Raw genomic sequence first — 72,089 nt, 5'->3', positions numbered from 1 at the left:
AGCTCATACTCCCGAATCCGACGTTGATTCCGGGCGAACATCGATTCTGGGCTCGGGATTTTTGGCTCGTAAGGGATTGCCAGCAACGACCCCCACCATCTTTCCAGATTCTGTGACATCTAGCGAGAAAGAAAAAATGGTGAGGGCCATGCATCCAAGAATTATGAGTTCGATAGGACGAGCTCGGAGTTTAGGAACAAAACAGGCTATATATTAAGACCCTCATTAAAGAGTCAGGACGTGCGTTCCACGAGAAAGGGAGGAGAGTGGATAATTTTTTGAAAGTCCCAAAAATCAAGGGAAAAAGAATGGTGGATAACCAGAAGGGGCAGCCTTGGGTTTCGTGCATTTGTCAAAGCCAAGGTTTTTTACCCGAAATCTTGGTGTACAAGAAACGTCTCTCAAAATTTTAAAAACCCAGAAAACAGGAATCTTGCTCAAACATCAAAACTGGGTGTGAACCAGTGATGTAAATTCACTATGGAAATCTAAAAAAAAACATAAGAGCCTATCGGATAAAAATCTCCTATCGTATTATGCTAAGAAGATAAACTAGTACATTCAAAGACACAGCAAGAACAGTACGAACAAAAACTGGCAAAAGGGAAAACGAAGATTGCACACTTACACAATAATGGCGATTGCAGAGAGATCGTTGACTGAAGGAGGGGCTGCAAATAAGAGCTCACGGACTCGAACAAACCGGGGGTTCTTCGCTTCTTTGGCTGAGAGAACATGCACGGGATATAAGTTTTCTAGGATGGCCTCTGGTTTCGTCCTTTTCTTTTGTTGCTCCTGATGAACGAAAATAAAAAAGAAGATGATGAATGGGGTCTCATATATATAGATGGAAAAAAGGGATTAATCCGGGGCCTTGAATGAAATCCTTGCAAGATCCAGCGGATGGGGATTACTGATAAGATGTTACCGAAAAGGTGGCAGACGAATGATCGTGGGCATGTTTCCAAGGTACTCAAGTATCATAAGTGAGCAATACCCAACTGACGCGTGTCCATTTTCAGGATTATGACGGTACTGTTCCCGAAGAAAGTAGTTCAAAAGTTTCCTTCTCTTAGGAATCGAACAAATACTTTTGAGGGGGCAATATGTTATACCCAGATTTCGAGCCATGTTAAATGTGACCTCGAAAAGTTGGATTCACACCGAATGAACCCGTAAAGTTCGAAGTATGCTCCAGGATTAAATATCGAGCCTGCAAGACTCGATATGACATCGAACGTGGTGGCCTCGAAACGTTCACGATCTCGAAAGGTAGCTCCCGTGACGCATCTATCCTCAGGAATGACCTCGGATCAGGGGGTCCGAGCCTGACGTACGTACGATCTCGAAGCCGTGTGACCTCGGGAGATGTCATTAGCTCGAAAGATGATAAGAAACCTGGGAGATTAAGGGCTTGGAGATATATGATAATGACTTTGAATATCTATAAGTGTTGTTTATAAGGGGCGTGTTTTGCATTTATTATTGTAAATCCCATAAAATCATGGGATATTATTCGATTAGTTATACGCCCCCTGATCTTCACGGGACGTTTCTTTTTATATTGGATTGTAGGCATTTAAAGCCATTTATTTTATTTATACAAAAAGAGTAACTACCCAAAATATGTGGGATAGTATTCTGCAACCTTCTCTATAAATAGAGAGGTCATGCACCATTGTAAAGGACCGAAATTATGAACCTTGAGAGAAAACTCTGAAGAATTTATGCTGAAGAATTTTCAGAGATAATCTCGAGTTTAATAACAAAGACTCGTGGACTAGGCAGATTTAACTGCTGAACCACGTAAAAATCGTGTTTTGTGTTGTTATTTAATTGGTCATTACTGTTTGTTGTTTACGTGCTCTTCTTTCACTGTTGACGAAAAACAGCGTCAACACTTATCGCCACTAATAAAGTTATATATATATACATGTTATAATCAGAAACCCTAAATTTAACTCAGCCCCCCTCACTCTCACGACTCCTTCTCTTCTTCTTTCTCACCTTTTCTCTCGCCTCTCTCTGTCGCCGATGTTACCAGGCCACTACTGAAGCGAGAAAGAATGAGCTCTCCTTGCTTCTCTTCGGTCCCTTCCATCCTGACGCATCTCTCTCTCTGCTTCCCCCTCCACTAATGTCAATCAACAAGTTCTCTATTGAAGCTCTCTACTCCACTCTGTGCTTCTCTCAGGTGCTCATATATATATATTTTGTTCTAAATGATATCTCAAATTACGAGCCTCTTATTTTCTTCTCTGTTATTTATGTCATTTTATTGTTCAAATTTTGTTGATCTAATCTATTAATTTATTTGTTTTAATGGGATTAATTTGTTTGATGTCAATATTTGTCAATTTATTTATGCCTAAAACTAATTAGATCAATCTTTGTTTATGCTCGATGATGAAAATGTGTTGTGTATCGCCCTGGTTACTCCAAGACTGTTACTGTGGACTTTAAACAATGCTTAACTTGCTAAACGAGTCATTTGGTTATAAACATGCATCTAGGTGTTATTAATAGACTAAGGTGAAAAATCTCAATTCAAAAGGAATGGATATATTTTATTTAAAACATAAAACTGTACATGGGTCCATAAAAGTGTTTACAAAGTTATTTACAATCCAAAATGGTCATTACAGTGTAAAAATTACAACCCGCCGACCTAAGCGAAAAAAATAGAGTTAACCCCTAGTTCCTCTGAGAAACACCTTGGCCGTGGTGGTCAAGCGGCCGCATATGTTCGCCACCTAAGCTCTCCACTCAAGGCTGGGTGAGATTTTATTTCCCTTTACCTGCACCACATAGCACCCGTGAGCCAAGGCTCAGCAAGAAAACTTATTACTGCATGTACACAATATCAATAAATGATTATGATAATCATACTGGGGCTTGTAGCCCAATCAGATAAGTGAATATCAATAATGATATTGGTAATCATGCTGGGGCTTGTAGCCCTAATCAGATAAGCGAATGTCAATAATGATTCTGGTAATCACGCTGGGGCTTGCAGCCCAATCTGATAAGTGACTAATGAGTCACGAACTTGGGCGCCGCACCCTAAGCCATGTGACATTACGGTCACGTGAGCCTTTTGGCTCTGGCCCTAAGTAACTAGCCTTTAGACTAGACAAGCGCTTTTGTTTTCATCGAACTTGGGGTCGGCCAAGCATTTCATGCTTATGTCGATTAGATCTAATCTTTTCAGCTTGCGTTAAACACGCTAATATCGTTCTTGACTCATAAGCCAATACCATACGACTAGTGCTCATTACTACTGCCGAACTTGACTAATAAGTCACAACTTCACAATTAATACTGACACCATTGCCATTTCCTGACTCATAGGTCATTGTCATACATAGATAAGCAAAGCTGCTATGCAATCAATGTCAATAAATAGATCACTCAACATGCTTCATCAATAAACATGCATGTCACATACTGGGTGCAGTTTTCTTACCTCTGGTTCGAGCAAGAAATAATAAAAGAACGACCTTTGAGAACGATCAGTCCTTAAGTTCCTTAGCGGTCACCTAGTCATAACCAAATATGGAATTCCATTAATAAAATAAATCATAAAGGGTTCATGGTCAAAACATCGCTCCCGAGACCTCGAATCGTACTAAAATGGTTAGTAGATTCGATCCCGAGCCTTAGGAAAAGAAACCTCGAGCCTAACCCTTGAAAAAATCCTCCCTGGCACAAAAGGAAGAGGCAGGCCGTGACTTAGCCTAGTGAGTCACGCGCGCCCCTAAGTCAGAGAGCACTTTGCCTGGGGTACCAAGGGCAGGTCACGACTTGCCTGGGCCAAGTCGCGACTTGACCCAACGAACACAACCCCCTTGCCATTTTCTTCATTAAAACCAGCCAAAAACCTTCACCAATCAACCCAAAAATCACACCCAAGCATTACCACAACTTACCCATCACTCAACCAACAAAACCTAAGCTTTGAATCATTTAAATCTCATCAAATTCCCATCTATTTAGTCCAAAATATCAACTAAAAACCAGTTGAAAAACAGAGTAAAAACCAGAAAAACTATGGCTGAAACCTTACCTTATACTCAGGTTTGAATCCCTTTCAGCTACTGATTACAAGCCTAAACCCTCAAGCCTTAACTCCCAAGCTTGAACCCTCAAATTGAGTTTGAAAAATCCAAAGAAAAATAGAGAAAAGATGACCAGGATAGAGGAAGAAGAGCCTCTGCTTTTGTTGCCTTATTTCTTCTACATCCTTCCTTTGTTTAAAAATATCCTACGGTCAAATGACCAAAATACCTCCAATCCTAACTTATTTCCTTAATAACCCCAAGGGAAAAATTGTAACGCCCTGGTTACCCCAGAATAGTTATGGTGAACCAGAAATTTAACTCGCTACCCGAGTTCTTTGGTTAAAAACGTGCTTCTAGGTATTATTAATAGACTAAGGTGGAAAACCAATAAAAAAGAAATGATATATTTTATTTAGAACATAAAGCTGTTCATGGGCCCATCAAAAATATTTACAAGTTATTTACAACTCAAAATGGTCATTACAGTTTCAAATTACAAACCCGCCGACCTAAGCAGAAAAAATAGGGTAAACCCCCAAGTTCCTCTGAGAACTCCTTGGCCGTGGTGGTCAAGCGGCTGCATATGTACACAACACCACCTAAGCTCTCCACTCAAGGCTGGGTGAGCTTTTCTTTCGCTTTACCTGCACCACATAGCAGCCATGAGCCAAAGTCCAACAAGAAAACACAATGTAGCATGAATATAATATCAACAATGATCATAATAATCATTTAGGACTTTCAGTCCAAAACAGATGAGTGACAATCGCAAAAGTCACTAAGGTGGGTTCCGTTCCCTCTCGCCATGTGACGATAGGGTCACCAGGGCTTTACAAATAAGTGATCCTTTCACTAGCTTAAACAGGATAGGTGCTTGATGAACTAGTCACCAACATAACCTACCTCGTGACCATAGAGTCACAACCATGGGATTCCGCTCCCTAGCCATGTGACAAGCAGTCACCTAGGCCTTAGGCCCTGGCTTTGAGTAACTAGTCTTAGACTAGTCAAGCGCTTATAAGTTTCATCGACCTTAGGGTCGGTCCAGCATTAATGCTTTAGAGTCATTCAACGTTGATATCGATTAGATCTAATCTTTAATCGGCCCTGCGTTCAGGACGCTTATGTCGTTTCTGACTCTCAGGTCAGTGATATATGACCAGTGCCGTCCCTGACTAATCAGTGCCATACACAAGTAAGAAAGCTCTGCTAAGCATTTAATATGCAACAAATGCCCACATTTATCAACCAACATGCATCGACAACAATCATGCATGTCATATACATAGGGTGCAGTTTTCTTACCTCTGATTCGAGCGAGAATGAATAAAAGAACGACCCTTGAGCACGATCTGACTTTTAGCCCTTTAGCGGTCACCTAGTCATAACCAAATATGGGACACCATCAATAAAATGAACAACAAGGTTCCCGAACGAAGATCTAGCCTCTGGGACATCAATCCCCACTAATCCGGGTAGTAGGAACAATCCCGAGGCCTGAAACCAAGTTCCCGAGGTCAAAACACTCAAACGGCCTCAAAACCACCCAAGAGCCGCGACCCTAGCACCTTGAGCCGCGTCCCCCAGCCACATCAGGAGCAAGGGTCGCGACGTCCCTTACTCAGGGCCGCGGCGCCCAGCACAGGCCAAAAACCTCCAGCTGCTTCTTCGAGCTTGGGCCGCGGCCCCCCACCCAGAACCAGCCAAAAACTCGATCTTCTTCATCCCAAACCCTCCAAAAACATACCTAAACACTTCTAAATCCAAAAATCAAATTTCCCAAACTCCCCAATGATATAAAACCATCACATCCCGAGGCTCAAACGAACCAAAAACTCAACGATTCACAAAATCCAATTCAAAGCTTAGAAACTCTAAAACTTAAAACTTAGATTACCTTTGATTGGGTTGTTTCTCGTCAAATCCTTCGGTCAAGAAGCTTCTAATCTTTCCTAGGATCGCTATGCCTTGATCCTCGCTTGATTCCGACTCCTAGAACTCGAGATTTCTTCGAAAATGCCTCGAACGGTAAAAGGAACTAACGGGAAGAGAGAAAGTGTTTTCTAACGTACGGTTCTATCTGACAAGCTACTTCATGCTTAAGTAACATCAAATAAAACCTAGTGCTTGGGGTCCCGAAAACACCCTCGGGGACACTATAGCCAAAACTTCCAGAATTTCCTCCTGATCTCAATAACTCCCAATTAATCATCAAATAACATTCTCATTACTCAATATCCCAATAAATGACCCCGTTATGACAAAACCACTAATTTCCAATATAAGACCGTCTCATGCCGAATAGCTCGAATATATCTCCATAATAATGGGATCTCATCTACAAATCACAATATGCACCAAAATACACAAATATTCCCTAAACGGGCCAAATTACCAAAACACCCTAATAATCGAATGTGGACCCACATGCATGCATATAACATCATATTATAATATAATTCACATAAACATGCATATTATCAGTTAATGGCATAATTAAACAGTTATGGTCCTCCCGGCTAGGGGTGAGCATCTAAACTGGAAAACCGCGGCGACTGACTGCACCGCACCACACTACACCGCAAACCGCGATGTCAAAAGTGGAATGGTTCGGCATGGTTTGTATCTTAGATAAACCGCGCGGTGCGGTGCAGTGCGCGGTTTGGCAGTGTGAAATTTTGGTTTGCACCACACCGCACCGTATACTTACAAATATGTTAAAAAAAAATTTAACTTTACATATATACCATTTTTTAGTAACCCAATCTAAAACTAAGAGCCCACTTAAATTAGGAGCCCACTTAAATTAGGGTATAACATTATTCTCTAACACATCATACACGACAACAACTCCTTCCTCTTTCATCTCATTTGCGCCTCCTCCCTATCACCTCTCTATCTCACACATATTTTTTAACACACTTACACCGTGGAAAACCACCCAAACCACACTGCAAAAATGGTTTGGCTTGGTCGGTTTGGTGCAACGAAGTCACACTGCACGGTGTGTTCTAGCTACTACACCGCACTTGTGGCATGGTGTATTAAAAAGTGTTCAAACCGCCCAAACCACACCGTGCACACCCCTACTCCCGGCCTACTAATCCAGCCATTAAACTGCATTAGAGATTTCGGGGCATTACAAAAATCATCATTTCTCGTCTATCTCGTTAATTATAATTAAAGTCCTCCAATTCCCGTTATTCCCAATATTCTCAATTAATAATTAAATCATATCCCATTACTCAGTTATTCTCGGTAATGTACTAAGCATCAAATTACCCCTGAGACTCACCCCGAGTTCGGTACTTAACCCCGTTATGACCAAACTGCTTATTATCATTATAAGATCGTCTCATGCCGAGTAGCTCGAACAAATCTACATTATAATGTGGTCTCATCCATAAATCATAAACATGCATAAAAATATACAAATATGCCCTCAACGAGCCAAATTACCAAAATGCCCTTTTAATGATAAGTGAACCCACATGCATGCAATTATCATCATATAATCATATAATCATGCATTTACTCACATAATGACATAATAAATCAATTATGGCCCTCCCGACCCCCTAATCTAAGCATTAAACCACATTAGGGATTTTGGGACATTACATTTTGTATTGATTTATGCTTTGATCTTTGCTCCCACCACCTTTGATACATATTATCATCATCAAAAGCCCAATCCTTATTGTTGCTGTTGTTGTTTTCTTTCTTTCTTTCTTTATTTATTTATTATTATTATTATTATTATTATTATTTTGCTGTTGGGGGTGGTCGTTTGGATGATGATGTTCTATGTTTACTGTTTATGGTGGTTGAAGTGGCGACATCTCAACTTTTAGGGGCGACTGATATTGGAATATTAGGGGCGACCCATTAGTCGTCCTTAATGTACACTATTAGGCGCATTTTATTAGGGACAACATACCATAAGCGACTTTTATGGTTATTAGGGGCGACATGCGTTGCCCTTAAAACTGATTTTTGTTGTAGTGTTAATTCTTACTTAATTTTTTCAAAGTAAGAAATTAGGACAAAAACATTAAAATAACTTTCCAATAGAAAATACCCTAAGTCATCATTGATATTTGATGAAATAATGATGAAATGGACACACAATTTTATGTACCTTTTGGGGTTGGTATGAGAGGGAGGTCGTGGAGAAGAAAGGGAAGATAAAAGGGAAAGAAAAGAAAAAAAAGAAAGATAATGACGGCTATGGATTTTAGGCTACTAGGTTTTATTTTCATGTGACCTATCTCGACGAGATTGAATACTTAAAATACTCTATCTCTTGGGTCCAACGGAAACTTTTTTTTTCTTTTTCTTTAGCTGTCTCGGCAGACACACACAGGCCAACTGAGATTGGGTGGATGAATTAGCTCAATTTTTTTTTTTTTTTGTAATGGCCATCTGCTAGTTATTTTTGTGTCAATTTTCATTCACATGGGTGGTGATTGTTAGAAAATTTGAATTAAAAGTCTCACATTTATGATGGATATATTTTTACCTTAAGTTAAGGCTATATATAAATGCCTATATTGTCTTGGTTTTTTAAAAGAAGACCAATGATCCAAAAAGATAAAGAGAGTTATATATATCTTTTTCAAGAAGAAGATTAAATATAATTTGTGTCGTTTTGGTAGCATAGTGTGCCTCTTGCAAGATGAATATGTTTATAAATTGTTATTATATTTATAGTTATAAGTGTATAGTATATAATTAATATTTAATAATAGATATATAGAATTAGCAACAAAAATACTTAGCTTTTGCACTTAGGTCTCCAACCTTAAATTTTTGAATTTAAATCTTCAACCTCTTAAAAAGTTAGCATTACTAACCTCTTCACTTTTAATAGTCCAATTTTTCTCTTAAAAAACTAAGACTATGTTTGGAGCTTGGATTTTAGTAGGGAAAAGAAAAAGAAAAAAATAGAAAAGGAAAAGTAAGGGAAAAATTGTAAGCAAAAGTAAGGGAAAATTTAGGCAATTAAACTAGAATTTTAGTTCTCTTTTGGTCTTTCTCAACAACTTTAACATTACATTTATTGGTTATATAACATACATAGAGAGAGAAAATTTGGAGTACTATTTATTTTACAATGTATTATGTATATATATATACACTATTAAGATATATATGCTTGTTTGATTAGAGAGAAAAAGTGAAAAGTAGTTGGTGTATGCATTAGTTGTTTAGAAAGTAAAGAGAGCTAAAATTCTAGTATATCAACCAAAAATGTTAATAAATTATATAAATACAAATTGTTTTATTTTATTTTTGATAAAGTATTTATCAATGAAAAAAATATTTTTATAAGGAAATAATTTTTTTTTCTACACATTTTTCTTTTCTTACCAAAACCTAAGAAAAATAAAATATGTTTTTTTCCTTTTTCACACAAAATTCAAGAAAAAAAATTCCTAATCTATACATCATTTTGCACTTAGATCCCAACTTTAAATTTTGGCGTTAATCTTTTTTCCTCTAAACAAATATAACTTCAAATTTATTGAAAAAATAATAACTTCATAATTATTTTGAATTCATAATAATATATTATATTTATTAAAATGTCACTACAAAAAAATGTAGTATTACTGGCGGCAGTCCGTCGATAATGCTCCGCCGGTAATAATCGGGCGGTATTAGTAGAATTACCGACCGACTGACACACCCACCGGTATTGTATTAATAGAGGTGGGGCTCCGCCGGTAATGTATAACACTGTCAACCTTGTTTGACTCATATAATACCAGCGGGTTCCGCCTCTATTAATCCGTCGGTAATAAAATACTAATATTAAAATATAATATTTAATTTTATTTTATTTCATAATAAATATACATATAATACTTATTTAAAAATAATAATATTTAACATAAATTATAATTAATAACACAATTAATATTCAACAAACAAAAATAGCATTATAATTAATCATAAAATTAACATAATAAAAATATAAATTGTCTCATTTTAATTACATATGAACTAATTATAAATGTTATCCAAAAAACATGTATGGATGACATGGCAGACGTTTAGTACACGTGGCTGACATCTGGCAGGAGTCTTCCTCGACCATCGACCAGAAAGATGTCTGGCGCAACGCTCAATGGTTATATATGACCAGCTTGGTCGTATACTCGCTATATTTGGAGAAAATTTTAGGCAGTTATAACCATACCCGAAATTATCTCCCATGATTTCCAGAGTATCCGATTATTTTGGAAAGAATATCTGTAACAAATTAATGTAATCTTCCTTGAGCCTATAAATAGAGAAAGATAGCTCAAGGAATGGGACTTTTTGGCTTTCTAATTATCTGAGATTAGAGTTTTACGAGTGTATTAGAGCTATCATATTTGGTATATTGTTTTGTTCTTCAGAGGTTAGTGAAACTCATTGGACCCTAGTTCTTTGATCACTCCTTTGAGTTATTATATCAATAACAACTCAAGTGGACGTAGGTTATTACCAGATTCTGGGGCCGAACTACTATAAATTCCTGTGTGTTTTATTGTTTTTGTCATCATTCTCATTTCAACATATTTGTCCACATCAAGCATTTCTGACTCCGTGTCAATTGACCAAAATCAGGGGCAACATTCTGGTGCTTTCATTGAGAGCTTGATACAATATTGTTGAAATATCAATGGTGAAAACTACCAAGAAGACTGGACAGGCGGCTAGCGCTGCACCATCTCACCCGCCTCCTCCTCCTCCAAGCGTGACCGAGGATGAGCCACGGGACCAGGAGCGGCCGACGTGTCAGGAGTCTTCCTCTTGAAGTCGCTGGGGCCTCCGCCCCTACCTGCTCCTGTAAAAGGAGGCACCGCCCTGCGGTCCTCACGCCTCACTGTGCTCTCCTTCCATGTCTTATTCTCTGCTTCTTCAGCGATAAGAGCCCTCTCAACGGCCTGAGCATAAGTGGTTCCTCCAGGTACCGTTGTGATCCTAACATCCCGGGCTATCATAGCATTAAGCCCCCTGATAAAACGATCTTGCCTAGCAGCATCAGTAGGCACAAGATCTGGTGCAAATTTTGCAAGCCTATCAACTTTCAGGGCATATTCAGTAACAGTCGTACTGCCCTGTACCAAACTCACAAACTCATTGACCTTTGCTGCCCTAACAGCAACATTGTAGTACTTCTGGCCAAACAAATCCTTGAAACCTTCCCAAGTCAAAGTGGCAACATCTCTGGTCTGCAATGCCACTTCCCACCAAATGCGGGCATCCTCCCTCAACATATAAGTGGCACAGGCCACTCTATCCTACCCCTCGACTCTCATAAAATCCAGAATTACTATAATCATAGTTAGCCACTGCTCGGCTTTCAACGAATCCGGTCCTCCCTCAAAGACTGGGGGTTGCTGCTTCCTGAGCCGCTCATATAAAGGTTCCCACTTGTTAACAACCTCCCCAGGCTGCAATGCTGGTACCACTGCAGGTAGTAAAGAAGGGGCAGCACTCCCTGATGGAGCCTGCTGTTGTAGAATACGAATCAACTTGTCTTGACTCTGTAATCGAGCCTGCATCTCTGCCATTAACTGCTGCCAGTTCTCAGGGACTGGCGGGGAAGTCTGGCCCTGATCATCACCCCTGGTCCCGAACCTAGTGCCGGCTAGTCGTGAAGATTTTCTCGGACGCATAGCTGTCCAAGTCAATCTGCAAATATCGACTCGGCAGTCAGACCATGATAACAGGGTAAAAGCTTCTCCAAAACTCATCAATAGAACATAATCAATCACAAGTAACCAACACATATAAGCATCCATGCACCATAAACAATTAATCATCCTTATACTCATTTACATGCACGACAATGTTAATAAATATGCCTCCATATTTTCACACAGCAGTCAAGGGCCAGGCCCTATCAGTATCTCATGCTTCCTAGCAATTCAGTGAATAACAACATACATAGCTCATCTCAGGCACATAAGCACACATATACACATTACCAAACCCTGACTTGAGCTTGTCTCCAGCAGCGAATGTACATGCCCAGGCTGTCTTCAGGAACCCATAAACCTAGGACGCTCTGATACCAAGTTGTCATGCCCTGGGTAGCCAAGACCGTTACACTGTGTATTTATAAAGGTGCAAGACTTGCTAATCAAGTCATTATTTTCAAAACGTGTCACTAAACATGTAAGAGCTATGGTTAAAAAGGTTTCGGTCTCAAAAGACTCATTTCATATATTTAAACTGTAGTAAACATGGGATCCCATATGAAAACAAAGTTAGAATAAGTTTACAGACTCCCAAAAGTACATGAATATCCACTAGCCATACTAAGGAAAAACAGACAATCTTTAGGTTCCATCTCCTTGCTTAAATCTCAACCGTGGCGGCCGAGCACCTGGCTATGTACATTCAACTCGCTGAGCTCTCCAATCAGGGTTGATCTAACTTGCCCTTGCCTTTACCTACACCACGTAGCACCTGTGAGCCAAGGCCCAGCAAGAAAACATCATAAACAACTCAAACAACAATAACAGAGAAATAGTTCAATGTGCATGTGTTCCCATCAGATAATCCTTAAGAGGTATTCAACATATACAATCCAATTCAAGATACATTCTACCACATTTAATACTCATATCACATAATATTCAGGGCCAACGACTTAGGTCGCACCCTCTGTTTAACCCACTGACTCCGGCCCGCTTAAACCGAGCTCAGTGCATAATAAGCTGTCCTCGGCTACCAGTGGCCGAGCCGCACCCTGTGCGCTAGTGAAACCCTTGGCACCCTTAGGCCGTTGGTTTACTAAATGGCTTGCATGGCATAATACCATCTTTTCAAGCATTTACAATAGGGAGCCCTTAGTCCCGACACATATATTCAACCAGGTGCAGTTTTCTTACCTTTAGTCTGCGCAGTTATTGAATTACGAGCAACGCCTCTCAAGCACGATCCGTTCCCGAGCCTAAGTCTTTATCACCTAGTCACAACCAAAGTATAGGGTTCCACTAATACTCCAATATAGGTTTCCAGTTACAAAACTAACTCCCGGGATTCCAAATTCCACCAAGCACGATGGTGAAACCAAACCCGAGCACACTAGACCACCTTCCCGTGCCTAAAACCCTCAAAAACTCATGTGTGCAACCAAGGGCTATGGCCCCCGAAGCCTAGCCGCGGCCCTTCTCCGAAACAGAACCAACACCCATGCTGAACAACACACGCGTCGCGGCCCTTGCCTTGGGCGCCGCGGCGCTCTCCCTTGGTCGAGCCTCCTTGGCTCCTTTGCATGCTAGGGCCGCAGCGCTCTAGAACAGAGTCGCGACCCTCCCTTTTGAACCCAGAATTTACACCATTTTTAAGTCTGAAACCTCACTTTAAACCATCCCAAAGCTTCCCAACTCCTAACCAATTAATCCCCAACTCCTTTAGCATGATCTAGACAACATAATTCCACAGAAAACACAACCTAGCACACTCTAATCTTCTCTTTCCAACTTATGAAACCCAAGAGCTATAAACACTTAAACCAGTCATTCAAACTCAATTTAAAACCTCTAAACCAGGGGTTGAAGCTTACCTTTGCTGTTGAATCACTTCACCAAGCCATAGCCAAGCTAAGTTCCCAAATTTCCTTCTTAATTCTGCCTTAGAACATCAAAACCATATTTGTTTCAACACTTAACCAAAACCCAGCTAGAACCCAGAATTCAACCACAGAAAAGAAGACCAGATGCTTACCTTAATCCCTGTTTTAGTTCTTGATTTACTCCTGAGCTAAACCTCCAAATCCTCACCACCAAACTCAGAAATTCCAGCTTGTTCCCCCGTTTTCTGTGTTTTCTTTCCTTTGTTTCCCCTTGAGCGTGAGAGAGAGCTGAGATAAAAGCTCTTAGTCAATTTGTATTTTTCTTCTAAAAGCTTCCTTATGTTTAACTTAGCCGTTAAGTTAATCCCGAGGCTCGGGGTGCCGGAACCGTCCCCGAGGCCAAAATGGTAAAATCCCCCAATATTCTCGCCTAGACATCCTAACCTCAAATATATCTCCATATATTTATTTTCATAACCCGATAGTCTAAATCACTACCCGCTATCTAAAAATATCCCCGACTTGTCAAAGTCATGTCCTAAGCCCTGTTGTGACTTATCCCGCTATCTGACCCTAGAATCGTCTTGAGTCGTGCTCTGCGAACCTGTCCACATAATAATGTGGTTCTCAAATATATCACATATTTATTTCATATCACTTTAATAAACATATAATTATTCATTTAATCACAATTATTCCACTAATGCCCTCCTGGTACACTAATCAAGGCCCTTAAGCCTTATTAGCGATTTTGGGTCGTTACATAGCCAGTCAAGATTCAGAGATGGCCATGATTATAATGAGGCCGACTCAAGCAGAGGAAACGTCGGTCGGAGAAATGAGGAAAAAGGTGGGGGCAGAAGCCTACCACCTAGGGATGACCAACCCGAAAGACGTGACGCTGAGGGGCAGCCCAAACAAAATAACGTCTTTAACCGGCTCGGAGCTAGCGAGCAGCGGAGAAGAGAGGAAGATTTAAGAGACGTACTCAACGATTTTCGGGAACGACACGACGAGTACGTACCCCCAGCACCAGAAGCCCCGGCGATTCCTGGCGCCGTGCAGGCCCAGATAGATCCCCTCAACCAGGCAGTGCAACAGCTGGTCAGGGGGAGAACATCTTATATCGATCACGATAGGAGAAAGGGCACTCATTTCGTCCAGAGGATAGCTATGGCAGAAACTCCTAGCAAGTTTAAGATGCCTACGATTCTGAACTTTGACGGGTATGGTGACCCGGTATCTCACGTCAATAAATTTGAGATACAAATGAACATTCAGAAAGTGTCTGAAGACGCTCGGTGCAGGATCTTCCCTGCAACACTTTCTGATGCTGCACAGGAGTGGTTTTTCAAATTCCCTCCTGCAAGTATAGTTTCCTGGGAAATGTTCATGAAGGAATTTTACGAACAATTCTATGCGGGTCGTGTGCACCCCACTGAGTCAAATCAGCTTGTCAAAATACGCCAGCAAGACGGAGAATCACTGAAAGATTACGTCCAGCATTTTATGCGAGCAGCTGCTGGAGCAAAAACAGTGGGAGACGAAGGCAAGATGATGGCCATAATTGCAGGGGTTAAGAGCCGCACGCCTCTCTGGGACAACCTCAGAAAGCATGGGGTCAGGACTACCCAGGAGTTTTTGGATCGAGCTGATCGATATATCAAGCTCGAGGATGCCATCGCCAATGAAGGAAAGCCCCCAGGCAAAGATAAGGGGACAATCGAGCCCGCCAAAGTCGCCAATGGGTCGAAGCCCAACGGCAACGGCAAAGGCAACGGGAATGGCAATGGCAATGGCAAGAATGAGGGGAAGCGGCCGCGCAATGAGCCTTCCACCTCTGACAATAAACGAGCCAAGGGTAATCATTATGAACCTCGGTTCACTAACTGCATTGCCCTTATTGAGTCTCGGGGAGAGGTGTATCAGGCCACGAGTTCCAGTGTGCCTTATAAGAAACCTGCCCCCATTCGAAAGGATATTTCGAGAAGAGACACTACCAAGTATTGTCATTATCATAACGACTACGGACATGATACCAATGAATGCAACCAGCTAAAGGATGAAATCGAGTTCCTTATTAGACAAGGACACTTGAGAAGATTTATACGGGCCTTGGGAAATTCACAATGATAAGCTCTAGGTGGCAACGAGCGTGCGCCCACACGCCAACGCTTGCCACCTTTGCAGCCTGACCCCATAGCTGGCACTTTACTCACCATCTGTGGAGGCCTGCACCTCGCGGGAAGCAGTGGAAAGGCGAGGGAACGATATGCTCGGACCCTACGTCACAACCAGGACATCGAGATGATGATTGTGGAGGACAGGGCATCAAAGAAGGCTCGATCAGAGGATGGTAAGACAACCTTCTCTGATAGCGACGCCTAGCATGCCCGGTTCCCACATTCCGATCCGTTGGTCGTGGACGTTCAAATCACCAACATGATGGTGAAAAGGGTACTAGTTGATACAGGAAGTTCAATGAACATCCTGTACAAATCTTCGCTGGAATGCATGAAGTTGTTCGTTAAGGACTTGGAGCCCTGCAACCAAACAATTTACGGCTTCTCTGGTGAGGAACTCGCCCTAGCAAGGTCAATCAGACTTCCAGTGACAACAGGTATAGCGCCCGCTACCAAGACATTACTCGCTACTTTTATAGTAGTCGATTGTCCTTCGGCGTACAATGCCGTCATTGGAAGGCCCATATTGGTTGATCTTCGGGCCGTCACCTCAGTGTGGCACTTGGCCATGAAATTCCCGATAGACGCAGGGGTAGGACACGCGTTGGGTAATCAGAGAGAAGCAAGGGAGTGCTACAACGCCTCAGTCACAAAGGCGAAGAGGGGAACGTCAAAGAGCACTCCCACAGCTAGGTTGCAAATGGCTATTGACACTCAAGCCCAATCCGGTGATGGAGTCACCAAATAGGGTGTTTCCCAAAGTGAGGATAGGGATTTAGATCCTCGCTTTGGGGATTTTGAGGAAAATGTTGGACCCGTCGAGGACCTGGAAGAGGTCCAACTTGACGAAAAAGACCCGACCAGAGTTGTGAAGGTCGGGAAAAACTTAGAAGCAACCACGAAGCATGCACTGGTGGAATTTTTGCGGAAGAACCAGGAAGTCTTTGCCTGGTCGCACAGAGACATGGCTGGGATAGATCCTGCAGTTATCAGCCATATCCTGAACGTAGACAAGAGTTTTCCACCCGTGCAACAAAAAAGAAGGATGCTCGATAAGGATAGATCGAAAGCCTTAAAAGAGGAAGTCGAAAGACTGAAGGAGAATGGATTCATCCGGGTGGCATTTTATCCATCATGGGTCTCTAATCCAGTACTGGTTCCCAAGCCCAATGGCAAATGGCGAACCTGTGTGGATTTTACAGACCTTAATAAAGCCTGCCCAAAGGATTGTTTCCCACTCCCAAGGATCGACCAGCTGGTCGATGCGACTGCAGGACATGAGATCCTCTCCTTCATGGATGCATACTCGGGATACAATCAGATTAGTATGCATCCCCTTGACGAGGATCACACCAGCTATCGGACCGATACGGGGTTATACTGTTATAAAGTAATGCCCTTCGGACTGAAAAATGCAGGTGCGACTTACCAGCGATTAGTTAACCACATGTTTAAAGAGTTGAAAGAAGTAAACATGGAGGTGCATGTGGACGACATGCTGGTAAAGTCGAAAAAAAGCAGAAGGACATGTGAAGGATTTACAAGAATGTTTCGATGTGTTGAACAAGTACCAAATGAAATTAAATCCTCTCAAATGTTCCTTCGGAGTCAGATCAGGGAAATTCTTGGGGTTTATTGTCAATTCAAGAGGAATCGAGGCCAACCCCGACAAGATAAAAGCCCTGATTGACATGAAATCGCCAGAGAAGATCAATGATGTGCAAAGTCTAACTAGGAAAATTTCCGCACTAAGTAGATTCATTTCCAAGTCGACGGACAAATGCGTCCCTTTCTTTAATATACTTAGAGGGAACAAGAAGTTTGAATGGACAGGAGACTGCAAGCAGGCTTTCCAAGCCCTAAAAGCCCATATGGCACAGCCTCCTATTTTGTCAAAGCCTATCGAAAGAGAAACTCTGTTCATTTACCTGGCGATCACCGAAGTTGCTGCTAGTGCGGTACTGGTAAGTTACATGTAAGCAAGAGGCTAATCGGAGCAAAGTTGAGGTATCCTCCCATCGAAAGATTAGCCTATTTCTTAATCTTGGCCTCGAGGAAGTTACATCCTTACTTCCAAGCCCATCCAATTACATTCTTAACCGACCAGCCCCTTCGGCAAGTTCTGCAAAAGCCTGAGGTAGCTGGACGCTTATTAAAATGGGCAGTTCGATATTACATATTCACCACGAGCAGCAGTAAAGGGACAAGTCTTGGCTGATCTTATTGCCAAGTTCACTGAGCTCCCAGACAACGAACAGTGCGAAGAGTCTAGTGCGCCTGAGCCCCAGGATAAAGCTCCCTCGTGGAAGTTATTCACGGATGGATCGTCCAACGAATCTCACGCAGGAGTGGGAGTGATATTGATAACGCCAGAAGGGCATCGATTTCACTGTGCTATTAGGTTCGACTTCACTGCGTCCAATAATGAAGCCGAATATGAAGCACTCCTCACTGGGTTAAGATTGGAAAAAGACATGAGTATAAAGGTGTTGGATATTTACAGTGATTCACAGCTGGTGGTGAATCAGGTTCTAGGGGAATATCAAGCACGAGGCCTTAAAATGGTGGCTTACTTAAACAAAACTAGAGATCTGTTAGCTCAGTTTGAGAAGTATACCCTCCAGCAAATACCTCAGGATCAGAATTCAAACGCATATGCCTTAGCCAAACTCACAAGCGCGAAAGACGCTGACACTTTGAATATTGTGCCAGTAGAAAGATTATGCAAGCCAAGCATACGAGCGGTTAAAACTAATATGGAAATCCGGATGGAGGATACATGGATGGCACCTTACTTGGAGTATCTTACAAATGGTGTACTACCAGCTGATAGAAACAAAGCCAGAACTCTTCAACAACAGGCCGCTAGGTATATACTGGTCGATGGTATTCTTTACCGAAGAGGATATTCCATGCCACTGCTCAGATATATTACACCGGATAAGGCCAAGGAGCTGATGAAGGAGGTACATGAAGGCTTCTGCGGGGATCACGCTGGGGGGCAAATCTTGGCAAAAAAGATTCTAAGGCAGGGCTATTTCTGGCCGACTATGAACGAAGACTCAATGGAGTTTGTTTGAAAATGCGATAAATGTCAAAGATTTTCCAAGATCCCACGCGCAGCTCCCAACGAGTTAAAGCAAATGCATAGTCCTTGGCCTTTCGCAGTATGGGGTATAGACTTGATTGGATCCCTGCCAACGGGAAAAGGCGGAGTGAAGTACACAGTCGTAGCAGTCGACTACTTCACCAAATGGGCCGAAGCTGAGCCGCTCGCTACCATAATGACCAAGAAAGTTCTTGACTTCCTCATCAAGAACACTGTTTGCCGATATGGTTTGCCTCGAAAAATTGTCTCAGACAACGGCACCCAGTTTGACAGCGACTTATTCACAGACTTCTGCGAGAGGCACGGGATCGTCAAAAGCTTTTCTTCAGTTGCACATCCACAAGCAAATGGGCAAGTTGAAGCAGTGAATAAAACGCTTAAGGACACCCTGAAGAAAAGGCTCGAAGATGCTAAAGGAGCATGGCCAGAACAGTTGCCCGAAGTCCTTTGGTCGTATAGAACTTCTCATCGAACAGTGACGGGTCATACCCCGTTTTCCTTAGCATACGGGTATGAAGCTATGTTGCCTGTTGAGTTAGATCCTCCCTCACACTGACGAATTACATACGACCAGGACCAGAATAGCCAACTGATGATGGAGTCCCTAGACTCACTTGCAGAGAAACAAGAAAGAGCCCAACTCCGAGTAGCTGCGTACCAACAAAAGGTCGCCCGGTATTTGAATTCGAAAGTGAAAGAAAGAAAATTCAACGTCGGAGATCTAGTACTACGATGAGTTTTCTTAAACACCCACGACCCAACTGTTGGAGTGCTCAGTCCAAACTGGGAAGGACCTTACCAGATTGAGGAAGTCCTTCATCCAGGAAACTACAAGCTTGCATGCTTAAACGGAGATCTCGTTCCACGCTATTGGAACGGATAACACCTACGCAAGTATTACCAATAAACAGTCCTTTTTAAAGGACTGGCTTGTATTAATTTTTACTTTTTACAAGTTTCGAAAAAGGGTTAGCCACGTTGTATGGATAATCTCTTATAAGTGTAAGATCTTTTTAAGATCACTCGTAAAGACATGTTAGTCCATTTTTAATACAAGATTATAAGGGACTGTGCGCAGCCAGTCATTCTTGCCAACCTTTGTAAATTTATTTTTACAAGTATTTTTTCATTACGTGTGTTGTTTTGCTGTATTATAAGTGCTACGTTTCCTATCGAGCAGTAATGTTAGCACAGGTCGTGGTCAAGGCAAGTGACCAAGGACCTAAAGCTCCTCGATCACTTGGGGGGCATATAAGGTACATCTATAGCAAAGCATACCAATAAGTATGTAAACACATGAACAAAATGAGTGAAAGCATGCTACGGTACTTAGAGTATTTTTCAAATTTTATATTTTGTTAAATCAAGCCAAAGTACTATGCTAAGTTCGGTCATGCGAACAGATGTTATAATAGAAAAAAATATTATAATGTCAAAAAGCATTCTTTTACACCGTGAGCAGTACTGCTCGGATGTCATTGTTTAATTAAAAGTAAAGCTGCCCTCGCAGCAATAAAAACCAATTGTCTTTACAATACAACCCGTGGGCCATGAAAACGAAATAAAAGAAAAAAATATATATTATTGAGGAGCAGGAGGGTCCTGAGGATTGGGAGGAGTGCCTTGGTCAGCCGAAGGACCAGCTTCAGCATCAGCGGCAGGCACCTTGGCCTTCTCTTCTTCTTCCAGCCGGATGGCGCACTGCGCCATCAGAGTCCTCTTCAACCGCTTGGACAGGTAGTTGAAATTGGCCTCTCGGTTGTGCTTCCAGAATTCGTAGAAGCAGAGGTGAGTGGCCTCCTTATACTTCTTCAAATTCTTGGCCCCGTCCTCCTCGAGCTCCTGCACTCGCTTCTCAAGCTCCCTTGTCCCTTGCCTGCTGGCGGTCAGATCAAGCTCAAGCTGCTTACATTCTTGGTGACGAGCTTGGCAATTTCCTTGAATTTTTCCCGGGAGTCGTTGGCTTTCTTCAAGGCGTCTTGGGCGTCCAGAAGCTCCTGGATGAGAGTAGCTTGGTCCTCGCACAGTTGTTCGGCTTGTTTGGACAACTCCTTATTCTCCTCGAGCAGCTTGTTGTAGTCAGCCTCAAATGCTTGCTTAGTCTAGGCAAGCCTGGAGTCGAAGTTCTTTCCCCGAGAAACCAATGCCCCGACACGGCGCCAGCCAGCAATTAAAGTTAGCAGCCCCTGAAGACAAAGAATGAGATAAAATAAGGAAAAGAAATCAGACATAAATGATAAAGTAGCAGGAGACTACTTACACTAACTATCTCGTTCAACCCTCTGTTGACGACTTGATCAGCCTCCATTGAAGCAGTTTCAGTGATGGCAGCCTGACTGGGTCTGTGCTTCGAGAGCTTGTATATCCTCTCCCTGGCAGAGCCGACCACGAAGCTGGGCAGGGAGCCTTCGGGCAAGTTGTTCAATGCCTCCTTGTCAGCAGCCTTAGAAGAAGGTTGTGGGTTGACAGGAGTAGGAGTCATCTGCTCGGAGTGGGGCGGAGGCGGTGAGTTCTCCTTGGAAGGGGCGGTGGCTGGAGCATCGTCTGTTCAAGCTTTCTTCGAGGGGGTCTTGTTGTTTTCCCCTTGAGCCCTCTTGTTATCCTTCTTCGGGACAGAAGAGGCAGCGGGAGCCTAATAGTGCTCAAATACGTCCTCGGAGTCCATACCTGCACAAAAGGAAGCAACACAAGCAGTAAGAACAAATGGTCATGCAGGATACTAGAATAAAAGTAAAAGGATTATAAGTCAAGTACCCACGCTACAACTACTGGTCGTAACATTATTTACTGAACTACCTAGTTCCTGGAAGAAATCTGAATTTAAGGAGGGAGCATTCCTAAAGTTGCCATCCCCATCAAATAGATGAGAGGGAATTGGCAAATGATTTAAAAGCGAGATTATTATACCGTTTTCATCCGACGAGTCGTCAGAAATTTCGGTAGGCTCAGCAGCCTTTTGTTTTCCTTTGCCCTCGGGGGCCAAGGGTTTCTCTACACGACGAGGGACGGCAGGTTCCCTGATCGTAACCCTAGTTGGTCTCCTCCGCAGAGGAGACGCTTGGGGTTGCTGCTCGAGTTCCACTTCGGCTTGGGCGTTCCCCGCCGGAGGTTCGCTCGTCGCTGGTTGAGGATTCCAGAGGCCGACCAGCCTAAGGTTAGCCTTAATAACTAAATTTTTGACACTCTTATTAGCATTCGGCATGCTGGCCAAGAATTCCGCCCTTGACTCCATCCCTGGAGTTGGGGTTGGACGTAACCATGGGCCTGGAACATAGTGGAATGTTAAGACATTGTGGCAGAAAAACACTAAGCGAAGAAGCTAGTGGCGTAAGAACTTTTACCTCCTCGGGTGAAGGCCAGGTTGTCTGCGGCTAAGTTGGGAGTAAGGAAGTATTCCTAATGGTACCTCCCCACGTTGAAGATGTGAGTAGTGTCGGACAAGAAAGTGCGCCCAGTTTCTTGATGACAAAGATGGAAAAACCCCGTGCCTTCTTGGTTGGGGTTGGACTTAAGGTCAAAGAGAAAGTTGACCTCGTGGGGAGTGGGCTCTGGCCATTTTTCGAGTTTGTAATGGATATAGAGTGCGGCCAGCATTCTACACCCATTTGGGGTGATTTGAAAGGGGGCAACTCCAAAGTAATTTGCCACCCCCTGAAAGAACGAGTGAAGAGGCAAGGTGGCACCTGCCTCAATGTGAAACCGCGACCAGGCGCTGTAGGCCCCACCTGGCAGGTTGGCCCTCTGGTCGATAGAAGGTCTGACCACAGTCACCCCTGTCAGTTTGTACTTATTTAAGTAGTTGGCAATCATCCGTATCGTCACTCTACTCTGGGGAACAACATGCTACTCGACATCCGGCTGAGCAGCGTGTCGAGGACGGGCATGCCTTTGAACATTTGCATCGGGAGCATTTTCACCTCGACCACTTGTCGAGGGGGCATCAGTAGTAGGCTGGCTTGAGGAGTTAGGGGTTTTCCTTTTTTGAGCTTTTGTTTTTGTTCGAGCCATTCTCTGGGTTGGGACTGGAGAAGGGTTTGGGCTAGGGCGAGAAAAAGGGATATCTGGTATCAGAGTAGAGGGGTTTTCTTCACCTTCAAGCAGCTGAGCTAGGAGGTCATCTTCGATGGGTCTTTCTCCTCCCCAAGGGTCTTCCATATGAACTGCAAATAGACAACGGAGGAGATAAGACACATAGCTTGCGGAGTTACGTGGGAGATTGGGATAACGTCGCTCGCGTCTATTGACCAGCAGCATCCTACCCATACACTAAGTTTGGTGCTAACAGTTCGAAAAACGGATCAAAAAGGAAATAAAATGGTTTCTGAAAATGAACTTTTTCAACTCCTAAAGAACGGGAAAAAACCCAGTTTTTTCAACTAGCTTAAAGATTGAATTTTTACGGCGAGCTTACGCTCTAAACCTATGACCCTTACTATCAAACTAGTTCCTAACTTATGTAAAGAAGAAATACAGTCTCCTATCAAGCATCATATGGTTTATACAAAAATTCGCATAATTTCTACTTAAGAACACAGGAAATCGCAAAGCACAGTAAACAACATGTATGGCATAATGAAGAGTTTCAAAGGTGAAGTGATTACCTGGGCAAAGGGTGGAGATTCAGAAAAGGTAGAAATTTCGAGTCAGAAAGACCTTCGGCAGGACGTCTGAATGGTGTCGAAATTCTGGGCTCTGGGGCAAAGTTCTTGAAGTTCTTGACTGGAATAGAGTGTAAAAAAATTGTAAGAAAAATAAGGAGGTTACTTATAGAGGCTGAAGTATGGCAAAAAGTAGCAATCATGACTTTCCCATTTTCGAAACGTGGGGGAGTGTATAAGCCGCCGAATTGATTTCTTGAAAACCGAAAATGCTTGATTAGACATAATTATGTCACAGTTTTAAAAAATGCACGAGGATTCTGATAAGATTTCGTGGGCCATATGAACGGTTGTTTCCCTAAAGTTTCTTTATTGCTGGTCGCATTAAACAAACTTGGGGGGCAAATGTTATTCAAAAAACAGGCATGGATGACATGGCAGACGTTTAGTACACGTGGCTGACATTTGGCAGGAGTCTTGCTCGACCATCGACCAGAAAGATGTCTGGCGCAACGCTCAATGGTTATATACGACCAGCTTGGTCGTATACTCGCTATATTTGGAGAAAATCTTAGGCAGTTATAACCATACCCGAAATTATCTCCCATGATTTCCTGAGTATCTGATTATTTAGGAAAGAATATCTGTAACAAATTAATGTAATATTCCTTGAGCCTATAAATAGAGAAAGATAGCTCAAGGAAGGGGACTTTTTGGCTTTCTAATTATCTGAGATTAGAGTTTTATGAGTGTATTAGAGCTATCATATTTGGTATATTGTTTTGTTCTTCAGAGGTTAGTGAAACTCATTGAACCCTAGTTCTTTGATCACTCCTTTGAGTTATTATATCAATAACAGCTCAAGTGGACGTAGGTTATTACCAGATTCTGGGGCTGAACCACTATAAATTCCTGTGTGTTTTATTGTTTTTGTCATCATTCTCATTTCAACATATATGTCCACATCAAGCATTTCTGACTCTGTGTCAGTTGACCAAAATCAGGGTCAACAATAAAATAAACATAATAAAATTTCAATTGTATTAATATAATTAAAAAACGTAATCTAATTATTATTGTTTTGATCGGGCCAACCAGGTGTAAAATATTCATTAAGGTCAATATCTTGATCACCAGTATTAGGGCGCGACAATGGTGGTGAAGAAAACTGTGGTGCTTGTGGAGAGTGCTGTTGCGAAGATGATCGAAATTGTCGAGTATGTGGTCGCGGCGAGGGAGACTGATGCAATAAACTCTCAAACTGACCATACCTTTGCTGCTGCGACGAACTCACAAATTGACCATACACCTACTGTGGATGTTGCTGCTGCGATGAATCCCCAAAGTCACGACGCCTAGGATGTGACGTCTGAGATCTTGCAGGGACGTCGTGGTAATAAATTATTACCAGATATGTAGTAATTTTTAATTAATCATTATTAGTGGTAAAAAAAATTATTAAATAAAATTTTCAATTTCTATATTCAAATAATTTTATACTAATTAAAAATCATAGTCTACAAGTAAGCAAGATTAAAACAAGAAAATATCTAGAAGATTCAACTTACTTTTTTTTCACTTAAATTATAAAATTAATTTTAGTCTATAATAATTGTTTTGTTTTAATTCAATATTGGGCATGCAAAGTTAAACATACAACATAATATAATATTAGCAACCACAAAAATCCCAGAGCACACAATATAACATAAACATAGTATAATATAAATAAAAATCTCAAAGCACACAAAAATCCAACATCCAACACACTAATTTTAAAGCATAGCATAATAATGTACTTTAACTTATTAAGTAAAAATTGTAGTAAAAAAAACTAACCAAAACAGTATCAGTAAAGTCCAATAGCCACTTCGAACAAATGAACGAGACACTCCAAAATATTGAGATATACCTGAAAAGTTCAATAGGAAACCAATATCAGTGGTTAGTTTGATAATTTGAGAACAGAAAATGTAAAAAAAACTTAGACGAGGAGAGAAAACTGAGCACGAACCAGACCACCGTGGTGAACGCGTGGCGTGGGGTCTGAAACTCCGGCGTGGCGTGGTAGTGGTGCTCGGACGAAGGGGCGGACGGTGGTGGTGCTCGGACTGAGAGGGAAATTTTTTTTAGAGAGAAGAGGAGAAATGGCAGGGACGGACGATTCAATCTAATATATAGCATTATTACCGGCGGGGATCCGCCGCTATTAAAATCCTCCCGCCAGTAATACATTATTACCGGCGGGGCCAGTGTAATCCGCCAGTAATAATGTTAGTACCGGCGGATGAAGGCCCGCCGGTAATAACAAAAATATCCGCCTCTTCCAATTTTGAAACGGCCTCTTATTTGTTTCTTGGGCATTTTATTAGCGGTGGACTACCCGCCGCTAATAATGAGTAAGTCCGCTGCTAATAAAATAAATTAATTTTTTAATTTAATTTCCCTATTATTAGCGGCGGACCCAGTACTCTGCCGCTAATAATCTGTAAATTACTGGCGGACAAAGTCCACCGGTAATATTTCCGCCTCTAAAAACGTTTTTTCTTGTAGTGTGTGCTTTTAGCATAGTTATAATAAATAGTTTTTAATATAATTGATGATAATTTTATTAATTATATTATAAATTCTTTTTTTTTAAAGATAAAGTTTAGTTTTTGTTTTGAATTCACAATAAATAAATCACAATGTTATGTCATCAATATTATTTTGATTATTTAGATATTATAAAAATATATATATAAAAATTTGAAGTTGGGACCTAAAAATATGTATAGGGTCTCATTTGTTTGCGATTAGAAAACTGCATTTTTAAAAAGTGTGTTTCTGAAATAAAAATTTGAATTTATAGTCTGAAAACATATTTTTAAAAATGTGATTGGTTCAGTATCTGAAAACTATTTTTAGTTTTAAAAAATTGAATATGTGATTGGTAGGTAATCTGAAAATATAAAAAAGTGATAGATTTGTAGTATTTTAGGATACAATGATTTGGAATCAGAGAAAATGTGATTTTCTTGTTTTTTTTATTTCAAAACACAAAATTAGAATACTAATTTTAATTTTATTTTCAAAATCATCGTACCAATAAGTTATTATTGTAGGTCTCACTGTTTTTAAATTTTAAAAATCATAAAATGAGATTCAGATACTATACCAATGAGACCCTTAATTTTTAGATTTTTTTTTTTGAAAGAACTAACGACGCTAACTTTTTAAAAGATTTTTGTGATTTAACTGAAAAAAATTTGAAGTTAAGAACCTAGTGAATTAATTAGTGTGGGAATTTTTTTTTCTGCAAATATATAACCTAATAGATATATATAACTTTTTTTATCACTATATTTTGGTTCGAAAATTATACCCTATATTTCCTTAAATGTCCACATGTATAAATAGTGTCATACATATGGTTGATTTGATATCCACTCGTTTTTTTTTTTTTTTGCTGAAATATTTCCACTCTTTTTGATACTGTAAAAACATATATATGGTGGAAATACAGTCATATATGACGAAACACCCTCTCCACCTAAGTAGTAAGTACTATAGTCCCATGTGTTCTTCTTACATCAGCTATGGAACAAGAAAGACACACATCAAACACACAACCACCCTAACTAAAATTACGATAATCCAATATGGCCACATGCTGCCTATAGCTTTCTATTAACCTGTTCACACTACAATTTTCCTGGTTTAAGTTTCCTTGAATATTTTATATATGATTCTAGCTAGCCAAATTATAAGATCCTCTAAACTTGGGTATCTACCAACCTAGGGTACTTAAACACCACCAAGTAGTACTGTCACTTTCAAAAATAATTATCTATATATGTATACAATAATCACAACTGACAATATTTAGGAAAAAACAACAAATTGGATTGCGTCTCCCCCAATGAATGATATTCTTAATTATGCTTAATTTGTTAATTTGCTATATATGGGCGGATAATACGAAAACGACACTTAACGAGGGAAAGGGAATGTAAAAGAATAATAATATAAGCAGTTTAAGTTTTAAACCATGAAATGTTGCATGACTCTTGCAAATGAAGTTGACTTTAAGATTGTAATGAGATTAAGGATACCCCACTTGGCAACCACCACGTCATCTCACGTAAGAACAAAAAAAACTATTGGGTTATATTGCGATTGTCTAAATATAGAGTTAATTAGTACACATGAACCATGCTGCTTTGTTTTTTTTTTTTTTTTCCTTCTAATTACATTATTATTCCATATATATATGCTTATGGTTAATAATACATTTACCTTATACTCATTAACAGTTATTTAGTTCTTAATATATGATATCTAACATTCCCTCTCCCTATAAATATACAACAACATTCACTCACATTCTCAACATATAGAAAAATACTTATCTTAACAGCCTTCCAACAAGAAAGAGAGAGAGAGAGATGGATCAAACAGTGGTGAATAAGACACCAACTTCTCATCAAAAACATATGATCCGTACGATCAGAGCAGCCATGAGGCTACTATTGATCGTATTGATTATGGGCTTCTTTTTTCTTTGGATCATAATGCCCACCAACACCTATAAGCTCAAATGGCAGCCTCGAATCAAGGCCAAGGTTAATACGACGACGTATTTCGGAACACAAGGTTCGATATTCTTATCGATTACCCTGTTCATAATCCTGTGTGTTTTAACATATATATATACGTCGATCATAATAATGTTTGTGTATAATCTATATATACAGGTTCGACGCTTCTTCTGTACACATTTCCCGTCTTATTGTTTGCTGTTCTGGGCTGCATCTACAACCATCTGGGAAAGTATTTGGATGATCATCACCATCATAATAATACAGAAAGGTTCTCATATTATTATAATATGTATATAGTTTAATTAAACTTCTATTGTTATAATTATTTATGTTTAATTTATTGTTTTTGTATGAACACGATGAATTAATAAATTCCAGAAGCGATAAAAAGAAGAGCAGCAATAAGTTAGGGTTATGGAAACAGCCTATGCTTGTGAAAGGCCCTCTGGGAATCGTCTCGGGCATAGAGCTTGGGTTCTTCGTCATGTTCATTGCACTCCTCGTTTGGTCTTTTTCTACTTACTTACAAAACAGTTTTGCCAAAATCACCCTCGAATCCGCAGCCGAAGATGGAGAGAAAGTGTAAGTCAATTTTTTTTTATTATTATCATTTTAAAAAAAAATAAAAGTAATAAAATTAATATACGATCCATATATATATATTTTGGTGGCAGATGGGAATCGAAGCTTGAGAGTTCAGGCCTGAGATTAGGGTTGGTTGGGAACATCTGCCTGTCGTTCCTGTTCTTCCCGGTGGCCCGGGGATCGTCGGTGCTGCCGCTGTTCGGGCTGACTTCGGAGGCGAGCATCAAGTACCACATATGGCTGGGACATATGGTTATGACACTCTTCACAGCTCATGGCCTTTGTTACATCATCTTTTGGGCTGTGACAAATCAGATCTCAGCGGTATGATTTATATGTTATTATTAATTAGTTTTTAATTTAATAATTAATTTCTCAAAAATTGGCCAGATATTTATTATAATCCATCATACAACAAAACTTAAATTATAATTTATCCAAATGGCAAAAATAAAAAAAATGCTCTTCCAATAAAGACTAAAGTGAATGCTCCTACAGTAGTAAGAGGGAGAAACTGATGCCACTGCTTAATAAAATTCATTCTTAAATTTCTTTTTATTATGGTACTAGCCTTGCAAGAACTGTTTATAAATATTCAGTCATATTTTGCTGTCAAAATTCTTTATCTTGACCCTTATTGCATGCATGTAATTAAGGGGATAGAATATATAATATAGGATAACTTTGTAGAAAAATAACAAATTTAGTTAGTTATACAACTATTCTAAGCGGTGATAGTTGAAAAAATGACACTTATTACAGACTTATTTACCCATATATATATATATAGAAATAATTAAAATGTAGACTATTTTTAATTAATAATGTTAGAATGATATATATATATATATATATATTATAAGTCTCGATCATTAATTATTAAGAGTAAAATGTTACCCAGCTTCATTCAATGAATATGAGTACGTACATGGTTATTTCGTTCCTTATTTAGAAAGATAAAGGAAAAAGAAGAATATGCAGTTGCGTGTTTGGTTAATTAACGCTTGCCTCATATTTTGCTAGCTTCTCAAGAAAAATAAAATAAAATAATTAATATTTATATTTTTTTTATAATAAGTGTGTAAATATCAAAAGTTGTTGGTTTTAACGGTTTTTTATTTTTTTAATGTTAATTTTAACAGAATATTCTTATATTTAATAGTAGTTTGTAAACACTTAAATTTAAATAAAATAAAATAAATAATTAAAAAATTAAAATAAGATATTTTACAATAATAATTATTTTAAAATAATAAATAATTAAAAAATGAAATAGTATATTTTTAAGATATTTTACAATAATAATTATTTTAAAATAACAAATAATTAAACAAATTAAAATATAATATTTTTGAGATATTTTACAATGATAATTATTTTAAAATAATAAATAATTAAAAAAATTAAAATATAATATTTTTGAGATATTTTACAATGATAATTATTTTAAAATAATAAAATTATACGTTTTATAACTTAAATAAAATTTAATTAAACTTAAACTCAAACTCACTTATAAGAATAATATCATATTAAACATATAATATAATCTATTATGAATTAGCAATAAATTAATTACTCTTTTTAAAAACTAAGAAACTTGTATTTAAAATCTGCGTATAATATTTAATATTACATTAACATATAATATATAATTTATTATTGTCACTCTCAAATTTAAAAACTAGAACAAATATAAACTTAAATTATTTAATTAAAATAAAATATTTATTTTAAAATTTATATGACATTAATATAAATTTAGTAAATTCCATAAATAAAACTAAGCAAAACTACTTATATCTAGGGTATATATATATATGGCAAAATAAAATGTAGCGTAGATACTATATGTTATACAATGCTAGAGTTTGATTGTTAATTAGTTTCATTCCTTTTTAACATTTATTCATTTAATAATGGCCCAAGAGAAGTATTATATATACTATAGATATTAGCATAATAAATTAATTTTAACGGTATTCTTAATTAATTGCTTTGAGTTTACCATACGTCATGTCAACATATGCAGGTATAGTTGCTTCATAATTCTAGAACATACATTCCATTGTTATATATATATATATATGTTGTGTGATTATTTATATCCATAATTGTAGTATGGCCGGTATGGCATGCTAATAATTAATAATCACATGACATGAGGGTACGATAACGATTCTCATCCTGTTAGTGATATGCTACGTAATCATTTAAGCAATGCACATTTTTTGTGACTGAATTAATAATATAATATAGTATATATGAATGGAGAGTCAAGGATATAATTGATTAAAATGTTACATACACGTGTATATATATATATATAGATGAAGATGGACCTTTTCTGGTTTATCTCATCTTAGAGTGAGTGTATCCAATGGTTGATACAACTTGATAGTAGTGGTGGTCCTTTCCAAAAAAGTGAAAGATATTCCACAAGCCTTGGTTCTCTTCTCTTCTCTAGAAACTAGTTAGAAGTCTAAAAATATATATATATATATATATATATATATTATTAATAGGAGATATTTTATTATTATTACTATTATTATTTTAACCCCACAAAAAAAAAAGAGAAAAAAATACTATGTTTAACCGTGTAGCTCTTATAATTAATAAAAAATTATTCATATTTATAAATAAGTTATACTATATAAGAAGTATTCTTTTATATTTTCACGATTACTTAATTTGAATATTATATTATACAAGATTTAAATTTGTGCGAGTAGAGTTAAAAAAAAATTAAATTTAGAATATATAAAATTCAAATATTTTAAAATTTTAAAATTAACTTAAAATTAAACTAAAAAATAAGACACACTTATAAATACAAACCCCAAACTATTAAATATAAATTTATAAAACATAAATTAGATTTCCCATTCTTATTTCCACCGAATCAAAATTACCAAACACTCCATAGTCCTATTAAGCTATTGACATGGACGGCTATGATCACTAAAAGTAGTCGGTACGACACTAGGTCATTGATTGACGGCCAGGATCATCTCCCGGCTTGACTAACTGATGAAATGATAATCTCTTTATGAGTCAGTGGAAGACACGTGTACGGTGGAGTGGATGAGTGTAGGCATTGACTTATTAGGACCCAGAATCTTTGGAAGTGGACTGAACCTTACCAACTTCTAAGCCCATATCATTCCCCACCTTTTCTAATAAGTCAACGGGAAACTTCCTTTGCTTCCCGGCTCACACTGAAGGCACAGCCCAAGTGGTTCTCCCACTGTTCTGTCCTTTGGGTAACATCACCACAGCTGTCCCTATTCTTGGAGCTAATTCAACTCTAATATCTTGGGGGGGTTGACGTAAAAAATATAAGATAAAACTCATTTTTTTTATTTCCTTTTTATTTAGACTAATGCTACAAAACACTATAAGAAAAATAATATTTTATTTGTAGTTGAATTTAAAATTAGATTTTATTAGAATGTAATAAGTAGTATTGATCACCTAAACTAAATAATATATATTTATACATAATATTTATTTAATTAGTTACCTTCCTTATAAAGTGCGAAATGGATTGGTTTTATCTTCTTTTCTTTTCATTTTATTTTATGGTGGTTGGATTATTATTATTATTATTTTAAAAAAGAATAATTAACTTGAAAAGTCCACTAGCTAGTTCTATAATATATCTTAGGATAAAGTGACAAAGAAAATGTTTACGTAGAAATGAACGGAATGAATTGATAATGCAGATGTTGACATGGGAGAAAACTGATGTTTCGGTTGTGGCGGGGGAGATCGCATTGGTTGCAGGATTAGCGATGTGGGTCACAGTGATACCTCGCATAAGGCGTAAAATGTTTGAGCTTTTCTTTTACACACATTACCTTTACATTGTGTTCGTTTTCTTCTTTGTTCTCCACGTTGGCATCCCTTACGCCTGCATTATGCTCCCTGCTTTCTACCTCTTCATGGTTGATCGTTTCTTGAGATTTTTACAATCTCGCAACTCTGTTCGTCTCGTCTCCACTCGCATCTTGCCTGACTCATTTGAGCTCAACTTCTCCAAAACTCAAGGTACTATATAATAATAATCTATATATTTAATCAAAAAAACATATATGGTCATCAAATTATTAATTGTTGTTGGTCTTTTAGGGTTGAATTTTCAGCCGACAAGCACCATATTCATAAATGTGCCGAGTATCTCGAAGATTCAATGGCACCCTTTCACCATAACTTCTAGTAGCAAATTGGAGCCCGAAAAGCTGAGCGTTTTAGTTAAATGTGAAGGAAGTTGGTCTAAGAAGCTCCACCAAGTGCTTTCTTCGCCGTCTTCCTCCGTTGACAGGCTTGAGGTTGCTGTTGAAGGACCTTATGGCCCTGTTTCAACTCATTTTCTAAGGTAATTAAATATCAATGATTATTTATTTGCATTATTAATTAATACAGTAGAATTGCATACTTACGTGCATCTCAATAATATGATTGAAATAGTGTTTGATTTGATTGAAATTGCATTAATGGCCCGCATAATAGGTTTATTTATTTATTTTGTTTGAAGGCATGATGCCCTGGTGATGGTGAGTGGAGGCAGCGGCATAACCCCATTTATCTCCATAATCAGAGACATGATCTTCAACGCCAAAGCTCTCAAATCCAAAACCCCACGACTTCTTTTGATCTCTGCCTTCAAGAACTCATCCGACCTCGCAGCCCTAGACATTGTTCTCCCTCTCGCCGGAACCCCATACGACCTCGCCGACCTCAATCTCCAGATCGAAGCTTTCGTCACCAGAGAGAAAGAACAACCCCAATCCCAAACCACAAAACTTCCCATCTCCCGAACCCGATGGTTGAAGCCCAGTCCCACCGACTCGCCCATCTCGGCCGTCCTGGGTCCGAACCACTGGATTTGGCTGGGTGGGATCATAGCGTCCTCCTTCGTCGTGCTCCTCGTGTTGATCGGGCTTATCACTCGCTTTTACATATACCCAATTGACCACAACTCGAACAAAGTTTTCGCTTACTCGTATAGAGCTTTGCTAAACATTTTGGTAATTTGCTTCTCCATAGCTGGGACGGCGAGCTTGGCGGTGGTTTGGAATAGGAGAGAGAACGACATGAAAGCAAAGCAGATTCAGAGCTTAGATGGATCATCGTTGACACCGACGGCGTCTCCGGAATCGCTGTTTTATAATGCGGAGAGAGAGTTAGAGCTGGAGAGCCTTCCCAGGCAGACTCTGGGAGAAGCTACGAAGGTCCACTATGGTCAAAGACCTGATCTCAAGAGTAAGTGTTGTGTTATCATGCATGGGCATGGATCTTTTCTAATATTTTTATTCACGTGACTTCCACGTGAGGCCCAAAGCATTGAAAAAGAAAAGAAAAGAAAATGAAAGTGATTGTGTTAATATTGTATTTTATGATGCAGGGATTTTGTTTGAGTGTAAAGGATCGAGCATAGGAGTCCTAGCCAGTGGACCAAAGCAGCTGAGGCACGAAGTGGCCAACATATGCTCCTCCGGTTTGGTGGAAAATTTGCATTTCGAGTCCATTAGCTTTAGCTGGTGATTGTCATTGTGATTCCCTCCGCTCTAGTATTTTTACTTGTGTTGTTGTGTATAACTATCGACTAGTGCTGCTTGCTTCTGATTTTGACCTCTATTTCCTGTTTTTCTTAATATATATATACACACAATATGTACACATACATACATACATACATACATATGTAATATTAAAAATTTGTAATTTGGGTCCGTAAAATAAAAGTGACCAATGTGAATGCAAGATGCAAATTGTTGTGTGGACTTATTGTTGCCAAAGTTTCTACACTACTCCTTCAATGCCAATTGAACAAAAAAATTACTATATTTTCGGAAAAAAGAGAAAAAAGAAAATAAAGAAAAGAAAAATAAATAGTGATGATAATAAAAAAAAATATTGTTTGGCAAAAAAGAAAATGAAAAGAAAAAAATTGAGCTAGATCCAAATTACTCTCTCCAGATTGAGAGAAGGATTACAAAACAAACGAGACGATCACAAAATTATTTTTACAAAAAATAAATTTATAAAAAAATCATTTTTCTTTCTTAATTTACTTTCATTTCTATTTATCTAATTTTCTCTCTTATATTTTTCTTTTTATTTCCTCTACCCACCAAAGCCTATTTCATTATATTGCTTTCTTTTATTTTCTTTTATTTCCTCTCTATCCACCATAGCCTATTTCATTATATTGCTTTCTTTTAAGTTTTAATCATTATTTAGTTCAAGTTGCTGAAATAATAGTCTTGGGTGAAAACAATGATGGAGATATCATATATGGAGCAACTCTCAACCATTTTGTGCATGATGATAATCATGAATAGACAAAGTGGCTAGGTGAGATTATATTATGGGAAATGAAAGGAAGGTGCTACTTTATTAGACACAAAACACAAAAATAAAATAACTGAACTCATAATTTTCAAACCAAACTGGTACAGACAGCGTACTTCGAGTACTTGCCTGTTGCTTCCCGACCTCTCTCTCTTTCTTCCTTCCCCCAAAAAATATACATACTATGAAGAAGAAAAAAAACTAGAACTCATAGCCCATGAAAAGCATTGGACCAGGACATACTTTCCCTAACTCATATAAACAAGAACAATGAATCCCAAGGAGATTAGTAAATCATTTACTTCTATAAAAGATGTATAAAAAAGAGGTAGCTCAAACTTGTAGAAGCTCCATTTTTTTCTGTACTTTCTCGCTTGATCAGCTGTTGTCATTTATTACTCAGAAAAAGAGTTCTCGCTGAGAAGTCACAAATGAGAATCAATTTGGTTGTCTAAGAAGATCTCAAAATTGCAAAACCCAATAATAATGCTCATTATTCCTCCTCATTCACAATGGATGACAGTTTCTCTGCCAAGCTTTCGAGCAGATCATGATACTCAATGAATGTTACGTGTGACTGAAAAACACATTAGTAAGGGAGAAATGCAATTAGCAGGGTGTCAATGTTAATGTTGTTTTTATCATTATTCTCAACAACAGTTCAAAGAGACAATACCTGCAGGGTGACGCTATATGCTTTCCATAATCGCATATCATGCCGGAAAAGATCAAATAGGACCTGTGCAATATTAAGAGACAGTTAAAAAGGTAACATAGATGCGTGAAAGAATATTTCCTTACAAGAGCAAAAAAAAATATGCCTTATTTAAATATAAAAGCATATACATAGAGAGTACACTAGGCATGTAAATTCTTACTCTTTCCACACACAAAAAATAAGAAACCATGACTAGAACACAATAAAGATTCTGACCACCTGGCAAAAAAAGTATGCCCATAGACGTAAATAATCTTTAACCCCCAGCAATGCTAATGGGTTTTTTCCCATGAATTACTCGTGTATAAAAAGAGCAATAGAAACCCAACACACTTGATGTGAACATGTTTGTAATACGTGAGGTAAAGATTATGAAAACATCAAGACCAGCATACCTCAGACCGCCTTAAAAGAGTAGCAAGCACGACTATCCACTCCTTGAACTTGACAGAACACATATGTGCCAAAAGAAATTCTGCATCCAACCGACTTTGCAATGTTCCCATTTGGAGCTGGACTCATAAGAGTAGACTTAGTAAGTAAAAGATTTCATAAATTTCTAGCTGTAAAATATGATGACAGGCATTATCATGCTTCATTTAACTAACATTTTACAGTCTGGCTCATTTTCCTAATGCTTTCTCCATGATCATACCAAAATTCAAGATGTAACTGAGTCATCTTTACACAAATCATTATAACTGGAAATTGATTTTGTTGACATCCAATTCTATTATACAATCCCTTTGACTGGTTCACCCCCCAAAACAACTGGGACTTTATCATGCACCATAAGATGGTTGTATAATTATAAAAAAAGGGAAGGTTATCCTGAGCTGTGACAAAGTGGCAGTGATAAAAAGTAATGCAGATTAAAGTAGAGAATTGCCTTTTGGCCAATTAATTCAAGCCCTGCAGCAAAATTCTCCAACCTAGCAGAACCATGTCTCTCCCGTTGAAGATATTCCTGAAAAAAAAAATTGTTAGAGAACGACTTAGAATCATTTGGCAGCAAAAAAACAAATAATATATTCCTAAATGACAAGTGCAAGCTTTTTCTGTTACCACTAAATCAAACTGAGTGCCCTTCACAAAAGCAACAAGTTTAGAAAGTTCTTTTCCAGACATCAAATAGCTAGCATGGTTTTCTAAGATGTTCTTAACAGAAGCAACATGAGCACTCTGTTCTTTGAATGAGGTGCTGCTCCAAAGAAAAGTTTCAATATTAGTATCATTTATTAAAAAAGCTGCCAGATCCGAGACAGCAAAAATTAAGGGAAATGTACATCAACCTTTTATCCAAGGACTGCTTCCTGTAACTGGAACGAAATAAGAAATAACCCAAGAACCTTGGAGATAGACTGTCGGAATCTGTTGACGCAGGTTCTAACTCCCTTCCTGATCTCAGCAAAAACCTTACCTAGGAACCAAAAAAGGAACAATCTTCCTGTTAAATTATTCTTGTACCTAAAAGAACCTTGTTTGTGTTTATAACAGCTAATATTTGCTTTAAAAAAATACCAGCTCTCCTGCAAGTTCGTATAAAGATTCATCGAGTGTTGCCTGCATCATGTGACCAATTCTTCTTAGAGACATCATTCGAAGAAAACAATATCCAAAAACGAAATAGACTATTTTTAAAATGAAACCTATGCAAGTACCTGCAATAAGCGTAAAGCACAGTACTGGCTAACTGCAGGACCTTCAAGTTTAGCAATCACCTAAGATATCCAAAAACAAAATATATTCACCAACTTGCATAATCCTCCCCAATCAGCTATTTTATGCTGCATTTGCAGCTTTTTCATATCCAAAAGTAAAGTTTTTATGAAAATTTAATGATGTGGAAAGTGGATGTGATTATAAACCTAGTAAAACAGCAAAATAGAAGACTTTTCAGAAATTATGCTTCTCATAATTCACTCAACTAACAAATAAAAATATACAACTTCTATGGAACTAAGCAGATTTTTTTACGAAGAATTAGAATTACATACCAATGGCCTAGCCACAAGATAAATTACAAAACTAGAAGACAATTAAATATAATTAACTGCACTCCCAGTTAGTCTAGAGCGGAAGACATCAGAAGTTACTGAACGGCTTCACTTCTCTAACAGAAGATATAGCTAATTTTGAGAAAAAAAAAATTCTTACCAGTATGTAGCAAGCTCCAGTCCGGTACCATCTACGTTGGAAGCATTCCTCAAATAACCTGAAAAGTGAACTTACAAAAATTAATGTTTTACAATAAGAAAAATACAGCAATAAGATACCAACAAAGCATTCAGCAATAAATTGGACCTCAAGTTTTTGGAGGATATTATGTTATCAATACTATGATCGACTACAATTTTCAAAAGTTTGTTCTCTGTCACTTCCAGACAATGCTGATATAACTATTTTATACAATGGATTAAATGTGTACGTGTTCTGACTCACAATATGATAGCTACCCTTTTAATTTCCTTATAATTTATTTATTACTTATAAAGAAAACAATGTTAAAAATTGTAGAATAATAAAAGCACATGACTTGAGATCAATCTTCAAATCCAGCATTCGTACCCCATTTTTCACAAATAACATACTTTTTCTTTTTTACTTTTAAGTAATTTAATAGAAGCATAAGTTCTGAGAACATATTTAAGTACTGTTCAAATATGCCTTTAAGCCATAAAAACACACACAGCAGTACATAAAAAGAGAAATTAAAGAAATACTCAGTTGATCTTCCGGCAGCCGAGAACAAATCTGCCCAATGTCTGCCATCAGTTTTTCGGGCAACACTCACTACTACATCAAGATACTCCGGAAAATTTCTGATTAATTCACATGTCTTATCTAGAAGAGAGAAAGTTTTGGAATTAGGAACGGCTATCTGATTCTTGTTCACACTTTGCCTGCACGTAAATTACACATGAATAAACACATCAAATTCTAGTGTGATCACACATAGGTAGCATGAACAGTCTTGACAAGTAAATAATTAACGAAGGGCACCAGGAAGTAAATTCCAGATTTCATTCCACAAAAATGCCTAGTTAACAAACTAGACATGTTTTGCAGCCAAACTAATTTTCATCAAATATTAATTTATTCTCATACATTTTAACTATTTTTACCAACTGCGGAAATATCACCTGCGCATCTGACAATACCTTAAAACCTGCTCCTTGGATCACTTCATACCTTAACTAGGGTTAAAAGAGGCCTAACAAATAGAAGGGGTTCTAGACTTCAACTATGAAACATGACATGGCAGCACTGACAAAGATAGAGAACTAGGGTAACCAAGTTAGCAAAAAGACCCAGTAATGTTTTTCTTAACGAAACTACTATAAACATTACTCCATTTAGATAATGGCCAAAAACAGAACCATTGTACTTTTGAGGTAATTTTATTCTCATTGAATGTACCTGGATATTTCTGCATCGAACACCGTAAAGAGAAGCCACTCCAAACAGTGAGAAAAATGAGGCTTCTCTGCTGATAACTGGGCCAGCCTCAAAGCTTCTTCGCGTTTGTCCCTCTGAATACAAAATCAGAATTAAGTACAATATCTTCAACAAAAATCGAGAATAACGACAAACAAAATTAAAAAGCTGCAAAGCCAACAGTATATATTTTTGGTAACCAGAGGCAATTCATAGACACCTATGCAATAACGCCCCAAACCAAACACATATTCCAACCGCTTGGGCAAGTAATTAAGCGCACGAGCTGACATCTTCTTTTCAAATTTCAATAGAAGGTAGACAATATTATATACAGTACAAAAGAACTCCATAATTGGGCAGTAAAATAAACATTGGACCTTCACTTTCATATAAAGGAAAGAGAAAATAGTACCTGAAGAAGATGCCTTAAAAGGCAATGCAATATGGTTTGAGCTTGAGGAGTTGGCTCAAAACACGGAAACTCTGTACAAGCTGAAAATGACATTCTCTGGGAAACACCGACAACAACACCGGCATTTGGAAGAAGCCCCAAAGGATATACCTCACGATCAAATTCCAGCTCCGGATCCAACTAAAGAATAATGTTGAGTCACTTCACAAATTGGAATACATAGACAAAACTATAATGCTTGCCCAAATTACTTCGGCAGACCCTCAATTTGAAAAAAGTAAAAATAATTTCATAACTTACAAAACCTTATTATGTTTCTTTTTAAAAAGAAAAATGATTTTCCATTAAAAAAAAACAACTTGAATGACTACGGAAGCCAGCACTTTAGCATCTGGTGACCTCACCTTGAAAGGAACTAAAATTGCACACTAAGGGAAGGGGGGAAATTGAAAAAAAAGGAAAAAAAATGCTAACAATGAAGATAAGCTCTTATTATATGCAAAACCTGCGGCTTCTAGCACCAAAGAATACATACCTGTAAGAAATCCTCCTGCTTAAAAGGGTCAGCACCCACAGAAGGATACCAAACCTGTAAAAATAAACTTCCAACCAGAATAAATATCAGACAAGTAAAAGAAACAGAATTAAAGCAGAAACTCATTAAGCAAACGAGATCTTGCAAAATATCAGAGATAAGATATTGAACTTGATGACTCATTACCTGCATCCCTCTATGTCCATAATCAAACCAAGATACTTCCTCAATTAAATTTGTTTTGTCCTCTGATTGACCGCAAGTAACCCAAAATAATTCAATGGAATCAGTTAGTTCCCTTTCACGCCCATCATCCAAATCAAGAAGAGAAAGCTCCCCATTTACTCTCAATATCAAACACCTAAAAATGCAAATGCTCGTTATAACTATGTATATAGCTATCTGCAGATAATTCAATATCATTTAGACCAGCAATACCTAGCAGGCTCTCTTGCCAGGTAATCAGAATTAGAGCCAGCATGATTTTTTGAAATACAATCTCTTGGAAGCTGATCAGGGATGAAGCGCATTGATGCTGGATGGCTCTTTGCAGTCATTATCGAAAGTTCTCGTACTGTAGAAAGCTGTTTGTCATTTTATCACTTAAAAATTTATGAAGGATATAATCTTTACAAAATCATTCACATACAGAATGCAAGTTAAATAAAAAGCATTCGGCTATCATCAAATAGGGATTAATTTGAAGGGAATCTTAAAAGTGAGCAACTGCAAAGCATTCTTTACCTGTAAATCTGGAGTAGTAGATGGTGTCAATTCACCAACTAATTTTACATGGAATATATGGACATCAAATGGGCGATAAGTGACCAGTATATACTCTTGGTAGACATCCATCACCATTGGTTTGGCAAGCAATGATTTTCGACAAAGCAAGGAGCTCTGATCAAGATGATATCTAGGGTAAAAAAGCAATTCATACCTGTAATCGTAGCAACAGTAAAAACAATTTAGTTGAGAAAGACTAACCCCCCCACCCAAAAGAACAAAAGAAACAGCTCCCCATCAAAAATAAAATTAATAGAATGAAATTTAATATGAATAGCTATCTCACGTGTTAGAGGAGTCAATGTAATTGCAGACAACAACAATCTTCCCCATCCATAACAAACCTTGACACTGAATCCTTTGTTCCTGCGTAACATCACCAAATACCCGCCACTTCCTTAAACGGATATCATATATGATTAACCCATGCAAACCAGCAACAGCTAAATACATTCCATCTTGGCTAGCCGCCACATGTTGGACTGGCCAATTTTGAGAGATATATGATACCTGAACAAAGGCAAAACTATGTTAGAGACATTCATTTAATAAAAAAAGAAAAAATTAAAAAGGGTAATGTATCAAATTTGTGTATAGAAGGCATAACTGGAAGGTTAAGATGTAGCATTTTAAGCTCATCAGTATCTTCAGACTGCACAACAAGCAATCGATCATCACCATAAATCACTTGACGGACATATGTCGAGCCAGAAACTCCTCTATTGAGGCAACATTTACCGAAAGAAAATGCAACAATTCTCTCTGTAGACTGTTCCTCGATGGTATAAAGCCTATATCCATATTCATCCCACTGCATCATTGATGTGCCACTCATTAATGGTTCATATTTACACTCCCGGTTAGGCTTAACCACCGGAGAGGATACCGAACTTAAACCTACTTGACGGACTGTTGACATCAAACGACAACCAGAAACAGACCAAACTGTAAGTCCTCTCAACTTCCAACCAACTGCAAAAGCAGAGTTATCCGGGGTCCATGCAATGCAGCTAACAGGCCCAGTGTCATCCATAGAATATCTGCAAATTATAAATACATCAATCATGGATTATCTGACAACCAATTCATATGGATCATAGTGTATGGTATCCAAAACTTACCCCCAATCATACAAAGACACAGAACGGATAAGTGATGTAGATTCTGCCAAATCATATAACTCTACAACCCCTCTCTTGGTACCAACAGCAAGGATTTGTTGTTCTGATGCTACTGAAGCACATAAAGCATCACCAGAACCCAGCTTTCTTTCAGATTTTATGTCTTCTACTTTCTTTAAACCTTTCTTGCTTACTGAACATGACAATAGTTGTCCATTGGAGAATAACACAAACAGTAATCTCATTGGCAAGCATAGCTCCAGCTGGACAATGGCAGAGTTTCTGGAAACATTATGCTTGGTAATCAATGATTCTGAATGCCCTCCAGTAATACCATTATCCAGAGAAAGCAATGATAGATCAATCCCATTGCCATCACGTGGAAAGGAATCAATTTCAAAAGCCCCGTAAAACTGAACATGAAAACAATGCAATTCCTCAGCACTTTGTTCAAAAAGCTTGTAGCATTTATGGACTGCAGTCCGCAGAAATAAATAGTTCAACATTGTAGATGTAATATTTCATTACCTCCCCCTTCCAAGAGATGCTATACAATGACCCATTAGAAAGTCCAAGAAGCATATGTTTGCTATCACAGACAATATTGCTCCTGGAGAGGGCACATTACCAAAAAAAAACAATCAAGAACACAACAAAATCATTTCCAAGACTAATATCTGCAAGAAATTTGAAACAAATAGCTACTTTGTTAAATAAGATTTGCTTCATGACAAGACACTGATATTAATTCATTATTTTAGCAGAAGTTATGCATGTACATAGAGGCTTTTCAAAGACTCTTTGAGAGCTTAGGCCATTCCACAGAAGTTTTATAGATTAACTTTACAACGATTTCGAATTAACTTTACAACAACTTTGACGCCATTAATATTGATTTCCAATTAATTTAAATTTACTGAATAACTCAATAAACTCTGGATTCCATATGTTGATCAATAACTGTATAAAATTAATGATCCCTATGCGTAGAAGAAATAGCTACTAACAATTAAAGGCAAGCAAAAACTAGCTTTTTAGGTGAGAATGGGAGGCACTTATTGAGGCATGAGCTTAAGTTATAATGAAATACTCAAGTCTCTAAGGTTTTGTAAGTTTTTGCCTTAATAAAAGAAGGCCCAGGTCTATATTTAGGGTTTTAATAGCAAAACCACAATACTTAAATTCCAGAAAGGGGTTGAAACTTTCTGTAAGAAGAGATCCAGCAGCTGAACACATACAAAGAGTTTGGGAGAGATTTTGACTCCCAATTTGTTTGAGACTTTAGCTCTTAAAGACAAAATGCCTTGGGTTTTAAACTAGCTTATTTTGACATTGCACCTGTGGTACAACTAAGAACTAAAAGTCATATCAAATTGTTCTTTTAAATCAAAGTAGAAGGCCACTTACACTGCCAAGTCTTTTTGTGCAAATGGCACTTGCTCACTGATAAGTAGAGATATGTTGGCAAGAAACAATCCAGAGGGTTGCTTCCCTCCAACTTGTATTTTTGTATCTGTAAACTGGACCTTGAAAAGTTGAAGAACGAAAGAAGATGTCTGCCAAAATAATAAATAATCAAAACCAAGCATGAATAAAAATACAAGAAACAAGTAAGAAACCTTTGAATTACACATGCACCTATAGATAGACTAGATATTTGCACAAGAAAATTTTCTTGCCGACTTACAATGACAAGTTAGACTACTGACAACACAAAATCAATGAAACACTTACAAGAATGGCGATTAATTTGGTATCGGGACTCCACACAGCTTGCAAATTCTCTCCTTCCTTCATCAGTGAATTCGAATCCCTCTTGTACTTCCCCAATCTAACTTTATGCTGAATAATATTTACAAAACACAAAAGGCCAAAGTGTCAAACCTCTACAAATAACTTGAACTAACCGACTATTTTTAAAGAACTACACTCAAGTACACAAGTAAAAGAGCACCCATTTCCATATTATAACACTATAACCGTAAACTCCTCAAAATCCCATCTCAAAATACACACACAAAACAACTCATACCCACATTGAGCTGTGAAAAAATTATACAATTACCTTACTATATTTCGGTTAAAACACATGTAGACGTACAAAAATACACAATGAGTGTGTACCTAAGAAAAAACCTATAGCTCACTCGAAAACAAGCAGTTTCGACATACACTTCCCAAACCCATCTTCCACATAAACAAAATTACACAATGACGAGTACCCATTTCAACACTAACACCTCAATTGCCAATTTCACAATAAGCCATCGCAAAAACACAAAACAACACACACACCTATATAGAGAAGTTGAAAACGAATACAATTACCCAACTAAATTTCCTATACACATATACGTTGAGTGTACCTGAGAAGAGCTCCATAGCTCGATGTGGGAAGGAGACACAACGAGTAGCAATCGATTGATGACCTTGAGGAATATGATCCGCTGTGAAGAAGGACCGAGACCCTGTTCGAGCGGGATGACCTGCGGCCATCCATATGCCATATACATCTTCAAATTGTCACTGTTTTTGGATTTGGATATGGATTTTTCAGTACACAGATCAGAAAAATTGGATCAGAGAGAGGGCCATTGGATTATACGGAAAGAGATCTGAGTGCATTTGCTCTCCCAATTCAGGTGGATCTCGGCTTGCAACTCCGAACTTTGTTTTTCATTTTTCTTTTTCTTTTTTAAATTAATAAAAAAATTATATTTTATTTATTTATTTTCTCGAAAAATACTGCCTTAAAATGTTTGACGTTTTGACTTTTGTGGGATTATTTGACGTGGATGTACCGAAAGACCACTGCACCCGCACCACATTGTATATCTTTTCCTCATTCCTTCTTTCCCACCCTATTTTTTTTAATTTATTTATTTTCTTTTTTACTCTGTTTAAGTTTAGAATGAATCTGCCCTGCATTAAATTGTTCATTTAAAAATAAGCATGACCCAATAGATTTGTTTATCTATTTTTACTATTTCTTTTAAAGAATTAACTAATTATAATTAAAATTAAAAAATAAAGTTACTTCCAGAACCATGCTGTTATTTTTATTTTCATTAATTTTACCTGGTCTTTCCAATTTTTCTTAATTTCAAAATCATAGTAAAAACTTTAATAAGAATGATTAGACGATTCCATTCCTAATTAGTAAACACTTTAATGAGAAGAAAGAAAAGAAGAAAAAAAAAAGTGTGATTAAAACGAATAAATGAGTGTATAGGAATATCAGAATTTGAAATAGATTAAAAGCATAATTTTTTTTTTTTTTTTTGAAAGAAGTGGATCTACTTGATCCACCAATGGCTAGACCAATTTAGTGGCTCCAATAGAAAAGCAAAGGAGTTGGTTTAAGATTAGGCCTAGATATGACTTTTTAAATTAAAAACTTTAGATGTGTGAGACTCACCTAAATATTGATGATGTGGGTGAATATTGGCTTAAGCCCAATGTGAGGCCAAGCCCATTTGTACTAATTAAGCAAGATAAAGATCCAAGGCCTTACTAACCCATATAAGTTGGGTCCAAACCATGCATCTCGGTTCATAATCCGCGTTCAATAGCCCACTGGATTTGATTCGTGTTAACATCAGATTATAATGTTAAGGTTCAAGGCATGGATAGAGGAGGACGCTGAGTCTTCTACTAACCCAAGTTAGTAGCAATCTTCCCTAATAAAACAAAGGAGGAAGACCTCGTCTCATACTGCCACGATTGGAAATGGCACCTAGTCCTCAAACTGACCAATAGAGTAAGAGTCTTCCCTTCCAAAGTGGAAGAAGGTCGCTTCTCTAAGAGCCCGGTTGGGGGACCAACTGCTCTCTTATATTAGCCTATAAAAGGACCTCTCTCACGAAGGGGAGGGCGAAGGACGAAGGACGCTCGAGCTATCATACACTAAATAGAAATTTTTTATTCTTTCTAAACACTCTTACTTACATTTCTACATATTGTTGAATTGTGTTCGGCCTTCCTTCATCGATTAGTCATTAGGGAGTACATGTTTACTTTTTTTGTTTTTCTCTATATTTTGCATTACAAGCTTCCTGACTTGACTATTAAAGTACTTTCGACCAGCACCACCCCACCTTAGTGTCCCAAGAATTCACAGTCATATTTTATCTTTATTCCGTAGATTATCGATGCCTACAAACATTCATTCCCATCATTGTAGATTTTGCCACCTACAATTGAAAATACCAAATTTTAGTTTCCAAACATCATTTTTAAATTACAAAATCTCAAACTAATAATTTTAAATTGAAAATCAATTAACCCCAAAAGGTTGTTGTGCTTTCTTTTTTGAAGGAAAAAATATAAATTTTATTAAATGAAGAAATGAGTATAATTGGTTAGAATTGTTCTGAAAATAAATACAAATCTCTAAAAAGAGATGACTAATAGAAACATGCCAAGTCATTAAAGAGATCAAAAACTCCTCTAAAAATCTAATGATGTCCTAGCAAACAAGTTTCTACGTATAGTGGAAGAACCAAACTTTCTATCGTATAGGAGCTGTGACAAAAATTAAAAATTTCACTCAAAGGCCTAAAGATGATAGAAACAGTATTATTAGAAGTTAAAGCAAAAGGCTAAAACATAACAAGAAAACAAAACATATTGATAAAGAGCCATAGTTAAACAACAAGTAAGATCCAACAACATAATACAAGGAAAAGCAGATGAACTTAAGAGATGTGCAACAATGCCAACTATCACTATCGTATCGTCAATTGATGCCAACCCTCCGACCACTCCTTCCGACATTGCCACCACTTCTCGTCACCCGCGACCTCCCAAATGAAGATGCAAAAGGCATAACCACATCTTCAGAGCCCCACCACACTCCCAACTACAGTGATCCTAAAGTGATGGGACCCAATAAAAAAGCCTCGGCTGCAAGAGCAAAGGGTTTTGGCTTCTGGAGAGAAAGAAAGGAAAAAATATTGGAGGAGGTGACTAGCTTCTTTAAAGGTATTGTTGTGTGGATCAGTTTTGATTTGAAAAAAATCAGAAAATGAGTTAGTATTTGGTGTAATCATGTTAAGCAAGAAATATTACATTATAATGTAAACATTTATAGGCAAACGACAACTGTTGTTGGACCTCTTTCACAGTAGACAATACTCTCTTATCCATTATCTCTCAATCGGTGTTCTATATCATAAAATATTGTTTTGTGTCAAATCGTCACTAAAAATCTTGTGTATTTAATTAAAAAAATTTCATAATTAAGGTCGCGGTAAAATTTTTGTTTTAAAATTTTTTAAACTCAAATTTTTATTTTTATAAAATAAAAATGTGTTTGATAACCATTTTTGTTTTCAGTTTTTTTTAAATAAAAATAAAAATGTGTTTGGTAATTTTTATTTTTATTTTTTGTTTAAAAAAATAAAAAACATGTTTGGTAAATATTTTTTTTAATTTTATTTTTTATTTTCATTTTCTAAACTAAAAAATAAAAATATTTTTTGTGACCACTATTTATTATTTTAAAATAAAAAAATAATAGTCAAAAAATATCATATTAATAATCTCAAATTTCAAAACTTAATATCTATCTACGAGATAGCACAAAATCAAGAAAATTTACATAGTAAAATAAAAACATGTGAATTGATAATTATCCAAACTTAAAGTAAAGTATTAAACGAGTCATAACAATCAACTAATGTCTTTACTCAATCTCACTATCATCGACTAGCTCTCCATATATGGTCAGCAATTTCATCACGAACATGAGCCATTTCACGTATATGAGTTCTAGAAATATTGAACTCTACATTATCAGTCAAAGTTCCATCTGTGCTTTGTAAAGTAGTAGCCTGTACTTCAGAATTCCATTCACCTCCATCAAAATATACATCTGCTTCTTTATTTGTCCTTATAAAATTATGAATCCCACAGCAAGCAATGACAATGTACTTTTGTATTCTTAGATCATATGAAGGCATTTGCTTTAGGATTGGAAAACGGGCCTTCAACACGTCGAAACACCGCTCAATGACATTTCTCAAGGAAGAGTGTCGATAATTGAAAAGCTCTTTTTTTCCTATGGGATTAAGATCTGTGTACCGGCCAAAATGATACATTTCCCCTCGGTATGGCGAAAGAAAACCAGGCATGTTTATATAGCCAGAATCAACAAGATAATATTTTCCTAATCCAACGATAATTCATGTTAGTTTTTACTTATAGATATTTATATAAAATAATGTCAATCAACATAATAAGTTTGATAAATATTTACCTTGTGGCGGCATTGGAAATCCATAATCTGGGTTTGTGGCACATTCTAGAAGAATCCATGCATCATTAAATGATCATTCCCATCCAGGGACAACGTATGTGAACTTCATGTCAAATGAACATACACACATAACGTTCTGAGTTGTATCCACTTTTCGACCTCGATATGGTATTTGTTCATCAATTGGAGCATGCGCAGAAATATGAGTCTCATCTATAGCTCCAACACAATTCTAAAATACAAAATAAATTATTAGATTTTTTTATTGAATATTGAAAGAAAGGAAAAAATAATAATTCAAATTTTTGTACCTTAAAAAATGGATAGTATCTTGGATCGAATCGAATTTGTAGAGGAGTTGCATCAAATGAAGGTGGAGTAATTAGTTCTTTGGATAGACGACATATTCCCTTCAAAACCTTCTTAAAATAATGAGATGTGGTTGAGATGGAGTGCTGAAATCGTTCAGCAACCACACGATGTCGTTCATTATGGCCAATCACAAATAAGAACATAGCCACTTGTTCTTCAACAAACAAACATCGTGAGTTCTTCAATAAAAAAATTTCTTTTAGAATACCACAAAATAGTTTGAAGACATCTTTGTTCATTCTGAACAAATCATAACACCTACTCCAATGCCCGTGCAACACTTCCATAACGTATTCATGGCCTGAAAGAGCTGAATTTCTACAAGGTTGCTTAGATAGATATAATTGATTATATTCCTCGCAAGCAAAATATAGCAAAATCTCTCCAAACTCATCATCTGAATCGTCCAGTAAATTATCCTTATTGAACCGAGCAACGTTTAAAGACATTTTATCCTGATAGTAGAAAAAACTTTTAAATTTTACATTCAATATATAAAAAATATATAAACACTCAAAGTCAAAGTCAAACCATAAAACAAAATAGGCAAAACAAGTCATCCAGTCAATATCTAAACAAAGTCATCCAGTCAATATCTAACAAGTCATCCAGTCAATAGCTAAACAAAGTCATCCAGTCAATAGCTAATAAATTCATCCAGTCAATAGCTTAACAAAGTCATCCAGTCAAAAGCTAAACAAAACTAAAGTTAATAGCTAAATAAAGTCATATTGTTCATAGCTAAACAAAGTCTAAACTTTTTCACTTCAAATTCAGCAACCAATCTATTCTTCTATGCTCTGACATCTTTAAAAACAATGCTCTGGACACCTCGTTCTCAAACTTCTCAATAGCTTTTGCGTATAGTTCTCCACTAATTCCATCAATTTGATTAAGAGCTTCAACACTCTCATCCAATAAGTAATGTGATGCAGATGTTGCCATTGATCTCTCTATCAATTCTGTCTTTCGCTTTGCAGTTTCATTATATGTTGCCAGTGCATCTGCCAAAGCTGATGAGAACTTTGCTCTTTTTACTGATCAAGAGTTCGAAGTGGATGTTGATTTACCTCTTCTTTTGCTACCATCCTCATCAAAACCACTTTCTTCATTCATAGTAGAAGGATTTATCGACGTTGCATCATCATCATTATTATCTCCATCATTAGAAGGACTTCGAGTTGAAGGATGAGCATTGGAACCAGTTGCGGTAGTATCACCAAAGATAGTGCATAATTTCTCATAAAACTTACAACCTTTCTTTCTAAATCTTTTAGCAGACTTGTTAACCTACATGAAATGAAATTATATTGATAAAATATACTAATACCTATCAAAATAAATCAAGCATAAAATCCATTTTAAATCATTTTTACCCGAATAAGTTTATCCCAAACTTCATCTGTCGCACTAACTTCTTCAGTCACTGCATTGTATCCCATACCAATCTCTTTCAGTAAAGACTTAAAATCCTTATGCTTTTGCTTTAATTGATTGTATTTGTTCCTTAGTTTCATATCACTATAATTTCTTTTTGCTTGTCCACAAAGCTCTTCCTTTATATATTTCAATGATTGCTTGGTAAAGGTTGTGGTATTCTTATTTCCCTTTAAGACTTCTTCTTCCATAAGTTCAATGATATTTTCTTCATGCTTTTGAGTCCAAACAGAAGCCTCATCATTATTCTCAATAATAAGAACTTCATTATCAACACATGCCATCTAGGTAAGACCTAAAGATTCAATAAGAATTCTAAATGCAAATATAAGACTATTCCTAAAGAAACAACCATTTCAAGAACATTATTTGAATGACTAAACATTCCTAAACATTATTAAGATCAGAATTTGAATAATATTAAGTTAATCATTTATTAACACTAACAAAATCTGTTACAATAATATTATTTGAATGACTAAACATTCCTAAACATTATTAAGATCAGAATTTGAATAATATTAAGTTAATCCTTTATTAACACTAACAGAATCTGTTACAATAATATTATTTGAATGACTAAACATTCCTAACCATATCAAATAACAAATGTAAGGTTATTCTATATGTGTCAACATATTATGGGAGGTTGTGGAGTGACTGGAGTGTGTAGTGGATTCAGTGAAACTTGTTTTTTTTTTTTTTTTGGTTCTATTGCTCTTTAGTTGGGTGGTGGGCAAGTGATTGAAAGACATAATATATAGTTTGGTTAGATGATGAGAATTTCTTAGAAATGACATGCCTGAGCTGTAATGGTTCCTTGCATAAAATACAGCTAGATTGACTCCAATCACTGCTAGTTAGAGCTCTTTAGAGAGAAACATATATTTTAACACAAATAAATAAATGCAGAGTTGAACAAAATTACTGGTGGAAACATATATTTTAACACAAATAGAAGACATTACAAAGAAAAGTCAACAGAAATAGAATTTAAAAGAACTCATTTGATTCAATACATTGCCAAAAAAAAATATATATATAATGTTTGACAATACAAGTGGGCTTATCTAATCCACTTCTAATAATTGGAGCCCAATGTATTAATACACACTATTAGATGATCAAATATTTGGACCAACCAAGAAGAAAGAAAGATCTACAAACGCACTCACACAAAGAGATTTAGAACTAAAATGTTAGATATGAAATGGGTTTGTAAAAAAAACAGGCAATGTTTCTTCTTGTATTGTGGAAGCTCACCCTCGAATCTTCACCAAATGGGCAGCTTTTTTTTTAAGGTTTTGGATCCTTTTATCCTTTTGTTATCACAACATCTGTTTTAATGAACATGAAGAGTTGTGTGAATGCCTATTTGTTTATTTTTCTTTTCATGGATGAACTGTACTTGCTTTGTTTTCTCTATTTTTCTATCATTGAAGTTCTAATAATATTGAGATTTGTACTTCTATGCCTCAAGATTATGCTAAAATCTATTGTACATAATGTTTAGCGAATTCTCATTTGAGGTTGCTATAATTTCAAAAAAAATTCTGCAATTGATAATTTGAGTTTGTTTGATAAGGACCAACACCATGAACCCTTGCTTAGATGTTCAGCCTTATATAACTTGTACAAATTTAATTGTCCTATTGGTCAGCTATACAAAAGAATTGTTTGATGTGCAGCGTTTTCATTTTGTTCTTGTACTTTTGGTCAACTATACAAAAGAATCTGGCTTTATGAAGGAATCACTTTCACCAGTGTATGGACAAGAAGAAAAAGCTGCAGCTAAATGAACACAAAAGAAATATTCCTCTAGAATGAACATGCCAATTGCTATTAATTCAATGTCACACCAACAATGACTCCAAAAATCAAATTTAGCTATACTTATTCATGATTCAATTTTAGGATTTCCACTTTTGATACAATTTTGTTTAGGAGTACTAAACAAGTCTCCTTTAGACAAAATTTTCTTTTGACATCTCGTAAATGATTGCAAGTGCAGAACTGAAGCCAAAAAGTTTCTAAGAAAATCGGACCTCATTCTTCAATTAATTGAAATTAGTTTTCTCAATTAAATTGATTGCTTATATCCAAAGGAACCCGCACTCAACAGAATTACAAAACAAGGAGAGGATTGCAGGGGAGCTATTTGCTAAGCATACTAAAACTTATGACAGCTTTCTTAGACAGAAAAGTAAGGTGACTTGGCTTCGTCATGGTGATGACAATACTGCCTATTTTCATGCGTGCTTAAAACAGCGAAGGGCCTCTAATCGGATCACTTCTTTTATCAATGATGAGGGTCAGTTGGTTGAGAGATTTGAGGATGTGGTTGACCACTTTGTGAGCCATTTTCAAAAGATAATGGGGAGTCCTAGTAATGCTACAATGCCCATTCAGGATTCTTGTTTTAGCTTGGGTCATAGACTTACGGTAGACCAGCAGCTTGGTCTAATTAAGCCTTTTACTAGGAAGGAGGTGGAGGTAGCTTTGTTCAGTATTAATGCTAATAAAAGTCCGGGACTGGATGGGTATGGTTCGAGTTTCTTTAAAGCCATGTGGAAGGAGTTGGGTATGGAAATTTTAGGGGAAATTCTTGAATTCTTTGAGAAGGGCAGTTTGCCGAAAGAGCTAAACATGGCAACTATCACTTTAATTCCTAAGGTTGATACCCCTACCAAAGCAGTAGATTTTCGTCCAATACCTTGCTGCAATACCATTTACAAGTGCATTTCCAAGATGCTTTGTAGTAGATTGTCAACAGTCCTCCCTAGCCTTATTAGCCAAAATCAAGGAGCTTTCGTGCAAAAGAGATTGTTAGCGCATAATATTATGATTCTTCAGGATATCATCAAAGGTTATACTAGGAAAAACATCTCTCCTCGCTGTGTTATGAAGATAGACTTAAGTAAGGCTTATGACATGCTTGACTGGAATTTTCTAGAAAATACTCTCTCTGCCTTTTGTTTTCCGAAAAGGTTCATCAATTGGGTGATGGCTTGTTTAAGGGATCCTACTTATTTGTTTTTACTGAATGGTAGGATTCAAGGAGGTTTTAAAGGAAAAAAGGGTTTGAGACAAGGAGACCCTATCTCTCCTTTATTGTTTGTCCTAGTGATGGAATTTTTTACTAGGCTCCTTAGTCAAGCTGCCCTTAAGAAGGATTTCCGGTTCCACCCTAATTGTAAAAAGTTGAAACTTATCAATTTGTGTTTTGCAGATGACCTGGTTATTTTTTGCAAGGGTGAGAGTAAGTCAGTGCAGATTATCAAGGACTGTTTCAATGATTTTAGCTCGGTTTCAGGTCTTTCAGCCAACATGGGAAAATCGCAAGTCTACTTTGGGGGAGTGGCTGACTGTGAAATGAAAAATCTGATGCGGAAAGTTCAGTTTAATAAGGGGAACTTCCCTCTCAGATATCTGGGTGTAACGCTTCGTTCCACTAAATGGACAGCGGGAGATTGTGTTGTGATAATTAAAAAGATTCAATTGAAGCTTCACAATTGGTCAAGTCGTCACCTTTCATTTGCAGGAAGGGCTCAGCTTATTAACTCTGTTCTTCTGAGTATTAGGACTTTCTGGATGAGCATCTTCTTTCTTCCAAAGAGTGTCCTTAAGGACATAGACCAGCTTTGCAGAAATTTTCTTTGGGGGCGTAAAGACATCAATAGCAACCGTTGCAAAATGCATTTCACATCTTGGGATCAAGTTTGCCAGCCTAAATGCATGGGGGGTCTTGGTTTCAAGCATGGGGTTACTTGGAACACAGTTCTTCTTGCTAAATTTATGTGGGCTGTGGCTTTTAAGCAAGACTTATTATGGGTTAAATTGATAGACTCCATTTACCTTAAGGGGCAAGATTTTTGGAACTATAAAGTACAGCAGGATGTGAGTTGGTACTGGAAGAAGATTGCTAATTTGAGGGACCTGTTCTCATCTCAGAGTCTGGCTGATTCAATCAGAAACAACAAGATGAATGTGCGGGTTCTCTATAACAGGTTGCTGGATTCTAACAAGGTCGCTTTCGCTAATGTGGTTTGGTGTTCCCTAGCTGTGCCTAAGCATAGATTCATATTTTGGCAAGCTGCTCTTGGTCACCTGCTCACCTGAGACAAGCTTCTGATGTGCCACTTGCATATAGCTTATGATCTGTGTCCAGTTTGTGAAGAGGTTCAGGAGTCCCATTCACATCTGTTTTTTGAGTGTTCTTTCTCTCATCAACTGAGAACCAGATTGGATAACTGGCTGGGGAAAGCTACTTGGCTGAGCAGATATGCTGACTGGCATCTTTGGATGGAAGGCAAACCGAAAGGTCTTGTGCAGAAAGTTGCTGCAGCAACGTTTGCTGCTGCTGTTTATCTGATATGGAAAAATAGAAACAAGTGTATATTTGAGCTTAGATCTTGGTCTATTGACTTTGTTGTTCATCAGATCAGATATGCTGTTAAAGTTAGGCTGTCTAGAACTCCTAAGAGTAAAATCAAGTCTAGGGACTTAGCTGTGTTTGATTACATGTTACATTTGTAATTTGGTTGGCTGGCCGTTCTGGCTTGGGCTTCTGTACTGGTGTTTGTTTGCTTTTTAATATACTCATTTTCCCATCATAAAAAAAAAAAAAAAAAAAAAAAACACAGTGAATGTAACCAAGATATGAGTAGATGAACAACTCTAGGATTTTGACAGAGCAACCAAAATCAAAGAAATTCAAACAACAAGGAATCTGGATTTGAAATTGCGGGAGTTGGAAAACCACTGCAATATATGGCTGCATATGATATGATGGTATGTTTCTATATGAAAACTTGAGTTGATACTTCAACATATAAATTTGTTTTATGTATTCTTAACTTAAAAAACAAGAAGATCTCAAGTTAAACTTTGTATTTGAACCAGAGATTTGATTAGTTTCTTACTTCATATCAGGTACTAAGTCCTTTTTTTTTGCAGTATTATTCTCAATTCTTTGATATGTGACTTATATCCTGACATTAGACTATTTGTTTTGCATGCCAAAAATGAAGATTTTGTCAAAGTTTACATTCAAGTCCTTTCATATTGCTCAGTTGTTACTATAGTATAGTATTCAATAAAAGAAAACGTGTATATGGAACTCTTAAAATATGGATGCAGGTAATCATATACGTAAAAAGGACATTACATCACATCTTGAGAAAGAATAAATGAAGCTAGAAAGTCTTGAAAAAAAATATGCTTTTTTGCAATGGCAGTGACAGAGAATCATATCATAAAAACTCCACCAACTCACTCAACCTATGAGAGAACAAAGTCGAAAAGTAAGATCCACCCACATAAGAAAAAGCAAAACAAACAAAAACTCAGCTGCCAAACAGCCAGTAAAACCACAATGCAAGAATCCAAAAATGCAAAAGGAATCAGATTCAAAGAGTGGCAGCAAAACTTTATCGCAAATCTACAATGGAGGAACAACCATAATGAAAGAAATATGTAATATATTTATATGATTGGATTGGAAGAGAGTGTACCTTGAGTAAAGCAAAGGGATCAGGGCCAAAGAGGTCTTTGATCTAAAATTGAAATTTCCAAGCTTAGATCATCAATTCTCCTACATAAAGCACATGTAATAAGAGAGTAAGCACTTCATATTTACAGCAACTATAAAACAAGCAGTGATTGAGCACAACCCATCAAAGCAATTCCAAATCTCATATGGATCTATCAAAAGATGAACAAAAGATATCATCAAAAAATCAAAGAATAGACTAATTACCCATAAAAAATCAACATTACTAGCATAAATCAAAGAAATACAAAAACAATTTTAATGGCCTTCAAAATCATAAATACCCATACATACCAGATGAGAGAGAGATAAATCAGATGAGAGAGGGAGAGAGAGATTGAAAAATAGATCATATACGCGTGAACGAATGAGATGAAAATCATTCCTGAAGAAATCAGAGTGGAGAATAAACCTTGAAAGTCTGAAGAAGAAATCGCCATTGTTGAGCGGAGGAAGACTCAGAAGTGTGAGGAAGGTGAGAGAAATGAAAACACGATTCTTAAAATTTTAAAAGCATCAAAATTATGTTTTCAAAATTTAATTAATTTTGATTTTATTTTTTAAAAATAAAAAACACAAATGAATTACCAAACGTGTTTTCATACTGTTTTTTCAGATTTTTATTAAAAAATAAATAAAAAGCAATTTTTTTAATAATTACCGAACATACCCTAAGTATTGCCAAACTATCTGTATGCTCATATAAAATTATTAATAAACAATTAAAACTAAATTTTATTATCAAAATTTCTCCAATTTTTCTGAGGAAAAAACTCCAAGCAAAATTAAGAGAAAATATAATATAATTTATATATTATTATAAAATATTTTAATGACTAATAAAAAAAAATAGGTTTTCTCATAACTTTGTGGTTTTGATATTTTCATTTATGTTGGAAGATTATTTAATGTTGATATAATTATGTAATGCCAAACTGTCTGTATGCTCATATAAAATTATTAATAAACAATTAAAACTAAATTTAATTAACAAAATTTCTCCAATTTTTCAGAGGAAAAAGCTCCAAGCAAAATTAAGAGAAAATATATAATTTATATATTATTATAAAATATTTTCATGACTAATAAAAAAAACTGGTTTTCTCATAACTTTGTGGTTTTGATATTTTCATTTATGTTGTGATCAATGTAATCAAACAACAAATTTGAACATATATAAAAAAAAAACAACACAGTTGGAAAAATCAAGGGAAAATTGAAACCATAATACAGAGACAATAAGAACAAACACTGAGAGCAATTTTATCCTGGTTCGGAATGCAATAAGCAAGCCTACATCCAACTCAGCTTGGCCAATAATCCACTATCAATCAAACAACATTACAGAGTTACAAAGCTACCAGGATGATCAATAATACAGAAGCAAAATACTCTCAACAGGACTCAACAATGGAGACCTTTGTTACAGTAAATATCCTCTCTCTCACGACCCCCTCTCTTTTCCTCTTCCCATTTTTTTAGTGATGTCGCCCTTCTGTTGCGCCACCTTGATGGATGTAATCAGCCTAGGATTTAGAGCCTTCCATTATACCCTACAGAATATTCCATACTCATGCATCCGTAAAGGTTGTTATATTTTTAATAGGATGTCAATGATAGTACACCTCCAAACAAGGCTGACAACACCACATCTATTTCTGCCATATCATCCGAGTAGGACACATGAGATGATATATTTCCACTAGGCAGGGATTCATGATGGTTGGATCACCTTATACAAAAAATTTCCACCTTGATTCAACCATCATGAACTTTGATTTAACAGAGATGAACTATTAGCACAAGCCTCATGTCATTTATGCTTCAGAAACTAACTGAACATTTAAAATGTCCAGGCATAAATTGAATTTGGCACCTGTCACCGGCTTGTTTAACATATCAACTGTATTTTCATCTGTATGAATCTTCATAATCTTCAATTTACCTTCTGCCACCACATCTCTAATAAAATAAAGCTTAATATCAATATGTTTGGTTCTTTCATGATACATTGAATTCTTAGTTAAGTGTATTGTGCTTTGATTGTCACAATATACATTTACCTCATCTTGAGGAATTCCCAATTCTCCTACCAAACCTCTCAGCCAAATAGCTTCTTTGACAGCTTCAGTAGCTGCAATCAATTCAGCTTATGTGGTTGACAATGCCACTACAGGTTGTAAAGATGCTTTCCAGCTAATGGTACAACCCAACAGCATAAAGACATATCCAGTAAAAGACCTTCTTTTATCCAAATCCCTTGCATAATCTGAATCTACAAAACCAGTTAACACACACTGATTTTCTTTTCCACACTTATTTTCATAACACAAACCATAGTTACAAGCTCCCTTTAAGTATTTAAGTACCCACTTATATGCCTCCCAATGTTGTCACCTGGTTTTTCCATAAATCTGCTAACAATGCTAGCCGCAAAAGCAAGATCAGGCCGAGTGCATACCATGGCATACATAATGCTGCCAACGACACTTGCATATGGGATACTCTCCATAAACCTTTTATCCTCATCATTTGCTAGTGAAAGAGCAGTAGACAACTTAAAGTGAGCAGCCAAAGGAGTCTTCACTGGTTTAGCATGAAACATACCAAAATTTTCAATTACCTTTGCAATATACTTAGTTTGAGACACAAATAAAGTTCCTTTCTCTCTATCCCTATTAATCTCCATGCCCAAAATTCTTTTTGCAGCCCCCAAGTCCTTCATTTCAAACTCCTTACTCAATAAGTACTTGAGTTTTCGGATTTCACCCATGCTAGTGGATGCAATGAGCATATCATCCACATAGAGTAAAAGAAATACACCAATCTGCTCTTTCGTCCACTTGACATACACGCAGCTATCATAGTTGCTTCTATGGAAGTCATTTTTCTTCATAACTTCATCTAAACAAAGATATCATTGTCTGGGTGACTGTTTCAGTCCATATAAAGACTTTTTTAGCAAACACACTTTCTTTTCATCACCAGATTTAACAAACCCCTTAGGCGGAGACAAAGATTTCCTCATCCAATTTCCCAAGTAAAAACATTATTTTTACATCCATTTGCTCTAACTCCATGTCTTTCTGCGTGACTAGAGCAAGTAAAACTCTAATAGAAGTGTGTTTGACTACTGGTGAGAACACCTCGTTGTAATCAATGCCAGCTTGTTGAGTAAAGCCTCTACCAACTAACCTTGCCTTATATCTAGGCTTCCCTCCAAGTGAACTATCCTCTTTCAACTTGTAAATCCATTTGCAACTTACTAATCTCTGTTTTTCTGGTCTGTCCACCAACACCCATGTTTCATTGTTCTTAATGAAGTCATCTCTTCTTGCATAGCATCCAGCCACTCCCTTTTCTTTTTACACACACACGCCTCTTCATAAGTAGCAAGCTCATTTTCTTCTAAGGCCTCAGCAGTTAACAGAGCAAAAGAGATTGAATCTGCATAACCGTACCTGGTTGGTGGTACAGATGTTCTTCTCGATCTGTCTCTTGCTAGCAGATAACTAGTCAACTCTTGAGTTCTATCTTCCTGACACTCTTCCACTTGCTGCTCAACATCTTCTTCAACATCTTTCTCTCGTAATTTACTCGACCCCCTACTAATTCCACCTCAAAACCAGCTTGTTTCTCATAGCTAGAAGTTCCATCTAAACTGGAGCTAGATTCATCTTCCTTCTTCAAATAATACTCATTTTCTCAGAAGGTAACATCTCTACTTATGAAACATCTTGTAACTCCTTTGTCTTGATACCAGAGTTTATAACCCGTCACTCCCTCTGGATATCCCACAAACATACACTTCCTTGCTCTTGGATCAAGTTTACTGTCCCTTGTGTGAGCATATGCCACACAACCAAACACCTTTAAATGCTCATACTTTGGAGGAGACCCGGTCCAAATTTCCTCAAGAGTTTTGAAATTAATTGCTGCTGATGGACATCTATTAATCAGCTGAGCAGCACTATTTACGGCCTCACCCCAAAACCGTTTAGGCATATTTTCACTAATTAGCATACACCTTACACGTTCCAACAAGGTTCTGTTCATTCTCTCCGCTAACCCATTCTATTGTGGTGTTCCTTTCACAGTTTTGTGTCTCACCATGCCCTCCAAGGAACAAAAATCATCAAACTCTTTGTTTAGAAACTCTAATCCATTATCTGTTCTAAGATTTTTCAGCTTCTTACTTGTTTGTACTTGCACCATATGTTTCCACTCCTTAAACTTGTTGAATGCATCATCTTTAGTTTTCAAAATGTACCCTTAAACCTTCCTTGAACAATCATCTATGATGGAAATAAAATATCTGCCCCCTGTTAAAATATTTATTTATTTGGTATATAAAATCAATTTGTTACAACTAATTGATTTAATATATTAAAGTAAATATTTAATTTATTGACAAAATATTCTAATTAATGGTCAATATTATTGTTACTTGATTTTGTTGTTACCCGATTTTTCACATCCCAACTGATTGAGGAAATATCTCAATCTGTGGCAGAGACTCTGATGGTAGGTCTCACTCTATAAATATAGAGTACCGGTCCCCAAGCTCACAGCTCATTCTGACTTTCAGTAACTCCATCTAAAAGAGTTAGTGAGAGCTTGAAAGTCCGTGTACTCGTTCTAATTATTTTATTTTCTTTTGTAGATCTAAAGCTAGATCGAGGTTATCAATAGCAATGGCTGGAGATCTAAAGCTAGATCAAGGTTATCAATAGCAATGGCTGGAGGTATACAATATTCGATCCTCCTTTTGTATATGTTTATTCTATATATTAATTCCGCCTACATGTATATAGAATTGTTCATATGCATACCTTTCATATTAATCTAACACCCCCACCAAGAGTTTCTTGCCTTGAAGGCCCCCACAAATAAGAGTGAACATAGCTCAATGTATCTCTTGTTTTGTGTACAGAACTTTGGAACTTCACCCTTGTAGCCTTACCAAGAACACAGTTCTCGCAAAACTCTAGCTTTTCAATTTTGTCACCACTTAGTAGATTTTGCTTCTGCAATTCCATTAGTCCCCTCTCACTCACATGGCCTAATCGACGGTGCCAGAGTTGAGTTTTAGACAAAACGTCACTTGATACAGTAGGTGCTACTCCAATCACAGTGCTTGCTTGCAAGGTGTATAATCCATTACTCTTCACAGCTTTTAGCACCACCATTGATCCCTTTAAGACCTTGATTGTGCCTCCACCTCCCTTGTAAGTGTATCCATGCTGATCTAACATTCCAAGAGATTAAATTCCGTTTCAACTCAGGTATGTGCCTTACCTCAGTTAACAACTTTTCAGAACCATCATGTGTTTTCAACCGTATATTACCAATACCAATCACTGAGCACTGCTTATGGTAACCAAGCAAAACCTTCCTGTCGTCAAGCTCTCTATATGACTCAAACCAATCCTTTTTTGGTGTCATATGAAACGAACACCCAGAGTCTAAGATCCACTTCTTATCACAAGCATCCGTAGCCACCACGAGACATCTGTACTTTCATAACCATCGTAAAAAGTAACATTCACTTGCTCAGTACCCTTTTATTTTTCTGCCTTCTTCCGTTTGGGACATACTTTCCTAATATGACCCTCCTCATGACAGTAATAACATTTTATCTTTTTCGAACAACTTGACTTTGAGCGTGACTTTCCTCTACTCTAAAAATCTCTTCTGTCTGTACGTCCTCATATTATAAGACCCTCCCCAACATGCTATTTCAGCTCATATCTTCTCTGTAAATCCTTGGAGTTAAGAGCCCTAATCACATCATCCAAAGATATGGTCTCCCTTCCATGTTTAAGGATGTCCACGAAGACTTCATAAGATTTAGGCAAAGAATGTAACAGTACCAATGCCTTATCCTCATCTTCATACTCAACAGAAATATTTTCTAGATCGAGACACAACTTGTTAAAATCATCTATATGTTCTTTTAGATCCTTTCCCTCCAGCATTTTAAATGTAAATTTTTTTGCCTTAAGATAAAGCCTAGTAGATAGTGTTTTAGTCATGTAAAGACTACCAAGTTTGGTCCAAACCTTAGCAGCAGTCTTCATCTTCACCACCTCCCTTAGCTCCTTATCACTTAGACTGAGAATTAGAGTGTTGTATGCCTTTTTCAGAATCTCCTTCTTCTTTTCTTCAGTGAGATTTTTCGGCATTTTATCTTCACCCTCCAGAGCATCCTCCAATCCCAAGTTACACATAGAGCTAACATCTTCATCTTCCACAAGGCAAAATCGTGGGTACCATCGAACTTCTCTACCTCTTGTTCGGTCGCCGTTGAGGACGAAGTAGCCATTTCAGCCAACTGTCGAACACCTTTAAAACACCACTACCAAACAGAGACAATCGGGTTACGCAATACCAGCAAGGGAAGGATAACTGGAACCTGGCTCTGATACCAGTTTGTTATTATCAATGTAATCAAACAACAAATCTGAACATATATCAAAAAAACAACACAGCTGGAAAAATCAAGGGAAAATTGAAACCATAAAACAGAGACAATAAGAACAAACACTAGGAGCAATTTTATCCTGGTTCAAAATGCAATAAGCAAACCTACATCCAGCTTGGCTTAGCCAATAATCCACTATCAATCAAACAGCATTACAGAGTTACAAAGCTACAAGGATGATCAATAATACAGAAGCAAAATACTCTCAGCAGGACTCAACAATGGAGACCTTTGTTACAGTAAATAACCTCTCTCTCACGACCCCCTCATGATATATTTCCACTAGGCAGGGATTCATGATGATTGGATCACCTTTTACAATAAAAATATAATATAATTTATATATTATTATAAAATATTTTCATGACTAATAAAAAAAACTGGTTTTCTCATAACTTTGTGGTTTTGATATTTTCATTTATGTTGGAAGATTATTTAATGCGTAATTTTATGTTTACGTATTTTTTTATTAAGAGTATATTTGTGTTTTTTTTGCATAATTTTTATTTCTTTTACAACTATATATTTGGAAGATAATTTGATAGAAGTGAAATTATAGATCTAAATGTTTCTATGAATTTTTTAAAATATATAAAATTGTGTCAAAATTTTGTGTGATAATTATGATTTTTTTTTTGCGCTCGAATGATAATTATGATATTTTGTTCGCTAAATAATTATTCATTATTCTCTTAAACGATCTGTACAAAAAGCTAATTTGTTTTGCGCTAGAACAATCATATCCCCAATTTATTTTTTTCATTGGGATACAGAAAATGAACTCGTATCACTCCTCAATTTTTATCAGACTAATAATATATTTGGTCACAATTTCACGATGAAATCATTATAGCATTGATGATAGTTGTTATCCCCAAAAATTGGAGATCGATGACGTGGCAATAGAGGTGACAAGTGGCAGTAAAAGACACATTAATAGTCAATAAATACATTGACTCCTCAGAGTTGTGATAAAGTGACCCGGTATACTGATGAAGAGTTTTGACTGCTTGAGAGGTGTCATGTCCAAGCAAGTGCACAAGTGCACCCGAGGAGAGTACTTGGGCTAGGGTGTGCCCGATCGGATTTTGGTCTGAAGAAAGCCCAAGGTGTGATCGGACCTTGGTCCGAGGAGAGCCAAGAGGTGTGGTCGGACCTTGGTCCGAGGAGACCCCAAGAATTTGGTCCGAGGAGACCCCAAGGGTGTGGTCCGAGGAGACCCCAAGAATTTGGTCCGAGGAGACCCTAAGGGTGTGGTCCGAGGAGAGCCCAAGAATTTGGTCCGAGGAGACCCCAAGGGTGTGGTCCGAGGAGACCCTAAGAATTTGGTCCGAGGAGAGTCCAAAAGGTCTGGTCCTTATGCATATGTCCAGCAAGTGCATGGTTGTCCAAAGAGAGAAATGGCATGCTAGAGGAGAGTGTCATGTTAGACGAGAGACATGGCATGCTAGAGGAGAGTGCCATGTTAGAGGAGAGACATGGCATGCTGGAGGAGAGTGCCATGTTAGACGAGAGGAGTGCATGTCCTACCACCATGCACATATTCGACCAGCAAGTGCATGTCCTACCAGCGAGTGCATGTCCTACCAGCACTTGCATGAATGGTCAGTAGGAGATATGGGTCGACCAGATAGAGGAGGACTAAGTCAAGATTCCCAGAAACGGCTTCAACAAGAACCGGTCTTGGCACACGCGGGAATCTCTCATTCTTCCCACAAATTGGGGGTTTTGTTACATTTTGAATGTTTTTTGTAAATTAAATATAATGAAATATCCCGATTCTAGGGGATATTAGATATATGATCATAAGCCTATAAATATATGGCTTATGGGATCAGAAAAGGGCTTCCTTTTCTTTTGAGAGACTTTTGGGAAATTTTGGGTCTGAGTTTTCTAGAGAGAGAAAGTGCTGGTATCATAACGAATTCTTATATTCTTGTAATCTGTACTGAAGAAACTCAGTTGGCTCAGTTCATCTGATCTTGAGTACAGATCTATAATCACAACTCTAAGTGGATTAGGCTATTACCAACATATTGGGGCTGAACCACTATAAAAATTGCGTGTGTTATTTACTTTCTGTTCAAAAACTATCTGTGTCGTTTTATTTCTCTTGAAGGTTTGTCATTTTTGACGTTCTCACGTCGTTGGCCAAAAACGCGGTCAACAATAGTTATAATAAAGATCCCATATACTAATAAAGTAAATGCCGAATTGCTAATTAGTAACTCAATAATACCATTCACTACATATTAAGGGTCGTGGTACGATGAATACACAGTTTTTATATTACTAGTAAATTTGAAAAGGTAATTTGATGGTCTAGAAACTTATATCACTGTGTTTTGTTGTACAATAAATTCCTAATAATATCACTTTCTGTGTTTGGTTGTGATTATGAATTGGTCAAGTTTTCATACTTTCATAAAATTAATATAATAATATATTTTATCAAATAATAAATAATATAATTATAAATAGCAAATGACATTTTAAAATATTAACAAATTTTTCCTTAGATTATAATTTATAAATAATTTTACTCATAAAATATTTTTTAACAAAATTAAAAAATATTCTTGTTGAATACTAGAATCAAGTATAACTTTTAAAAATACAAGAATACCTTTATTTTACTTTGAATAATATTTCATTTATTATTTTAAACTAAAATAATGATACAAATGCTTTACATATCAATTTCTTTGAATAAACAAACATTATTTATATTTTATAGTTTGATATATGTATATCTGTTTTTTTATTTTAAGCTTCAAAAATAAAATAAGTCATTAACTAAAAAATTATTGGTTTAAGATTTTTTTAAATAATAATAATAATTTTAAAGTGTTTCACATTCTTAGATATCTGAAAATCACATGTCAGATGTGTTTCACTTGAACCCAAAATCAAGAAAAATTAAAATCCTTGGAGTACAGTTTTCCAAGTTAAAAAAATTCAAACTCAATACCAAACATGGAATAATTTCAAATTCTTATTCTCATCTCCAAATTCATGCATTCCCTGCAGCTCCTTAATAACTCAATAAAAGTACCTAATACTTTACACATGAAAGGGTATGTATTATGAATAAAAAACATACAAATAAATAGTATAAAGAGTTAACTATTTCTAATGGATGCAGTACACAAACAGGTCACATCATAATAAGCACACATTTGAATTTGATAGCAAAAAACGAAATGTGTTTAAGACAAGACCAACAAGTTATGGAGGACCACCAAGAAGAGCTTCTATATGGTATGATCTGTTATAATAGATCCAAATCAAGGGTCACACAAGAATAGAAGATAAGGTCATATTTAAACACTTGTGACTTGTGGTGTCATTATGCAATGCAATGGGTCAATATATCATTGAGAGAGAAGAACACACGAATCAAAATGAAACGTTTTAGATATATTTATATTTGAAGTGGGGTCCCTTTACTTGGCAATCTACTCAGTTGTTAGCTAGTGGCACAAAGAATTGTCTCCATTTTTTTTCATTTCTTTTATGCATTAAAATGAAAGATGACCATTCCTCCCTTAGTTCACTAAGTACTAATGAAAATGACCAAATTCCTATCTTTTGTGTCTCTTAGTGATAATTTATTCTCAAGATTCTGCCTATCTAATTTGCTTTATATCTTAGGATATACTAATAACAAACTAAAGGAGGTCAATATCTAGCTAAAAAGAAAAACGAGAGATCCTCTTTGGCAATTAGGGTTTCCCCTTTTCTTTACTAGGTTGTCGTTAGGGGACTTTTTCCTTGCTCATTTCTCTCAGCCGGAGCCGGCTGGCCCATGACTGGGATTTTAGGTGGCTTTGGCTAAGAGAGTTGTGATTCTTTGTTGGTACCAGTCGGCACTTTACTCTCTTCCCTCTAGTTTCGAAGCTTTGATTTTCTCAGCCTCCCCTTGTGATGGTTCACGAGTCTGGGATACGGAGGGTCAGGCGGTGGTGGTGGGAGGTTAACAAATCGGTGTTGGGTCTCTTGTTTTGGATCCTTCTTGTTGGGATTTTGGGTTTGGGCGGTGGTGGTGGGTGCACGACGTAAACCTGTTTTTGGCGTATGGGTGTTCATTGGTAGGTTTGGGAAGGTTCGGTGGATTTTTAAATCGTCCAAACTTATAATCGGATTAATACTTTTCAATTCGTAACCTACCCAATTAAAAATAAATAAACTTCAACCTAACCATCAATTTGAGTAGGTTAACTCGTCCAAACCACCAAAACTTTTTTTTTTTTAAATCATTTTTCACTAATTATTTTTTATTATTTTCACTAATAAATGTTACTTTAAAATATAGGGTTTTTTTTTTTTGAAAAATCAATATAGTTTTATATATGAGATATTTACATAATAAACGAGATTTCTTAAAGAAATAACAAATTTACGGTGACGTGAGATTTTTTTCGACTATACAGTTGTAATTTTTTTATTTCACTTTTACGGTCTCATTGCCGGACGTAACTTTCGGTGTCTTTTTTTATTCGGTCTAGGCAAAGAAGCTGACAACCAAGGTAGCATTTCCAACGATCAAGATAGCAAGGAGAGTTGGTCGGATACAGTCTTAGTGACTTGTCGGCACTATTGACAACTTATTGGCCTTCGTCAATGAGTCATCAGGCTCAATGGTGACTATGAAACAACTTGAGAAGATGAACAAAATTGGTACTTATATGAATCCAAAATTTTGTTGATTATATATATAATATGAAAGTCCTATAGACTTTTTTTTTTTGTCTTTTTCTTTTGATGATATGTTATTATTATTTGTATATATGACATTGTAGAATGGATTTTAGTTAGACAGTGTATGATATTTATCATAAGTGATATTTTTAATTTATGGTAATATGTATTTCATTACATATATTCTAAATACGTACCCAAAAAAAATGTTTTTTGATGTTGTTTTTTAATTTATATTGGGTTGATGCAATGTACAACACACACATATTTATATATATATATATATCAAGATGATTTGATTTGACATATAAAAATTTCATTTCAATTGGTCATGCATGAGCATGGAATTACTGTCTTTCGTCAACTCCATAAAATTTAAGCATGAACACTTCTAATACACTTGGCATCACATCATCTTGAAAATGTGGGGAAGCCATGACCGAGAGCTAAACTCATGTACATGTTTGATCTATGTAATAATGGCAGACACTGGTTTACACAACACAAGAAATCACACAAAAGTAAACTCAAAATGGAATAGTATATTGTTGCATGTTAAAGAGCACAATTATGAAAATTTATATTCTAAACAATTGTTAGTTCTAAGTAGTAGATTTAGGTATAGTTGTTTTCATGTTGTTTAAGTTTATATATAGTTGTCATGTTGATGTCTAATTATTGTTTACTTGTTTTGAGATATATTTTGATTTTTTTTTTAAAAACATGTTAGTATGCAATGAGTTGACTTCTAGTTGTTGTCCAGTAGTTGTTTTTTAATGTGTTAGTTTGTAGTGGGATAATGTTTAGTTGTTTTCCAATTATTTTTTTTTAGTTTATTTTGGATATATATTTAGCTATTTTGAGAAATATTTTGACTTTATTTTTTACACATTTAAAAATGCAGGGAAAATTATTTTGAGGTTGCTTTTTTTGTTGTTTTTTAGTTTATTTTGAGTTAATGCAATGAATTGATGTCTAATTATTTTTTCAACATTGTATTACTGAGAGGTTGTTGTCGTGTTGCATTTAAGTTACTTTTTTTATATCTGTATTTCAGTATGTTGCTTTTTTAAAATGTAAGACTGAATCTTTTGATGTTGTTTTTTAGTTTTTTTGTAGCTGCAATAAGTTGTTGTGAAGTTGTTGTCGTGTTGCTTTCTTGTTGTTTTTTTAACGTTATGTTTTGTGGGTTGATGTTTAGTGTAAATTGTATTTTTGTAATTTTGAAACATTAAAATCGTATTTTTGAAAACTTGAGTTAGTAAAAATGTAAAAAAAAATGAAGGATCGTTGATAATTCTACAAAATAGAGTTATTTTACCACATCAAATGCTTAGAACAAAAATATTATGTTTTGCCTTATAAATAATATTCATTGATTTATTTGTTGTTTCTTTATATTGATTCACACTAAATACTTTGAAATTATATCTTAAAAAGTGAAGATAAATCCTATATTTCTATAATAACTTGTGTTTAAATAGAATATCTAATTTGAATAAGTGATGGTTTAATTAATTTCTATTATTACTAAACTTGGGAATCAATGTACTTATAAATATTATTGAACTTATGTCTTGTGGATTCTATTATCTTATTAATAATCTTTATTCTACCATCTTGTTTACAATTATTAATTTAGTTATATATATTGTCTTTAATATCTTCATTATTATCTTTTATTTTATTTTCTTGATACAAAAATCTCATCAATTTTTGGAGCTAGGTTAGAATTTATTAATTTTGGTTTAAAATAGTTTTTTTTATTTTTATTTTAGACAACTCATTTGGGCTCGATATCCTTGCTTACACGATCACTATTATATATGAACGATTCGTGCGCTTGCGATATAAATATTTAAAATATACTCATTTTGGGTACATCAATTGTAAAAATGTAAAAAAATCATAAAAAGTGGGTATTTATGAAAAACCAATTTATATAGTGTATAGTTAATAATTATATAAATATGAAAACTAAAAAAAAATAGACAAATATTTAATTGGGCGGGTAAAGTGGCAAAAAATTTCAACCCGCCCAATATGATAATTGGATGATTTAAAATGAAGGTCAGGATTTTTAGGTTGCGTTATTGTCGATTTTTTCGAGTTGATTTATGTGGGTTATTCGGGTTGGGCAGGTTGCAAAATTTTTTGCACAACCCTACTTTGGCGTGTGAGAGAGGTTGGTTTCGACTGCTTGGCTCATTCAGGGGTGGGTCAAATACCAAGGGGTTGGGGTTGGGGTTGGGAAGTAGGGTTTTTGCTACCTATTATATATATATATATATATGAGCACTCTTAATGGTTACTATCTATGGATGGTTACTTCAATATTAACCATTAGATTAAGATCAATGATCCATATTTATAGTTGTTAATTAATATTTATAAAAATAAATTTTGATTTTTTTAAATTTTTGGAAAGGTTACCTGATTACATGGCGGTTGCATATTTATTAAATTAAAAAATCTTATTTAAGCATTATATATATATATATGAAAATTCGAAATTAATGTAGAAAAAAAATATTTTCCTGGTAGTGTATGTTGCCACATCATCATAATTATTAGTAGCCAACTATGGGTAATAACCATTGAGAAGTATTTCATATATATATATAGTTATTGGGTTTAGTTTTATGTTTTGCACATTTATTCTATATTTGTTTTGTTGTTTTGATTTGTTTAGTTCTACCGTTAAGAACCTTATTAATGGGGTTAGTGGCTTTCGGACGGTATATCTATGTTTGGACTTTAGTCAGATTTGGCTCTGGACGAACAACAGATCAGTCTCTTGGTTTATGATTGTTCGTCGTTTTATGCCAATCTTAACCGATCTAGTGAATCGTTGCTTATTTTCCAATAATGATTCATTTAATCTTATGATTGATTTTATGTGTTTTTTTATTATTGGAGTTGATATGTCATTTCTCCATTTGGAAAGAATGTCTTGTTTACCTCACACTCGTTGGATGCTAAATTGCTCACGTCTATTGGATTTAGTCGAAGTTTCTCTATGGGTTTTCTTTCCTTTAAAAATTGTAACAATTTGTTACAGATATTGCTTATTTTGAGTTTGTAATAAGTTATGTGAATTTGTCTTTATTAATAAAAATTAACTATTTTCCATTAAAAAATAATAATAAAGAATAGTATAACTAAATAGGGTCATTATATTTTTACCCCAAATTTTGATTAATGCACCTCATTTTTATTCAAATTTAATATAAAATATATATTTTTATCATTTTATGCCCACATTTTTCTAATTTTTTTCTTTTTCATATTCTAAAAAATACATATAAATAATATATATTTTAAATATTTCAATAAAATAAAAATTTTAAAAATATATAAAAATTTGTTAAATAAATATTTTTTTCTATAAAAATTATGAAAACAATATAAAATAAATTTCTTGAAACTAAAGAATTTAAATAATGTCAAAAAAAATATTGAGAAAAAGTATTAAAAAATTTTTTTTTTTTAAATATTGGGGGCAAATATATATTATCTAGAATGGATAAGCTTTAAAGCTTTAAAAGCTGTGATTATAGTTTACTGAGATTTGAAATCATGGATTTCATAAATCAATTTTATTGTAATATGAATCACAACATGACAACTCAATTCGAAATTATAAGAATGTTGGTAATTTTGTTTTTAGCATGATTACATAAGATATTTTATATAAATCGTGATGATCAAATACGATTTTTTATAATTATTTATTGATTTTTTATGATGCTATATATAGGGCATATAGAAAAAGTGATGTATCGAAATGAGTAAAAAATAAGACCAGAAACAATTATCACGGATGTTAAAGAAAAAAATTGCACAAATCAAGCCATTTTTTGTTTTTTGACAAAAAGAAAACATATAACATTTTTAATGACCTGCTCTTGGGTTGATAACCAACCTTGTGGTTAGTTAGTTAGAACACTGTTAGTGTAGCTCAACGTTACTTAGCTATTTTCTTTGTAACCAATTCTGTTATAACAGATTCGTTCTTGATTGTATTGATACTGAGTGCATATAAATAAAGAGCTACTCATTGAACAATGCTTAAGTTTTTCTAAGCATTTGTTCTGAGGTTTTTCATTCACTCTGTTTTTCTTTCCATTCTCTGCATTCTCTTTCATGGTATCAGAGCATCATTGACTGACGTCCATGGCTTCTTCCGGCGACGACTCGTCTCCTGTGGGAGTCACCGATCCTCTACCTCAGACCACTACTCACGCTTTACCTCTTACTCAATCTTGGAATCCTTTTTCTAATTCTCTCAGTTCTTCTTTAACAGTCAAGCTTGATCGAACAAATTTCTTGGTGTGGAAGTCTCAAGTTGTTCCCACGGTGATCGGCCATGATCTTGATGAGATTCTGTTAAGCAATTAAGCTCCTCCTTCAAGGCTTATCAATGGTGCTATCAACCCCGTGTTTACTCAATGGAAGCGTAGAGATCAGCTTCTACTCTCGTGGCTCCGATCATCGATGACTGAAGGTGTTCTTGGAACTGTTTCCAGTTATACTAGCTCCAATTCTGTTTGGACAGCCCTTGAGCCAGTCCAAAGCTCGATTGTTGCAGCTCAAGAGTCAATTATCCACGATTCAAAAAGGTACTCTTACTATTTCCGATTATGTTGATAAAATCAAGATGCTGTGTGATTCTTTAGCTGTTGCTGGTCATCCAATTAGCGATTTTGATCTAATCTTGCATCTGCTAAATGGTCTTGGCCCTGAGTTCGATCCCGTGGTGTCTGGAATTACATCTCGAAGTGACAACTTGTCTCTTGAAGAAGTTCAAGCTCTTATGTCGCATGAGACTCGTCTTGAACGCCACAACTCTGTGATGGATCTGTCTAACAAAATGTCTGCTAATCTGACCTTTGGTTCAAGAAATGGTGCTTATCGTCCCTTCCATATTACTGGCAAAGGCTCTGGAGCAGAAACTCAGCCTAAGTCTTATGGTCGTGGCTATTCTAGACCTTATAATCAGAATCTCAATCGTCCCTTGTGTCAAGTTTGCATGAAGTATGGTCATACTGCAGTTACTTGTCATTACAGGTTTGATAGGAATTGGGTCACTCCAAAGCCTAATTCTTCTCAGCCTCAAGCTCACCTCACTGAACACACTTTTGACTATGATCCACAAGCATATGTTGCTCAATCTATTTCAGATTTTGGGGATGATGCCGGGTGGTATGCTG

The 72,089-nt window shown here is 36.4% G+C and overlaps 3 protein-coding genes across 3 annotated transcripts; 1 reads left to right on the top strand and 2 right to left on the bottom strand.

The window, feature by feature from the left end:
* The first annotated feature begins 27,910 nt into the window (after positions 1-27,910).
* On the top strand, positions 27,911-34,492 carry LOC133796748 (ferric reduction oxidase 2-like). The gene is made up of 8 exons (XM_062234395.1): positions 27,911-28,166; positions 28,268-28,382; positions 28,493-28,696; positions 28,789-29,023; positions 32,428-32,752; positions 32,834-33,080; positions 33,240-33,967; positions 34,110-34,492. Exons 1-8 carry the CDS (start codon positions 27,959-27,961, stop codon positions 34,247-34,249), a joined length of 2,202 nt encoding a protein of 733 aa, XP_062090379.1. The 5' UTR covers positions 27,911-27,958; the 3' UTR covers positions 34,250-34,492.
* A 576-nt stretch (positions 34,493-35,068) lies between these two features.
* Positions 35,069-44,754, bottom strand: LOC133796747 (uncharacterized). Its single transcript, XM_062234393.1, has 23 exons — positions 44,439-44,754; positions 43,807-43,914; positions 43,480-43,628; positions 42,601-42,682; positions 42,073-42,485; positions 41,559-41,991; positions 41,238-41,461; positions 40,910-41,105; positions 40,604-40,749; positions 40,352-40,526; positions 40,166-40,219; positions 39,631-39,810; positions 39,198-39,310; positions 38,501-38,680; positions 37,935-37,992; positions 37,439-37,498; positions 37,299-37,340; positions 37,070-37,197; positions 36,843-36,978; positions 36,667-36,744; positions 36,173-36,289; positions 35,736-35,798; positions 35,069-35,636 (listed from the first exon to the last, which is right to left on the bottom strand). The coding sequence occupies exons 1-23, from the start codon at positions 44,583-44,585 to the stop codon at positions 35,553-35,555; spliced, it is 3,366 nt and encodes a 1,121-aa protein (XP_062090377.1). The 5' UTR covers positions 44,586-44,754; the 3' UTR covers positions 35,069-35,552.
* Positions 44,755-47,774: 3,020 nt separating this feature from the next.
* LOC133795255 (uncharacterized) lies at positions 47,775-49,819 on the bottom strand. The gene is made up of 6 exons (XM_062232711.1): positions 49,774-49,819; positions 49,535-49,716; positions 48,643-49,158; positions 48,491-48,563; positions 48,332-48,376; positions 47,775-48,241 (listed from the first exon to the last, which is right to left on the bottom strand). The coding sequence occupies exons 1-6, from the start codon at positions 49,817-49,819 to the stop codon at positions 47,775-47,777; spliced, it is 1,329 nt and encodes a 442-aa protein (XP_062088695.1).
* Positions 49,820-72,089: the final 22,270 nt, after the last annotated feature.

The sequence above is a fragment of the Humulus lupulus genome, chromosome 8, assembly GCF_963169125.1.
Source record: "Humulus lupulus chromosome 8, drHumLupu1.1, whole genome shotgun sequence".
In the NCBI taxonomy this organism is placed as follows: Eukaryota; Viridiplantae; Streptophyta; class Magnoliopsida; order Rosales; family Cannabaceae; genus Humulus; species Humulus lupulus.
This window is presented reverse-complemented; position numbering and strand designations above follow the sequence as displayed.

What these genes read in the sequence shown, in the direction of transcription:
- LOC133796747 (XM_062234393.1), bottom strand. Translation starts at nt 44,585, where the DNA reads ATGTATATGGCATATGGATGGCCGCAGGTCATCCCGCTCGAACAGGGT. An exon ending in AGCTATGGAGCTCTTCTCAG is followed by an intron (nt 43,915 to 44,438) that starts GTACACTCAACG and finishes AATATTATTCAG; the next exon opens with CATAAAGTTAGATTGGGGAA. An exon ending in GTGCTTTACGCTTATTGCAG is followed by an intron (nt 37,341 to 37,438) that starts GTACTTGCATAG and finishes CACATGATGCAG; the next exon opens with GCAACACTCGATGAATCTTT.
- LOC133796748 (XM_062234395.1), top strand. Translation starts at nt 27,959, where the DNA reads ATGGATCAAACAGTGGTGAATAAGACACCAACTTCTCATCAAAAACAT. An exon ending in CATCATAATAATACAGAAAG is followed by an intron (nt 28,383 to 28,492) that starts GTTCTCATATTA and finishes AATAAATTCCAG; the next exon opens with AAGCGATAAAAAGAAGAGCA. An exon ending in TGACAAATCAGATCTCAGCG is followed by an intron (nt 29,024 to 32,427) that starts GTATGATTTATA and finishes TTGATAATGCAG; the next exon opens with ATGTTGACATGGGAGAAAAC.
- LOC133795255 (XM_062232711.1), bottom strand. Translation starts at nt 49,819, where the DNA reads ATGAATGAAGAAAGTGGTTTTGATGAGGATGGTAGCAAAAGAAGAG. An exon ending in TTGAGAAGTTTGAGAACGAG is followed by an intron (nt 49,159 to 49,534) that starts GTGTCCAGAGCA and finishes TTCTACTATCAG; the next exon opens with GATAAAATGTCTTTAAACGT. An exon ending in ATTTCCAATGCCGCCACAAG is followed by an intron (nt 48,242 to 48,331) that starts GTAAATATTTAT and finishes TCGTTGGATTAG; the next exon opens with GAAAATATTATCTTGTTGAT.